Source organism: Taudactylus pleione, unplaced genomic scaffold (genome assembly GCF_031769625.1).
Source record: "Taudactylus pleione unplaced genomic scaffold, aTauple2 ptg000726l, whole genome shotgun sequence".
Lineage (NCBI taxonomy): Eukaryota > Metazoa > Chordata > Amphibia > Anura > Myobatrachidae > Taudactylus > Taudactylus pleione.
The window spans coordinates 2,120,223-2,188,530 of NW_028285128.1; the positions used below are offsets into that span (position 1 = coordinate 2,120,223).

General features: G+C 43.2%; 1 protein-coding gene and 1 non-coding gene across 2 annotated transcripts in view; one reads left to right on the plus strand and one right to left on the minus strand.

The window, feature by feature from the left end:
- Positions 1 to 3,049: 3,049 nt before the first annotated feature.
- On the plus strand, positions 3,050 to 60,643 carry IL2RB (interleukin 2 receptor subunit beta). The gene is made up of 10 exons (XM_088456904.1): positions 3,050 to 3,107; positions 6,751 to 6,868; positions 21,447 to 21,528; positions 31,301 to 31,415; positions 41,087 to 41,229; positions 46,444 to 46,609; positions 48,544 to 48,552; positions 54,712 to 54,802; positions 56,822 to 56,906; positions 59,814 to 60,643. The coding sequence occupies exons 1-10, from the start codon at positions 3,050 to 3,052 to the stop codon at positions 60,462 to 60,464; spliced, it is 1,518 nt and encodes a 505-aa protein (XP_088313030.1). The 3' UTR covers positions 60,465 to 60,643.
- A 7,485-nt stretch (positions 60,644 to 68,128) lies between these two features.
- LOC148477295 (U2 spliceosomal RNA) overlaps positions 68,129 to 68,308 on the minus strand; it is a 192-nt gene continuing 12 nt past the window's right edge. The window contains exon 1 of the small nuclear RNA XR_015872522.1: positions 68,129 to 68,308. This exon is cut by the window's right edge and continues 12 nt beyond it. This is a non-coding gene — a small nuclear RNA (U2 spliceosomal RNA).

Consider the following 68,308-nt stretch of genomic DNA (forward strand, 5'->3'; position numbering starts at 1 on the left):
AATAGATGCCATGCGCATGCGATCGCTTTACTTGTACTGATTGCCGGAACGGGCTCCTGTCAGAGCCTATGTCCCGGTGACTCAGAAATAATATATTTAGGCGGATAAGGATTCCTTATTGCCACAAATTGCGGCATTAAGGATTCCTTATTTTCAAAGTCTGGCCGCATCTATTAATAAAGATGTCCCTTAATACTCCAGAAGAGCTCAATTAAGTATTGAAAGAGAACTTTGATAAGCACATGGGTAAAGCAGTTTATGAGACACTGGGGAAAACTCTCTGGGGTCTATTTACTAAGCAGTGATAGGAGACAGAGTGAAAAGTGATAAGGTGCCAGCCAATCAGCTCCTAACTGCCATCTCACAGGCTGTGTTTGAAAAATGACAGCTGGGAGCTGATTGGTTGGTACCTTATCACTTTTCACTCTATCTCCTAACACTGCTTAGTAAATAGACCCCTCTGAGTTCTAGTGAACTAGTTGTTAGGTACTAAGGAAAATATGAGTAAGCAGAGGAGTCATCTAAACCTGTATAAGTGTTACAGTCAGGCTGCCTAATGTCACTAGCTAAATGCGTGCATCAATGCTGTATTGTACGTGTTTGGAAGGAATTAGCTAACCAAATAAAAAACACACATTGCACAGACTGTTTCAGAAAATTCATTTATTTATGGAACTCAACTTAATCCAAGCTCTAATACTCATAACCTAGTAAGAGTGTACTATGTGATTATGACTGGAGTGGATTACAAGTAACAGCCGGAATCATTGTGGAAATAACTATCACACCTATCAGCTGGAGGATGGCATCACTAAGATGAGATGAGTGTGTTTGCACAAATATGTTAGAAAGCTGAAATACTAAAGACGGGGTGCTCAAGCCCAAAATGCTGTCAAAACTCCTAAAACTGCTGTTATACGGTGGTTTGACCTCATTCTTCATATGCAGCAAGCTTTGATAAGCAAAACTGTCTGGAGTTTGTACCCCATAGGCAAGGCCATCTATAGATGAAATAGCCTAATAGAAGCCTAGGGGCTTCTTACTGCATAATTCCTTGAGAGGTATCCAAGGCTAAAGGCTCGCTGGGGACACTGACGCGCGCATGCGCAGATGGACCCCCAAGTCATAAACCCAGAAACCTGCGCACCGCAAAAGACAGCTATTATTGGAAGAGCTGTCGTTTGTGATTATAATGCATTACTAAATGCCGCTTTGTGATTATAATGCATTACTAAATGCCGCTTTGTGATTATAATGCATTACTAAATGCCGCTTTGTGATTATAATGCATTACTATATGCCACTATGTATGCGATCAGTGGCGGGATGTATTGCATCCGAAATGCGATGCTTGGTGCATCCCGCACTGACGCTTCATCCACCAAGGGGAGTTCCTTTTTGAATAACAATATTTTTTTCCTTGATTATATAAGTCTATGGGCCATATTCGATTTGAGGCGAAAAGTCAGAGGTCGGACTTTTCGCCATCATCGCCGTTTTTCGGAAGGGGTAAAGTATCGGGCGAACGCTCGCTTATCCCCGTATTCAATTAGGAATCAGAAAACGGGACCCGGCGGAAAGGTAAGTTTCGAAAAGTCCTGTCACTTTTGAGGAAATCAGCCTGTCACCCCCTAAAAGTTGGTCTGACATGGGGGATCACTATGGGTACCCCCGATTTGGCCTGCTGAAGGTAATTGGAGTTTTTAAACAGCCGCGGCAGGTGCATAAATGTGGCTTTGAAGAAGTGTTGAAGAATAGCACTTAGCTTATTTTTTAGGGAAAAATATCTAGTCCCATCAAATATGGGGTACATGAAAATGGGTATAAGCATATTTTTAAGTCCCTAAAATTGTTTTTTTTAAATCTTCAAAAATCCACCTGCCGCAACCACCAGTATTCTAGAAAACACCTGCCAATTTTGCCCCCCCCCCCCCCCCCCGGAGTCAATTTCGGTAGTTTTTAAGTTTGTCTCCCAACTATTTTTATTTTTGCCCCCAAAATTAAACCACTCTTTTGGGGTGTCCTATGCTTTTTTTTTTTGACACAGATTACTTTAAGGGGACATTCCAATGGCTGCAGGCTACTTTTTTTTATTCTGCACCCCAAAACCCCAATTCTGCACTTTTTTTCACCACCTAAACAGTGGTAAAAACTTATCCCTGTTTTTATACAAAGACTTTTCGCACCTGCAAAAAGTCTTTGAAATTTAATATGGGGATAATTGAAAATGGCGAAAATGACATCATTGGTGATAAATTATCGCCGTTAACGGACTTTTCGCTCCAAATTGAATATAGCCCTCTGTCATTAATATTTATTTTCTTTTCATTATTGAGAAATATAAGACGATTATTAAACATGAAACGGAAAGTGTACAATGCAAAAACTGTCATGATGTGCAAGTATGAATCACTGTACACTTTTATACATGTATCGTACATACCTGGAATTAGGAACATACGATGGTAACCAGCATTTGCAGGGGATCAATAGAGGACAAGCAATTGTTCTGGCGCCATTGAGTCTCTGCTCCTGACAGCAGGAACAAACACAAGTGGGTATGGGGTCCTTTCCCTTTATATGTTTTGAATAGCATTAAAGAAACTATACAGTACACAAATGTACTATCTGGATTCTTTCCTTGGTATTTGAAATAAATGTACATATCTATCACAGTAATTCTGGATATTGTGTATTGTAGATTTAATATAAAATCTACTTTTATTTGACTAGCTTTTATTACCAGTTTTTTTACTAACCCAGGTTTCCTCTTGTGGTAATGCATTAGGAGTATGTTTGAAGTCACACTTATGGGAAGGGGAACCGTCAGTTCAAATGAGTAGTTATATAAGGTGTTGATGTGAGTCATACTGAAATTGCACATATTTATGACAGAGAGATATGAATTGTAAGGAAGTACCTGCATGCCGTGTGCTTACAGTAACATGATATGCCATCTCCCCCTGCCCTAACTCTACGCGTCTTCCTTATGTCTTGCTATATAACGTACTTGATCTCTGCACTTTTGACAGAATCCAGGCTTTACAGGATGTCAGTCCCCTGGCACATCTGGCTCTATCTTCTCACCCTGCAGAATATCGTACTGGGTAAATACTTTGTTTCATTTTTTTTTTATTGGATAGAAGGATAAAATATTGGTTATTGAACAAAATTCTGATGTGAAGATAAAGTTTAACAATAGCCAGTCACTAGGAAATGATGGTACTTCAGTTGACAGCCAGTACCTTTTAATGCCTATTTTATGTACACAAATGAGCAAAGAGGGCAAGTAGAAGAATTCATGAAGGTCTCATTTTATCTAAGACTTACTTAATAATACAATTACATAGGAAAACGATATATAAAATTTATGGAGGGGATACATTATAATGACAAATTAAGTTCCTTTATATTGGAAGAATGACCCCTTAGGGCAGGGGTTCCCAACCACGGTCCTCAAGGCACACTAACAGTCCAGGTTTTAAGGATAGCCATACTTGAGCACAAGTGACTTAATTAGTACCTCAGTTATTTTGATTTAACCATCTGTGCATAATCATGGATATCACTAAAACCAGGACTGTTAGTGTGCCTTGAGAACTGAGGTAGGGAATCACTGCCTTAGGGGGAATCTAATTATTATGCATGTAATATATACCGTATGTTTATTTGTACTTAATAAATATCTGATGAGTTCTTGATACCTAAAGATTTTTACAATGTTGTTAATGGTTTTCTACATGAGAACTAACTACAGTATGTTTCCCTAATCCAGTCCCAGGCAGAAAACTGTTACTGTGTGTGATACAAACTTACAACAAAAAAATAAATTACTGATATTTTATTAATTTGTCTCATCCACATTTCATACCTTCCATCCATCCCGATATCAGTGGGATAGATCCTAATTCAGTTCTCCATCCTGCTGTCACTATCAGGACTACACTGTCCCGATTACCAGGCAGTTGGGTATGTATTCGCTAGGCACATGCCATGCCTCCTCAGTGATGCAGAAAAGTCCTCTCAGTGACATGGCGTTCTGAGGTTGGGAGTTATAAAATGAAAACAATTCATTATGTGTTTGCCTACTGCCTGCCCTGCTATTTTGTACTCTATGGCAGTGATTCTCAACCTCGGTCCTCAAGGCACACTAACAGTCCTGGTTTAGGTGATATCCATGCTAAAGCACAGATGGTTTAATCAAAATAACTGAGGTACTAATTAAGTTGCCTGTGCTCAAGTAAAGCTATCCTTAAAACCTGGACTGTTAGTGTGCCTTGAGGACCGTGGTTGGGAACCTTGCTCTATGGGCTTAATTCAAAGATGGACGCTAATGCAATCGCAGTAGCAATTTCGCATGCAACGCAGTTGCGAAAATATGCTGTTAGCAAAGACCACCCATGCATAAAGACACCCACTGCTACCTTCTTGCCTGCGTGCGATGACTCATACCTGCGTAAATATCGGTAACATCGGCGGCCATCTTGCTCTTGCTGCACGTCTGACCTGCCGCAGCCTTGGGAGCTCTTCTGACAGGCAGAGCTGCATATGCACTCGCGTGTGGCTAATTTATGTATGCCTATGTAACGGCGTTCAAACGGTCAGGCACGCCTGCATTTTTCTGACCACTCCCCATTACCTCCGCCAAGTGCTGACAACCTGTCACTCACTCTGCAATGGATTCCTATGTGCATCCGTAATCGCAGTGCGATCGCAGCGCACCCGCAGTTTAGCTTATACGCCATTGCGTCCATCGCTGAATCAGGACCTACTGTATATATTTCTACAACCTAAAATGCTAAACATTTCTAATCACCACATTCAAAGTGTTCAGGTGTTCTGTCAAGGGATTACAGGGGCGATATACTATAGCGACAAGATTCGATGAGTAAACTGGAGCTTCATTTCTTGTTCTGTAATTCTATTGCCCTTGTGCGAAGTTCAGAGCAGCTGAGAACAAAGAGGTGTAACACTCACTGTACTTTGATGAGGTTACTAACTCTCTACTGTGGTATATGCCTCCACCTAAGCTGGTAGTAATTGGAACGGCTTAGGACAGACAAATAAATGTTACTGTAATGGATTTTGCATATATGAATTAGTAACACATTGTTTATATCAAATACATATAACAGACCAACCACTTGTTATATACTTTTCCACAGGTTCACATGACTCCAGTGGTGGCGCTCTCTCAATCCCTAAAGGTAAGGACTACTGTCCACTCAATTTAGGGTTAACACTTTATATAAGTCATATGTTCACGTTATATTAGCAATAACAATATATATATAGTTATTTCCATGTGCAAATGGAACATTCAAATACCATAAAATTACCCTACTATTGAATATTTACTTTGTAATGAGTCTCTGCTTTAAATATTTATAAAAATAGCAGACAAAATTGGGTCCATAAATGTCCAAAGTGTTAGTAGCACTTAGCATAGAATAAAGAAAGTCCATATATTATTCAAGTTCAAAGCTGTACTCCTTAAGTGCTACAGTTATTCATTTACATATACAATACACTGACAAGGTTCATAATATTTACATAGGTCTATAGGAATGAAGCCAGTGCCATTTCACACAGCTAAAATATGCTGTTTCCCAGGAGTCATATAGATTGGATTTGCAATCCAATATCTCTAGTCTATGCTGTCCTCCAACAGTTCTAAATACAATATATGTATAGCTCTGGTGGCTAAGCAGCGCCGGAGAGACAGTGACCTGAGCACACAAGGGGGAACATCAGTCTGCCCCTCTGCGCTCCAACGGCTCCTTATATCTCTACCTCCGCACGACTCCCCTTTTCCCGCCCGCAGAACGAGCCCCCCTGCTAATCGCGTGCCATTTCTGCCACTTTCTATAGCTCATGCTGCTGCTGCTGACTCCATACCCTGACCCACATGCTTACATACTGTACAATCATTTACATACTGTATATTTACACTTCATGCCCTATACTACCTATCTAACTAATACACACACATTTACCCTATACCTCCCTAATCTAACTAATCTTAACCTCCATTACTCAACACTTAATTTATTATTTTAGACATTACTAAATGAATAAAGGGTGTGCGTTATTTAGAATATGTACTTTAGCCAGAAATCACTATGGCTATGGCTACAGAGGTTTTCATCCTCTACACAGCAATAATTAGGAAGAGAATTCCAGTGCTATTTCCAATGTGTCAGTAATAGTGTAAACCCTAATTGAAGAGCTTATGGTATGATAAGGAAATCACTTACTGACACTGTATTAATACTCTTCATGTATGTTAATAATATCTTTTAATACTATCACTTTTTTGCGTCTTTATTACTGCACGTTAACACTTGCTCCCCAATTAGGTTTTACCACATTACAGTGGAGATAGCTCTGGAATTCTCTTCCTAGTTATTGAAAAATGATCATTATGGTGTATGTACTGCTGCAATCAATTTTCTTAATTGTGAATTCATCATGCCCATATATCAGCATGGTCATGCCCTCTGCATTGCCATCATGACCTCCTGATTTGGGAGGTGTGGGTAATGTCAGTCACAGCACTAGTGATTGCCGTAAGAAAAGCAGGATACTCATATCAGCCCGTCCAGTGACAGGACAGCCTAGGGAGATGAGAGAGGCATGATGGAGGTTCACCGACTCAGGGGAGAAACATTGTACTTAATGAATGTGGACTAATACCAATTAGAAAAATAAATGTAATTTGCAATAACCTTGTTTCATGTATCACTTCAGCGCATCTGGACTGTACATACAACTCCTTGGAACTTGTTTCCTGTTCATGGGAAGCAGATAGAAATTTAACTTCAGTTCCATGTTACCTATCAGCTATTGTTACTAATGATAAGAGAAGGTGAGTCAATCTGCTTTGAAAAATGAAAGTCTTATGCAGTAAATACTGAGGTTCAAACTCTAATATAACGAACATATAATGTACGAGAAATAAATTAAAAACATTAGTAAGCCTTAGTGAATAAATTGGTTTTGAGACTGCTCTGAATGCCCCCCAGAGAGGATGTCTGTAGAGGGTATGCAGGTCCTAAGTACTGGAGACTTAGGTACCTCTAGTTCTCCTGTCCATAACGGTGGAAGAGAACGTGGTGATGTTAGCTGCCTAAAGTTATTTCTAGAAACTAGAACCTTGATACTTCTGAAGATCAGTAGTCAAATCTTGAAAATAAATCTCAATTGTTAAAACAGGGGCCTGTGTAGGTGAGGTGTAACATGGGAATAGTGGTATTGGTTGGTGAGCAGCCAGGTTGTGGCATTTAGAACCATCTGCACTTGGTGCTGGTCAGTCTAAAGTAGTTTGTTTGTGAGGATACAAAATAATTATTTAATGAGTTTGGAATATCCTTAACTGCCCCCTCATAATATAAAAAAAATATTTGATGGTAGCCTACACTTTATATTTGATGGACACATAACCTTCTTGTATCGCGCTTTTTATTGTACATTGATCAGTATCTGTTGTGCTTCAAAGAAATGTCCAAAAAGTAATTGGCATTAAGAATATTAGGAAGTGTCATCATATTATTCCTACATCAGTTTGCCAAGAGCCGCGCCTTGTCTATTTGTGCTGCTGGGTATTCCTGCCACCTCCAATATCCAGCTCTCAGTCTGAGGCTTTCCACTTCCTCTCCTAGCATAATACTGACACACATGCAGCCCTGCCCTGACTAACATAATCACAGGAGTGCTGATAGTGCTCAGTGGGTGTCTGGACCAAATTTTAATCTGCTTCCTTTACACAATAGGTATCAGAACATGTAAGTTCTATTGACAATAATCAGGTGTCAAAGTGGAATGGGGAAGAATATCACAAATTAAGTGGACCCAGCATACATTACCCATGCAGTTAGCTAGCTGGGGGCAGGTGGTGTCATGGGAAGGTGGTTGTACCATTGTAATGTTGGTTCTGGGTGGAGTACCAACCCCTATCTGAACAAATCATTCCCTCAGCTCACCCAGAACCCTGCCTAATCTCACACTTCTTGACAAAGCTCCAACCCACTTCCCTGCTAGCCATTCTATGGTCTGTGAAGTGGGACTGAAGACTTTTGGGAATCAGAGCAGCTTTTCTCACCAAGGTCCTCTCAAAAGACCTCTAGCACTTTCTTTATAAATTGGTCCAATCCTCTAAATCTGTAGGGAAACACCTCCCTGCATCAAACCCATGAAGAGCCAGCAACCATGTTGAGTTCTACTAACTTATTAGAGCCCTCATCTCAGCCAGAGGTTGTTGTCCACAGAAAACCAATTTAGCTAGGACTTCTCAAACAACTAACATAATATGCTGCCAATGTGTGAGCTACATCACACAGCTTCAAACACAACATCATACTAACACACACACAAATGGGGAAATGTAATAGTCTCAGAGCTTGCAAACTTTTGAATTTTATTGCAATTTTTCCACATGATTTAAAGGGCAAACTTTTTAAATGCTAAACCAGATTAGTATTGCCTATAAAAGTATTGTTGTTTTACATCACTAAAATTGGCACTTTTCAAACTCGTAAGCTATTAAATGTCCCCAAAATGCATGGCTAAATGTTATACCACTGCACTAAAGGGAGTGGATAACATTTTTGGGAGGTATTAGATCACTGTAGCCTTGCAAGTCATGCAATCCTGGTCATATACTTCTTTACAGTTGTTATTCTTTACTACTAGTCCAATAGACAGGGACAGTTCTAGGGGCGGGCTAACAGGGCTGTCGCTCGGAGTGCCAGCCCCTAGAGGGCGCCGCTGAGTCCCCCTGTAATTTTCAGGGGGGGGGGGGGAGTTTCCATTATAATTGCTGGCTGCCAGGCAGCTGCTGCTACAGGCAGCTGGATTTATATAGCCGGGGCAGCAGCAGCATACTCGGAGTCTCGGAGGCTGAGCCTGAGAAGCTCCACCTCCTTGAGCTCTGCTCAGGGGGAGATTTAATAAAGCTTGGAGAGAGATAAAATTGGAGATAAATAGCACCAGCCAATCAGCTCCTAACTGTCATTTTTCAAACACAGCCTGTAAAGTGACAATTAGGAGCTGATTGGTTGGTGCTATTTATCTCCAATGTTATCTCTCTCCAAGCTATATTAAATTTGAATGCTCTGGGAGCTTCCCTCATGGCTGCTTGCAACATGTGTGTGGGAGGCTGAGAGCAGTACAGATTACAGAGCCAGCTCGGACCGGAAGACCAGCATCAGGTAAGGAATTTTTTTTTTGGTAGTGTCTAGATTTCCTTTGCGGAGAGGCTCCTACATATACCCAGGTACCACTTACCAGTAGAGACAGGCTCCTACACATACCCAGGTACTACTTACGAGTAGAGACAGGCTCCTACACATACCCAGGTACCACTTACGAATAGAGACAGGCTCCTACACATACCCAGGTACCACTTACGAATAGAGACAGGCTCCTACACATACCCAGGTTCCACTTACCAATAGAGACAGGCTCCTACGCATACCCAGGTACCACTTACGAATAGAGACAGGCTCCTACACATACCCAGGTACTACTTACGAGTAGAGACAGGCTCCTACACATACCCAGGTTCCACTTACCAATAGAGACAGGCTCCTACGCATACCCAGGTACCATTTACGAATAGAGACCGGCTCCTACATATACCCAGGTACCACTTACCAATAGAGACAGGCTCCTACACATACCCAGGTACCACTTACCAATAGAGACAGGCTCCTACACATACCCAGGTACCACTTACGAATAGAGACAGGCTCCTACACATACCCAGGTACTACTTACGAGTAGAGACAGGCTCCTACACATACCCAGGTTCCACTTACTAATAGAGACAGGCTCCTACGCATACCCAAGTACCATTTACGAATAGAGACTGCTTCCTACACATACCCAGGTACCACTTACCAATAGAGACAGGCTCCTACATATACCCAGGTACCATTTACGAATAGAGACAGGCTCCTACACATACCCAGGTTCCACTTACCAATAGAAACAGGCTCCTACGCATACCCAAGTACCATTTACGAATAGAGACTGCTTCCTACACATACCCAGGTACCACTTACCAATAGAGACAGGCTCCTACACATACCCAGGTACCACTTACGAATAGAGACAGGCTCCTACACATACCCAGGTACCACTTACCAATAGAGACAGGTTACTACACATACCCAAGTACCATTTACGAATAGAGACTGCTTCCTACACATACCCAGGTACCACTTACCAATAGAGACAGGCTACTACACATACCCAGGTACCACTTACCAATAGAGACAGGCTCCTACACATACCCAGGTACCACTTACCAATAGAGACAGGTTACTACACATACCCAAGTACCATTTACGAATAGAGACTGGTTCCTACACATACCCAGGTACCACTTACCAATAGAGACAGGCTCCTACACATACCCAGGTACCACTTACCAATAGAGACAGGTTACTACACATACCCAAGTACCATTTACGAATAGAGACTGGTTCCTACATATATCCAGTTACCACTTACCAATAGAGACAGGCTCCTACACATACCCAGGTACCACATAACAATAGAGACCGGCTCCTACACATACCCAGATACCACTTACCAATAGAGACAGGCTCCTACATATACCCAGGTACCACTTACCAATATAGACAGGCTCCTACATATACCCAGGTACCACATAACAATAGAGACCGGCTCCTACACATACCCAGATACCACTTACCAATAGAGACTGGTTCCTACATATATCCAGTTACCACTTACCAATAGAGACAGGCTCCTACACATACCCAGGTACCACTTACCAATATAGACAGGCTCCTACACATACCCAGGTACCACATAACAATAGAGACCGGCTCCTACACATACCCAGATACCACTTACCAATAGAGACAGGCTCCTACATATACCCAGGTACCACTTACGAATAGAGACAGGTTCCTACACATACCCAGGTACCACTAACAAATAGAGACAGGCTACTACATATACCCAGGTAACACTTACCAATAGAGACAGGCTCCTACACATACCCAGATACCACTTACCAATAGAGACAGGCTCCTACATATACCCAGGTACCACTTACGAATAGAGACAGGTTCCTACACATACCCAGGTACCACTAACAAATAGAGACATGCTCCTACACATACCCAGGTACCACTTACCAATATAGACATGCTCCTACATATACCCAGGTACCACTTACGAATAGAGACAGGTTCCTACACCTACCCAGGTACCACTTACCAATAGAGACAGGCTCCTACACATACCCAGGTATCACTTACCAATAGAGACAGGCTCCTACACATACCCAGGTACCACTTACCAATATAGACAGGCTCCTACACATACCCAGGTACCACATACCAATAGTGACAGGCTCCTACACATACCCAGGTACCAATTAACCCTAGACACTGACACTGACTACTGGAGGAAGTCTCATTCACATACCCAGATACTACTAAAGACCGGATCCTTTAATGTATTATAAAGGACATTACTGAATGTGTTATAAAGGACATTACTGTATAAGGCGCATTACTGCGCACGGCAATTATTCATCATGAGGGGAGAGCTTGGGGGAAAGCCCAGCACCTCTGTAAGTGCTGGGCACGCCCCAAAGTGTGTGATGAATTGGGGGTGTTCAGCAAGGACACCCCCCCTCCCCGATCAGTCACGCCCACATTGAGGAATGCCATTTGTAATACCTTTTTTTATGGGGGGGGCTTTAGCAACTGGAAACTTTCGCCCTGAGCTCCACAATGTCTAAAACCGGCCCTGCCTATAGAACAATAACAATTCCTGCAAGGACTGTACTCTGAGCAAACAAAGCCAGTTCATTTAATGTCTGTTTTATTTGTATTCTAGAGATAAGCTAATGTAAGACATGATAATGGGACTGAACAATAGAGAGAGATTAGTGGCTGACCTTGGTGCAGTGTATGACTTATTAGTTTAGCTTGTGTGAGAGGCTCAGTAATGGACTACATCGGGTCAATGTAAAACTGAAACTCTAAGTCTTTGTATTTAGGTACATTATGGACACAGTGCTTTAGAATTATTATTAATCATAATAATAACAACAAGGTCTAAATAGAGCAACACAGCTTCATATTATAATGTGAATACACAAAAGTATACTGCGCTGGTGTGTCAAAACACAAGTATATAAATAAATACTGTAGCTATAGTTTATTAAAACCCAAAACAATTAGATAATGACATATGAGAGTAAGAATAGTAGATTATGTCATGCTGTAAATAATTAATCTATCGGATACACATTTAATATCCTAAGAGTATCTATAATGTTAGCAAATACATATGCAATAAAGCAGTTATGTAAATACCGCAGACAGTCAATTTTCCTTAATCCATGATAAAGATAATCCGATATAATAAATGGTTAAACATCCCAGATAATGACCGCTACATCCAGCTAATTGAAAAAGTCCTGGATCACAATAGATATACAGTAAGTCAATAGTGGTTAGCTAGAAAGTAACAACAATATAGGGCAGGTAGATCTAGCCCAATAGAGGTAACTTACTCTGAGTTCCTTTCAATAGAGTCACTCAGCCGAGTAATAACTCTTGTCCGGGTCCCAATCTGCGGCAGGTGTCGCTCCCCAGTGGACCGCGGCCGTGCAGTGCAACTCCGTGCAGTGTCTTGGCTTCCCGAGATGGTATATGGGGGTAGTGACGTGAGACGCGGCCACTGCAGGTAAGGTCCACTGACTGGATGACTCCAATATTGCAGGCACTGTTTCAGCCTCAGCCGCGACCAAGTCTGTAGGGGGTGAATGGCTCCTCTTCCTTCGGACAAAGAGCAGGCTGAAGTGATGTACGTACCTCAAGTGTTTGTTTAAATCAAAGTGCTGGATACAATAAACAGGAGCAGCAGCAACGCATTTCGGCAATGGCCTTTATCAAGCTGAATGACTCCTGATTTCCTGAGCCAAGTTTAAATAGAAAGATCTTTTCTTTCATTGGTTAATTAAAATTAACTCATTCATATCTGTTCTGACCATGTTCTGTGTCACATTAATTGAAAACTCTATACAGATAAAATCATATAGTCCAAATAATAATTCACTTAAATACATGCATATTAAAAAGCATCCGATAGATTATTAAATAAAGCCTGGTTTGCCAGGGTAAGAAACTCATATCCTGGATGCCAGGTGATACTCTTCAAGTTATCTAATAGGTGTGTGGTGTCCCGAATGTGGGACCTCTGTGAAGCAACGTGTTTCTGCAAAAAGTGGTCCACAAAATAGGATAAATTAGATGTAAGTGACCCTATTCCTGAAATAATAGGACGACCCGGTGGTGAAACTATAGATTTATGGATTTTTGTTAAATAATAAAACACCGGTGTGACAGGGTGATTAGTGAACACAAAACAAAATTCGTCCTTATTAATAACCCCTTTACCCATTGCTGACTCCAACAACATTCTTAATTCATTTTGGTAAACTTCAGTCGGGTCATGTTTAATAACACGGTAGAATGTTTGATACTGAAGTCGTCTCAAGGATTCAATATTATAATCTATTTTATCCAGGACGACGACTCCACCACCCTTTTCAGCTGGTTTGATGACGATGGAGTCGTCGTCATGGAGTAACCTAAGTGCAGCTCTCTCTCCACGGGACAGGTTAAGTTTACCAAAATCCTTATTAGGATGTTTACTACATAAATTCTGAAAATCTTTAAGGGTATTTTTATAATAAAGTAGTATAGATGCACTTTTCAGAGACAAGGGAAAGAAATTAGATTTCTTCTTAAATTTAGTCCTATCTAACAATGGTGTAAATGGCTAGCAGTTGAGGTATACTATTAGATCTTTTTGCTTGTGTATTTATTTAATTGAATTTTTTTTTAAATCAGAAAAAATTGGTTTAGTGCTCTGTCATATTTATGTAAAGACATCATAAAGAAATATATATAAAAATACGTATAAAATAATCTATTGGATGCTTTTTAATATTTATGTATTTAAGTGAATTATTATTTGGAATATATGATTTTTTCTGTATAGAGTTTTCACTTAATGTGACACAGAACATGGTCAGAACAGATATGAATGAGTTAATTTTAATTAACCAATGAAAGAAAAGATCTTTCTATTTAAACTTGACTCAGGAAATCAGGAGTCATTCAGCTTGATAAAGGCCATTGCTGAAACGCGTTGCTGCTGCTCCTGTTTATTGTATCCAGCACTTTGATTTAAACAAACACTTGAGGTACGTACATTACTTCAGCCTGCTCTTTGTCTGAAGGAAGAGGAGCCATCACCCCCTACAGACTTGGTCAGGCCTGAGGCTGAAACAGTGCCTGCAATATTCGAGTCATCCAGTCAGTGGACCTTACCTGCAGTGGCTGCGTCTCACGTCACTACCCCCATATACCATCTCAGGGAGCCGAGACACTGCACAGAGTTGTAATGCACGGCCGTGGTCCACTGCTACCTGCCCTATATTGTTTACAATCAGATTGATACTTTCTAGCTAACCACTATTGACTTATATCTATTGTGATCCAGGACTTTTTCATTAGCTGGACAAAAGCTACAGTCATTATCTAGGCTGTTTAACCATTTATTATATCGGATTATCTTTTTCATGTACTGGATTAAGGGAAATTGACTGTCTGCAGTATTTACATAACCACTTTTTTGCATATGTCTTTGCTAACATTATAGATACTCTTAGGATATTAATTGTGTATACGATAGATTAATTATTTACAATATTGTGTAATCAATGACTATATGTTGCATGTGAATTCACAAGCACCTTTTAACTATTTACAGCATGAGATAATCTACTATTCTTATTCTCATATGTCATTATGTAATTTTTGGGGTTTTAATAAACTATAGATATTTATTTATATACTGTACTTGCTGGGTTTTGACTGAGACACACCAGCGCAGTATACTTTTGTGTCTTCTTATCTTTTAATGAGGTTGGCATACCTCTTTTTTATACTGCTGCAGGGTGCCTTGAACTAATCAGTTCCACACTGGTCTAGGTTACATACTGTTTTGCTTTGTCATATTGTAATGTAAAATGAAATAATCTACATAGATAATTAACATTTTGGACTCAATGAAAATAAAATACCTAGTGCTATAGCAAAGAACATATACCATAACATTACTAGAATACCCTTGGGTAAGAGTCTCGTAGGAAATTATTAATGCTACACAACCTCTTTATATAATTGTGCTCAGGTGTCCAATGCAACACCATGGTTACCAACAATCAGTACAATTATTGACAGCCAGTAAGGAAAATTTGATACCAGTAAAATGTGAGAACAGGCGACAGTACTAAAGGTGCCTATCCATTAGGCGACATGAAAGTCTGAACGTCTAACGTTCAGACCTTCAGGTCGCCGAGGTGCGGTGCCCACACTGAACGTCATTCAGTGAAGGAGCCTGACCTCCTATCCCTGAACATGCCAAACCTGACGAGTGTCGTCAGGTTGATGAGCATGTTAAGCAGTCAGTCAGGGACGGCAAGGACCCAGCGTGCACGCCCATCGCTGGTCCTTGCTGGCTATCCATTACCCAATTTTGTGAACAATGCGACTAAAACCTTACAAAGTCGGGTAATGGATAGGCCCCTTAAGCGGTCTATATACTAAGCCTTGGAGATAGATAAAGTGGATGGATATTAAGTGCCAACCAATCAGCTCCTTACTGTCACTTTCAAACACAGCCTGTAAAGCAGGGATGGGGAACCTCAGGCCCGGGGGCCGTATAAAGCCCGCTGAATCATTTGTTCTAGCCTCTGAGCTTTTTTCTGCTAGCCTCATTTGTCTAGCAGGGTGCCTAGAATGGCACCCTGAAGCCAGAATCTATGCAGCAGTGCTGTCTGGAGCGTCCTTAGGACGCTTCAGACGGTCACACTGCTGCCCTTACAGCTCCCCGGAGCATCTTCAGGATGCTCCGGCATTGGTGTAATCACCGGTGATTGTAGCCCGTCCCCCATGTGATGTCACACGGAAGGGGCGTGGCCTGCACCGGGCCCGCAAATAATTTTATATATCTTAAAATGGCCCTTGGCAGAAAAAAGGTTCCCCACCCCTGCTGTAAAGTGACAGGTAGGAACTGATTGGCTGGTACTTTATCTCCATTCACTTTATCTCTCTCCTAGGCTTAAGGGGTCTAATTACTAAGCAGTGGAGACAGAGTGAAAAGTGATAAGGTACCAGCCAATCCGCTTCCAACTGTCATTTTTCAAACACAGCCTTTGAAATGGCAGTTAGGAGCTGATTGGCTGGCACCTTATCACTTTTCACTCCTAACACTGCTTAATAAATAGACCCCTTAGTACATATACAGTACATACAAAAATACATACAAAATACAGTTTTGACTATATTTGTTTACAAATAATACAATAAAAGTGATACATTTACAGTGAGACGATTAAATCATTTGTAAAAATTGTTACATAAACTTGTTTCCTAATTTGTCTTGGTTTCATAAATCAGTTTTAGAGTTTTCTAAAACATCCTACCCATGCAGGCTATACGTTCCTCTTGTCCTTACAGCACATGTACAGCACATGTACAGCTAATGCAAACAAAGTATTCAGCACCTATCACAACACAGCCCTCCCCTCGTGCAGATAACCCCGCCAAGTGGTGTAAACAAAGGAGAGGATTCGTAGTTCTACACTTAGTCACACATTCAGCATTTGTATAGCTACAAAGTAAAATTGTATCACAGTAATAGTGAATTAGCCTTTAATGGCTAAACTAAAAAAATAAAAATCTAGAAGTTAAAATCCTATAGGCAGTATTCAATTACGTGTGAAAAGCATTCGCCGATGCAAAGTTTTTGCGCATATGTGCGTATTGCGCTATCCAAATGCCAGAGTTTTCGCATGTGCGAAAACTCCATAGTCAGAAACCGGCGAAAAGTTTTCACCATCTCGGAGCAGGTGATAAAATGTGCAAAATCTCTATTTTTGGCTAAAAATGTGGGGACTTGGTCCAGAACCTTTTGGATACCCCCCACTAATAACTAATTAGACAAAAATTTTTTTTATAAAATTAGCTTAATTCCCCCTAATAATGACATGTCATTTTCCATTTTAATGTACCCCCAATTTAACTACAGCAAAAATTTGTTCCAAAAGAAACAGCTTTATATCATTTTTCTACACTTATGCATACTGTATAACAGCAATTTGACTCAATTAAAAAACCCAAAATACTTTTATTAAGGCTATTAATACACTTCTATATTGATTTCCAGTGTCAGTTAGGCTTTTTATGGGGTACAGACTAGGGATGTGCGCCGGACCATTTTTGCCGGATTTGGATTTGGTTCTAATTCGTCGTCCGGCTTTGGATTTGGATTTGCAAAACTGCGGTGACTGGCTTTGGATTTGGATTTTTTACAAAAATTTTCAAAAAAGCTAAAATCACAAAAATTGGGCTTTTTTTTCTTCCTATAGTGTTATTAACCTCAATAACATAATTTCCAATCATTTACAGTCTATTTAGACCACCTCACAGCTTATAATATTGTTTTCACCATTATTAGCCAAAGGTTGCAGTGAGCTGACTGGTTACCAAGCGTCAGAGCAGCGGCACAGCGGCGCAGGCACCACAGAGTCACGGTGCTTGTATTTTTTATACACAGAGGGCTGTCGCCCACAAAGTCACGGTGCTTGTATTTTAGATAAACAGAGGGCTATCGCCCACAAAGTCACGGTGCTTGTATTTTTTATACACAGAGGGCTATGGTCCACACAGTCACGGTGCTTGTATTTTTATACACAGAGGACTATCGCACACAAAGTCACGGTGCTTGTATATTTATACACAGAGGGCTTTCGCCCACAAAGTCATGGTGCTTGTATTTTTTATACACAGAGGGCTATGGTCCACACAGTCACGGTGCTTGTATTTTTATACACAGAGGACTATCGCCCACAAAGTCTCGGTGCTTGTAATTTTACACAGAGGGCTATCATCCACAAAGTCACGGTGCTTGTATTTTTATACACAGAGGGCTATCGCCCACAAAGTCATGGTGCTTGTAATTTTACACAGAGGTCTATCGTCCACAAAGTCACGGTGCTTGTATTTTTATACACAGAGGGCTATCGCCCACAAAGTCACGGTGCTTGTATTTTTTATACACAGAGGGCTATCGCCCACAAAGTCACGGTGCTTGTATTTTTTATACACAGAGGGCTATCACCCACAAAGTCATGGTGCTTATATTTTTTATACACAGAGGGCTATCACCCACAAAGTCACGGTGCTTGTATTTTTTATACACAGAGGGCTATCACCCACAAAGTCACGGTGCTTGTATTTTTACACAGAGGGCTATCGCCCACAAAGTCACGGTGCTTGTATTTTTACACACAGAGGGCTAAGGTCCACACAGTCTCGGTGCTTGTATTTTTATACACAGAGGACTATCGCCCACAAAGTCACGGTGCTTGAGTTTTTATACACAGAGGACTATCGCCCACAAAGTCTCGGTGCTTGTATTTTTATACACAGAGGGCTATTGCCCTCAAAGTCATGGTGCTTGTATTTTACACAGAGGGTTATCATCCACAAAGTCAAGGTGCTTGTATTTTTATACACAGAGGGCTAAGGTCCACACAGTCACGGTGCTTGTATTTTTATACACAGAGGGCTAAGGTCCACACAGTCACGGTGCTTGTATTTTTATACACAGAGGACTATCGCCCACAAAGTCATGGTGCTTGTATTTTTACACAGAGGGCTATCGCCCACAAAGTCATGGTGCTTGTATTTTATACACAGAGGGCTATCTCCCAGAAAGTCACGGTGCTTGTATTTTTAAACATAGAGGGGTATCACCCACAAAGTCCCGGCGCTTGTATTTTGTACACAGAGGGCTATCGCCCACAAAGTCACGGTGCTTGTATTTTTATACATAGAGGGCTATCACCCACAAAGTCATGGTGCTTGTATTTTATACTCAGATGGCTATCACCCACAAAGTCATGGTGCTTGTATTTTTATACACACTGGGCTATCATCCACAAAGTCATGGTGCTTGTATTTTATACACAGAGGGCTATCTCCCAGAAAGTCACGGTGCTTGTATTTTTAAACATAGAGGGGTATCACCCACAAAGTCCCGGCGCTTGTATTTTGTACACAGAGGGCTATCGCCCACAAAGTCACGGTGCTTGTATTTTTATACATAGAGGGCTATCACCCACAAAGTCACGGTGCTTATATTTTATACTCAGATGGCTATCGCCCACAAAGTCACATTGCTTGTATTTTTATACACAGAGGGCTATCGCCCACAAAGTCATGGTGCTCGTATTTTATACACAGAGGGCTAAGGCCCCCAGAGTCTCAGTGATTGTATACACAGTGGGGTACAGAACCAAAAAAGTTTTATTTTGTTTTTCTTTTTAAACTTTAAACTTTTTTCTTTTTTCTTTTTTAAACACAGCCACTTGCAGTCAGTGTACCCCCTTACACAATCACAGCCACTTGTGAGACTTTGGACACAGCACTTGATCAGCAGTGTGCCCCCTTACAGTCACTTTTGCCAGTGCAGCCAATTGTGAGTCTCTTGACACCGCACTTAATTAGAAGAGTATAGCGCAGCATCAGCGTGCAGTGTCTCTCCCTATATAGCCACTCAGTGTGCCCCATCAGCCAGACCGCCCACATGCAGAGTTGCGCGCAGTATGGTGCGTGCAGGAGAAGTGCCGCCGAGTCGCGGGACTCGGTGCCTTATGTAGAGGCGAACTCTCGCCTCTCGCAAGAGTTTGGCACTCTCGTGAGATCTGACGTAAGGACGCTGACGTCGGGCTCGCAGTGGGGATCCGTGTCGACGGGAACACCCGAGCCTCGGCTCGGGCGGACTCGCATCCCCACTGTTCTGAGCGGTTCGGATTCCACAGAATCTGAACCGCTCATCTCTAGTACAGACTGATTTCCCCAAAATGTGCTGTACTATTTGCTAGGTTCGCCATGTGCAATTATCGCACATATGCGTTTTCGTGTGTTTTTCAATCGGATAGGGCGAAAAGCAGGAGCGCGCGTTGAGAAAGTATGCGAAAATATTGCAACAAAACTGGTGAATGCGGCAAAAACTTCACCATGCGAACACTTTTTGCCAAACGTGACTTTTCATTCCTAATTGAATACAGCCCTATGTCTTTTACATATCATATCATATATAATATAATCTCCAGTTTTGGCACTATGAATACCACTATTTCCTCTCTTTGATATACACATCCCCAGTACCACCAAGCATAGAACATGATGTAGTACTGGAAGATCCCCTGAGAGTTTTAACTGAATAGCTCATTGTAAGGAATCGAGTTACATCATATGTTTCTGTATTTGATTACAAGGATGATCAGGTGCTTCGCTTTTGTGCAAAGATTATTTCCTATATTTCTTATATCACTTGCAGGGCTCACAAACTCCAATTGAGGTATTTTAGAAAGCATTCAATCAGAATTATATGTACAAGGATGAAGCAAATGTGTCAAATCTATTAAGTTATCACACATTTATGATCCAGAACAGCTCACAGTGACTGTGATAAAGCCATGTGGGGACCACAATTATTTTGCATTAGATGCTGTAGATGGATTTTAATGACCTTTTACCTCCTTAGAACCTAATGGCATGTACTAATATCGTCCACCAAAACACGTTTCACCGGTACACAATGGAAGGGAAGAATTGATTTATTAATGTCAGTAACTTGTCCCTCTCTAAGCAGGTATGGAAGTAGTCAATGAACCTGGGGTTGCCACCTCATTATTTTAATAAGGGACACATATGAATTACACAGGTTCTCTGACTGATTAAAAATTGTTGAAATTGAGACTTGAAGTGAGACAGCAACATAATCTGTGTAATTCATATGTATGCCTTAATTAAAGGGATGATGTGGCAACCCTAGCAGCAGTAGATCAGTAGTGCACTATAACTCTTACATGGTGGTACTCATATCCAGGTAAGAACTCAGGGCAGAGGATGAGCAAGCAGGACAGTTGGGTATCTGCCACTTACAGCAGGAAGTCAAAAAGCACCAAACAAACCATTATAACGGGATGTAGTTATGAAACCAATGGATTAATGCAGATGGGATATTATACCGATTCTATTATAACTTATCAAGGTCCTTAGAAAGTGGTGTACTCAAAATGTAATATGCATAAACTGGATACAAGTGGCAGCATGTCATTGGCTTATTAATTTATAGCCTAATCCTGAGTCTGTACCATCCCATCCACCTTCTTCCCATAAGTCTTTTCTTTCTACCATCTTCTTTCCAGTATTGGCCCTGCGGGAAAGTACACAATGCATTAAACAGGTCATGTTTGTGTGTTGCACGATGTGCATAGTTACGCTGTATCTCTCATTGTCTCTCTCTTACAGAGCTATAAAAGGCTTCTGCTCTCTCCCTCCCAGTGTTCATGTTAGAAGCTGTGTGGTAAATCTGACAACTGATAATAATTATGTGAGTATAATGCTTATGTCTTTCCTTCACACATAAAATCTTTGCCCATTACTATGGAATAAGGTAACATTTATAAGCATGGGGGAATTTTCACATACACTTCTGGTCACAAGTTTTACAGCATCGACATTTTTCCAGGTTTTATTAAAATTTACGCAGTTTAATGTCTCAATGTAATTAAGGCATAGAACAAATAATCAATTGAGAATAAAAAATCATAGACATATTTTGTTTAACAAAATGTACTCACAATTTTTGGCTCATGGAAGCAGCTGCCTTTTTCAGATATAACCACCAAACACACTTGTGGCATTCTTTCTACAATGGAAATCAAATATTGTTCTTTACCGTTGAAAGAAGAGTGCGCTACTGCGCAGACTACAGTCTTCCTGTTTCTCCATGCTGGCATCATGCCGTGTTCCAAGATGGCCACCAAACTCACAACTGAGAATATGCAGGGGCCATCTTGTTCTTTACTTTGTACTGTGTAATATTGACATGGTGGGAGACAGTAGTCTCCTACTTAGCTCATATGATAGTCCAGGTTAATACTGCATTTGACGCTGTTCTAGCATCCTGCACCGCTACCTGCAAGCAGCATACACTCACTGGTTGGTGAGCTGTATGAAACCCCAGAGACTGTGCTGGCCACCCATTGATTTGAAGCCTACTGTCTTCTTTTGTTCCTTGGAATAAAAAAAAAGACAGTAGACAAGACATTTTTGGGTCATTATCTTGCTGTAGATTAAACCTTTGACCAACTAGGCATACAGATATGCCCAGCCATGCATGGCGCGAGACGGACTCCCGCGACAGAAGACACACATTTGCTCCTCCATAGGAATGAAAGAGAGACGCACTCCCGCGATCAGAGACTGAATGGAGATCACTCCTGCGCCGCGCCATAGCGTATCGTGGCACATAGTGCAATGCGTGTGCACGTTTGTGGCGTGATCAGCCTCAATGACCTTGGGCGCATCTGTAGACTAGAGGAGGGTATTACATGGAGCTGCAAAATGCTGTGATAGCCCTTTGATTTGGGGTACCAGTCAACTTTTCACTGGTAGTATATATCTATATATAAATGTACAGTAAACTTAATATATGGTCATATCATTTTGTGCACATACTGTAGAACACCTGGTGATGACTTTTCCCACCTGACAATCAGGAGCCGACTGCATCCACTTTTATGTTCCATAAATAACTGAGCATTACTGTAGTACAGAACACAGTTACTGAATGACAGATCTGGTGCCCAAACATTCATATGACAGGGGAGAGCTGTTATGTGGAACAGGTCACTTCAGAGATGTTGTTATCTTTATAAAAAAAAAAAAAACAGTTCATCACTGTGACTCATTACCTTTCCACACTATGGACCTGATTTAGAGATGTACGCCATTGCCGCCGCTGTGTCTGTGTATGCAGCTGCTGTGTGAATATATGCAAATGTCGCAGCTGCCGGGATTTGTATTGAGATGCCCACTTGTGACTTTGTAAATCCAAGCAAAGATGCAGCATCCATCGCAGATCAGTTAATTGTCGCAGGTTCTGTGTAACCCTATGGTAGCGCAGAATGGCCCTGTGCGCTGAGACACCGAAGCCACTTTCACTGTATACAGGATCATAGACGGAGGCTGTGACACACCCAGAAAATGGTCGTGACATGTCTGTCTTCTTTGCCATCACTCTCCGTTACCTCCCCCAAATGCTCCCTGCCTGTCAATCACACTGCTAGTAAAAAGTAGCTGCGAACGACTAGAGTAATTTACCTTGACACATGCGTAGATTATCGCTCAACTGTGAAAACATTGGCATAGCGTCAGAGCCGTCCCGAGCCTCAGTTCCATGGCTTAAATGTGGGAAGTGTGGTCACGCCCCCATTAGAAAAAAATATAACAAAATTCTTAGCAGCGCATGAATCCCTCAGCAAGGGGCAGATCCAGAGGGGATGCAATCAGTATGATAAGCTGGGGGGGCTATCTTCCTTGTCAAAGTTACATGTGTTATATACATTTTTACCATTGGGGGGTACATAGGGACTCTTACAAACTTTTGCTATACTGCCTTCAAATTAGGGGTGAGCGGGTTCGGATTTCTGAAATCCGAACCCCCCCGAACCCCCCCGATCCGAGTCTGATCCGAGTCAGGCTCGACTTTTCCCGCCTGACTCGGATCTGAAATCGAGGCAAAACGTCATCATCCCGCCTTCCGAGTCTCGCGGGTTTTGGATCCTATATAAGGTACCCGCGTCGGCGCCATTTTCTCACTCGGCTGTGGACAGTGAAGAGGGAGGGTGGGAGTTAGGGCTGTGTAGTGTAGTGTAGTGTAGTGCTGCTGTTGTCCACTACTTCAAAGTCCATAGGGGCTGGCTGTGTTGTGCTGTGCTGCTGTTGTTAATAGGGGCTGTGTCCACTACTTCAAAGTCCATAGGGGCTGGCTGGACTGTGTTGTGCAGTCAGTTCTCCATAGGGGCTGTGTCCACTCCAAAGTCCTGTGCAGTGTCCCAGTCCTAAAGAGGTGCTGTAGTGTTGTCCAGGGGGTGCTCTGTCCATCAGGGGTGCTCCCCCCAAGTGCTAAAAAAATAATATATTTTCTGTGTTTGTGAATTGTGTGCGCAGTAGCCGCACGTGCATCAACAAAGTAGTGCCAAGCGTGCGCCTGTGTCATAAGTAAAGGGCCGGCTGGCTTGACCGTTAAAGGGTGCTGTAACCCCCGAAAGTACACTCCAGTCCAAACCAAAAAAAAATTATTTTCTGTGTTTGTGAATTGTGTGCGCAGTAGCCGCACGTGCATCAACAAAGTAGTGCCAAGCGTGCGCCTGTGTCATAAGTAAAGGGCCGGCTGGCTTGACCGTTAAGGGTGCTGTAACCCCCGAAAGTACACTCCAGTCCAAACCAAAAAAAAAATTATTTTCTGTGTTTGTGAATTGTGTGCGCAGTAGCCGCACGTGCATCAACAAAGTAGTGCCAAGCGTGCGCCTGTGTCATAAGTAAAGGGCCGGCTGGCTTGACCGTTAAGGGTGCTGTAACCCCCGAAAGTACACTCCAGTCCAAACAAAAAAAAAATTATTTTCTGTGTTTGTGAATTGTGTGCGCAGTAGCCGCACGTGCATCAACAAAGTAGTGCCAAGCGTGCGCCTGTGTCATAAGTAAAGGGCCGGCTGGCTTGACCGTTAAAGGGTGCTGTAACCCCCAAAGTACACTCCAGTCCAAACCAAAAAAAAAATTATTTTCTGTGTTTGTGAATTGTGTGCGCAGTAGCCGCACGTGCATCAACAAAGTAGTGCCAAGCGTGCGCCTGTGTCATAAGTAAAGGGCCGGCTGGCTTGACCGTTAAAGGGTGCTGTAACCCCCAAAGTACACTCCAGTCCAAACCAAAAAAAAAATTATTTTCTGTGTTTGTGAATTGTGTGCGCAGTAGCCGCACGTGCATCAACAAAGTAGTGCCAAGCGTGCGCCTGTGTCATAAGTAAAGGGCCGGCTGGCTTGACCGTTAAGGGTGCTGTAACCCCCGAAAGTACACTCCAGTCCAAACCAAAAAAAAAATTATTTTCTGTGTTTGTGAATTGTGTGCGCAGTAGCCGCACGTGCATCAACAAAGTAGTGCCAAGCGTGCGCCTGTGTCATAAGTAAAGGGCCGGCTGGCTTGACCATTAAAGGGTGCTGTAACCCCCGAAAGTACACTCCAGTCCAAACCAAAAAAAAAATTATTTTCTGTGTTTGTGAATTGTGTGCGCAGTAGCCGCACGTGCATCAACAAAGTAGTGCCAAGCGTGCGCCTGTGTCATAAGTAAAGGGCCGGCTGGCTTGACCGTTAAAGGGTGCTGTAATCCCCAAAGTACACTCCAGTCCAAACCAAAAAAAAAATTATTTTCTGTGTTTGTGAATTGTGTGCGCAGTAGCCGCACGTGCATCAACAAAGTAGTGCCAAGCGTGCGCCTGTGTCATAAGTAAAGGGCCGGCTGGCTTGACCGTTAAGGGTGCTGTAACCCCCGAAAGTACACTCCAGTCCAAACCAAAAAAAAAATTATTTTCTGTGTTTGTGAATTGTGTGCGCAGTAGCCGCACGTGCATCAACAAAGTAGTGCCAAGCGTGCGCCTGTGTCATAAGTAAAGGGCCGGCTGGCTTGACCATTAAAGGGTGCTGTAACCCCCGAAAGTACACTCCAGTCCAAACCAAAAAAAAAATTATTTTCTGTGTTTGTGAATTGTGTGCGCAGTAGCCGCACGTGCATCAACAAAGTAGTGCCAAGCGTGCGCCTGTGTCATAAGTAAAGGGCCGGCTGGCTTGACCGTTAAGGGTGCTGTAACCCCCGAAAGTACACTCCAGTCCAAACCAAAAAAAAAATTATTTTCTGTGTTTGTGAATTGTGTGCGCAGTAGCCGCACGTGCATCAACAAAGTAGTGCCAAGCGTGCGCCTGTGTCATAAGTAAAGGGCCGGCTGGCTTGACCATTAAAGGGTGCTGTAACCCCCAAAGTACACTCCAGTCCAAACCAAAAAAAAAATTATTTTCTGTGTTTGTGAATTGTGTGCGCAGTAGCCGCACGTGCATCAACAAAGTAGTGCCAAGCGTGCGCCTGTGTCATAAGTAAAGGGCCGGCTGGCTTGACCGTTAAGGGTGCTGTAACCCCCGAAAGTACACTCCAGTCCAAACCAAAAAAAAAATTATTTTCGGTGTTTGTGAATTGTGTGCGCAGTAGCCGCACGTGCATCAACAAAGTAGTGCCAAGCGTGCGCCTGTGTCATAAGTAAAGGGCCGGCTGGCTTGACCGTTAAGGGTGCTGTAACCCCCGAAAGTACACTCCAGTCCAAACCAAAAAAAAAATTATTTTCTGTGTTTGTGAATTGTGTGCGCAGTAGCCGCACGTGCATCAACAAAGTAGTGCCAAGCGTGCGCCTGTGTCATAAGTAAAGGGCCGGCTGGCTTGACCGTTAAGGGTGCTGTAACCCCCGAAAGTACACTCCAGTCCAAACCAAAAAAAAAATTATTTTCTGTGTTTGTGAATTGTGTGCGCAGTAGCCGCACGTGCATCAACAAAGTAGTGCCAAGCGTGCGCCTGTGTAATAAGTAAAGGGCCGGCTGGCTTGACCGTTAAAGGGTGCTGTAACCCCCGAAAGTACACTCCAGTCCAAACCAAAAAAAAAATTATTTTCTGTGTTTGTGAATTGTGTGCGCAGTAGCCGCACGTGCATCAACAAAGTAGTGCCAAGAGTGCGCCTGTGTCATAAGTAAAGGGCCGGCTGGCTTGACCGTTAAAGGGTGCTGTAACCCCCAAAGTACACTCCAGTCCAAACCAAAAAAAAAATTATTTTCTGTGTTTGTGAATTGTGTGCGCAGTAGCCGCACGTGCATCAACAAAGTAGTGCCAAGCGTGCGCCTGTGTCATAAGTAAAGGGCCGGCTGGCTTGACCGTTAAAGGGTGCTGTAACCCCTGAAAGTACACTCCAGTCCAAACCAAAAAAAAAATTATTTTCTGTGTTTAGCCGCACGTATATATCAAATCGATATAACATAAATGGAGGACCAAACTTTCTCCGATAAAAATAAAATAGAGAAAGATCAAGAACCACTTCCTCCTAGTGCTGAAGCTGCTGCCACTAGTCATGACATAGACGATAACATGCCATCAACGTCGTCTGCCAAGGCCGATGCCCAATGTCATAGTAGAGGGCACATACAATCCCAAATGGCAAAGTTCAGGAAAATGACCTTGAAAAAGACATTTAAATCAGCTGAAGAGAAACGTAAACTTGCCAATATGCCATTTACGACACGGAGTGGCAAGGAACGGTTAAGGTCGATCCCTAGTATGTTCATGACTAGTGGTTCAGCTTCACATGACGATGGAAGCCCTCCTCCCACTAAAAAAATCAAAAGAGTTAAGCTGGCAAAAGCACAGCGAAGAACTGTGCTTTCTAAGAAGATATCACAAATCCCCAAGGAGAGTCCAAGTGTGGTGGTGGTTGCGATGCCTGACCTTCCCAGCACTGGACGGGAAGAGGTGGCTCTTTCCACCATTTGCACGCCCCCTGCAAGTGCTGAAAGGAGCACCCACAGTCCACTTGCTGATATGCAAATTGAAGATGTCACTGTTGAAGTACAACAGGATGAGGATACTGGTGTAGCTGGCGCTGAGGAGGAAGTTGGCGAGGAGGATTCTGATGGTGATGTGGTTTGTTTAAATCAGGCTCCGGGGGAGACAGTTGTTGTCCGTGGGATGAAAAAGCCCATCACGGTCATGCCTGGGCAGAAGACCAAACATTCCACCTCTTTGGTCTGGCAATATTTCTATCCAAATCCGGACAACAACTGTCTTGCCATATGTACCATATGTAAAGGTGAAATAAGTAGGGGTAGGGACGTCAACCACCTAGGAACATCCTCCCTTATACGGCACCTGCAGCGCGTTCATAAAAAGTTACTGTCAAGTTCAGAAACTTTGGCTAAGACCGTAAGCAGTCCAGGGACACCTAAATCCCGTTGTCCTGTTGTATCCAAGCGCCTGCAAACCACACCGTCAACTCCCTCCTCGTCAATTTCCTCCTTAGTCAGGATCGGAAGTAGTCCTGCAGGCCATGTCACTGGCATGACTGACTCTCCTATCCGGGATTCCTCTGGAGGATCCTGCATTGCTACGCCTACTGCTGCCGCTGCTGCTGTTGCTGCTGCTGGGAGTCGTTCATCATCCCAGAGAGGAAGTAGGAACACCACTACTTTTACTAAACAATTGACCCTCCAACAGTCCTTAGCGAGGAGGATGAAGTACGACAGCAGTCATCCTGAAGCAAAACGTATAACTGAGGCCTTGACTGCTATGTTGGTGTTAGACGTGCGTCCGGTATCCGCCATTAGTGCAGTGGGATTTAGACAATTGATGGAGGTAGTGTGTCCCCGGTTCCAAATCCCGTCTAGATTCCACTTCACTAGGCAGGCGATACCGAGACTGTACAGAAACGTCAGAAAAAGTGTCCTCAGTGTCCTGAAAAATGCCGTTGTACACAATGTCCACTTAACCACGGACATGTGGACAAGTGGAACAGGGCAGACTAAGGACTATATGACTGTGACAGCCCACTGGGTAGATGTATCACCTTACGCAGCAACAGCAGCAGCGTCACCAGTAGCAGCATCTCAGAAACGCCAGCTCGTTACAAGGCAGGCTACGCTGTGTATCACCGGTTTCAGTAAGAGGCACACCGCCGACAACCTCTTAGAGAAACTGAGGGAAATCATCGCCCAGTGGCTTACCCCACTTAGACTCTCCTGGGGATTTGTGATATCTGACAACGCCACCAATATTGTGCGGGCATTACATCTGGGCAAATTCCAGCACGTCCCATGTTTTGCTCACACAATAAACTTGGTGGTGCAGAATTTTCTGAAAAGCGACAGGGGCGTGCAGGAGACGCTTTGGGTGGCCCGAAAAATTTCTGGCCACTTTCGCCATTCAGCGACTGCGTGCCGAAGACTGGAGCGCCAGCAAACACTCTTGAACCTACCCCGCCATCACCTGAAGCAAGAGGTTGTGACGCGGTGGAACTCAACCCTCTATATGCTTCAGAGGATGGAGGAGCAGCAAAAGGCCATACAAGCCTATACATCCACCTATGACATAGGCAAAGGAGGGGGTATGCACCTGACTCAAGCACAGTGGAGAATGATTTCCGTGTTGTGCAAGGTTCTCCAGCCCTTCGAACTTGCCACACGTGAAGTCAGTTCAGACACAGCCAGCTTGAGTCAGGTCATTCCCCTCATCAGGCTTTTGCAGAAGCAGCTGGAGAAAGTGAAGGAGGAGCTAAGACGGAGCGATTCCGCTCGGCATGTGGGACTTGTGGATGAAGCCCTTCATTCGCTTTGCCAGGATTCCAGGGTGGTCAATCTGTTGAAATCAGACCACTACATTTTGGCCACCGTGCTTGATCCTAGGTTTAAAGCCTATGTGGTGTCTCTCTTTCCGGCCGACACAAGCCTGCAGAGGTGCAAAGACCTGCTGGTGAACACACTGTCAGCTGAAGCGGAACGTGACACGTCAACGGCTCCTTCTTCATTTTCTCCCGCAACTGGGGCTGCCAGGAAAAAACTTAGGTATCCTAAGCAACCCGCTGGCGGTGATGCAGGGCAGGCAGGACCAAGTTTGGACATCTGGTCCGGACTGAAGGACCTGGCAACAATTTCTGACATGTCTACTGTCACTGCATATGATACTGTCACCATTGACAGAATGGTGGAGGATTACATCGGTGACAGCATCCAAGTAGGCATGTCAGACAGTCCATACCTGTACTGGCAGGAAAAAGAGGCAATTTGGAGGCCCCTGTACAAGCTGGCTCTATTTTACCTGAGTTGCCCCCCCTCCAGTGTGTATTCCGAAAGAGTGTTTAGTGCAGCCGGGAACCTTGTCAGCGAAAGGCGTAGGAGGTTGCTTCCACAGAATGTGGAGAAGATGATGTTCATCAAAATGAATTATCAGCTCTTCCAGGGAGACCAGCCTCCAGAAGGTACAGAGGGACCTGTGGTGGTGGATTCAAGTGGGGACGAGTTAATACTTTGTGAGGATGAGGATGTACACACTGAAGAGGGTGAGGAATCGGTGGATGAGGAGGATGAGGATGACATCTTGCCTCCGTAGAGCCAGTTTGTGCAGGGACACATTAATTGCCAGCTTGTTTTGTGGGGGCCCAAACGAACCAATCATTTCAGCCACAGTTGTGTGGCAGACCCTGGCGCTGAAATGATTGATCTGTTAAAGTGTGCATGTCCTGTTTATACAACATAAGGGTGGGTGGGAGGGCCCAAGGACAATTCCATCTTGCACTTCTTTTTTTTCTTTGCATTATGTACAGTTTGGGGCCTAGTTTTTCTAACTGCCATCCTGTCTGCCACTGCAGTGTCACTCCTAGATGGGTCACGTGTTTGTGCCGCCCACTCGTGTCGCTTAGCATAGTCATCCAGCTACCTCGGTGCAACCTTTTGGACATGAAAACACTATTGTGAGGTGTGAGGTGTTCAGAATAGACTGGAAATGAGTGGAAATTAAGGTTATTGAGGTTAATAATAGCATAGGAGCAGAGAAACCAACAAATTCTGTGATTTTAGCTGTTTTTATGCTTTTTTTAAAAAAAATACAGATCCAAAACACAAAACCCAGAACCCAAAACACGGAAGGGTGGTTTTGGCAAAACCAATCCAGATCCAAAACACGAAGAAAGATCCAGATCCAAAACCAAAACACAAAACACGAAAAGTGGCCGGTGCACACCCCTACTTCAAATACCTGGTTATGCCCCTGTTCCACAAGATGTATGTGTTCATGCAGATTATTACAAGCTGAACACAAGATAACAGAGATATCTCCTGCATTCAACTAAGTAGCGACGATTACGCAGTCTCCATTTCACGAAGTGGGCACTGCATTCTAGATCTTCAGATCTCTAACCGTCTGGTGTGTCTCATGCCCAGTACAAATATTTAATGCACCACTGCAAAAAACTAGTGGTGAAGGAGGTTTTAATAGGGGAAAGTCATCACCTGGACAGCCTCTTATAAGATGCACTGTACCAGCAATACTTTAATCGTAAAATTGCCCCATTAATTAATATGTGATTGCTGTGAATAACGGCAATAACAGTTGTTAATTAATAAAGCAAAATTATGGATGTTGATAATTAGGCCCTTAAATGTTTTAAAATAAACTTGACAACTCATTTTGTAATTGTTTTTTCCTTAATATGCTCTTTGTCTATTTTGTATTCACTTACTTTAGTATAATGAAGCTTTGACTTTATCTCATGTTTTAAACATGAGTGTGATCTGTAGCAGCACACGGAACACAAATAAGAGTGTCGTTTACCTGTTTCCATTCCACCCATACGACAACTGTAAGTACCAGCTCCTTCTGTGTAGTCATAATATATTGTGCTTGGTAAATCTAAAAACATTCGTTCATTGCTTTTTCAAATATTGCCATTGTAAAAAAATAAGAATAAACGTGATGCTAATACTTGCATGCACACTGGAGACATAATTTTAGTGGGCTGAACCAATATTTATTATCTGTAGTAACAGTGGTAGCAGTGATAGCAACTGTGCCAAGAGTCAGGAGCTCTGGGAACACCACTGTGACTTTACCATGCAACGCAGCCCCAGGACTGCTTGGTTTATGCTTTATGTGTGACCATGAAAGCATCAACACTGTGGGATACATTTTGGCTTGTGGATTTAAAGGGAAAATAATATTACATAGAAAACCATTCATGTTTTGTATTTAATAAATGTCCCTTTAAATCCAGCAGCTGAAGCCGCTGAAGACACACCTCTTAGTAAATTTAACTCTGTTTATGTCGCACCTCTTTGTAAGAAGAAGAAAAGTAGCGCCTCTTAGTGGTCTTGCATGTCTACTCTCTTGGAATGTTCTGGAAAATCACAATTTTGGGAGATTCTCCTGGACCACTGGGAGAGCAGTGCACCCTTCCTGATCCAATCCACTTCCCCAGCAAAGTGGGCGATTTGAGCCATAATGGTGCGATTCACTGCAAAGTGCCTGATGCTTTGAATTCAGGCACATTGAAGTGGGGGGTGGAGCCATCATGATACAAAAAGTGTCCTTATGCCACTTGGATCTTCCCTCTGTGATCTCCTAGAGGTGAATACTAAAACTCAGGCAAGTAGTGTGTTACAGAGTAGGATTGTGTGGTGCTGGTGGGAGGAGCTAGAAGGAGAAATCAATCACACCCAGAGTAAGTTCATCAATTTTGCAGATACAGTAAATGCAAAAATGAGATTTCAGTTTGTGGAGCAAGACTATTATATATTGAGTAAAATGAGTGGAGGTGGGTGCATTTTAAGGAGTGTTCATTAAACTTCATTTATGTACAGTATATGTGAAATTAGTTGATTTCTTCTTTTTTTTGCACCAGATCTAAATTGGCAGAGGTTAAGTCCTATACTATTCTTGTAATGAGAGTCCTCTTTGGCCTTCCTGTTATTAGCAGAGCGTAGGATGACAGTAGATAATAATAGCAGAGTTCTATAGCAATAAGTTATTTCTCTGGCACTAACTAGGGTTTTGAAAACCACAATATAATTTTATAATTTATTTGTTTGGCAATACTCCTTACTCAGTAATTAGCTATTTGTAAATAAAGGAATGCCCATTCCATGTAGATATCATCATCCCAAGTGGCTTTATTAAATATCTTACTAATTTTGTAGTCGCAACGCATTTCACAGACAAGTCTGTTTCCTCAGACCTGTCTGCAAAATCCATTTCCACTATAAAATTAGTAAGACTTTTTATTTAATGCTTTATTTTATGCATGTCCCTAATGTTTTTATATATACATCTATACAATTTTTTATTATTGTATACTAAGCCATTTTATTCTGTGATTTGTGAAGTAAAATTGGATTCATTGTGTGTCCATTCTCGGAGGTGATATATCTCCAGGACACTGCAGTATTATATGCATTTTTAATAAAACCTCTTGGTATGATGATACCTACATGAAATGGGCATCCCCTTATTTACAAATAGCTCATTATTGAGTAAGAAGGATTGCCCAACAAAGACATCATAAAATTATATTGTGGTTTTAAAATACCTAGTTAGCACCGGAGGAATGACATTGCTTTAGATATTTGATGGGGTTACTGGGAAGCCCTTATTTTTCTCCTTGACTGCAAACTAAGGTAATTTTTTCCATTACATTGGTGCCAGTCACTAAACTTTCTATGTTCCTAGTAATAGCAGAGTGTACTGTCACAAATATGCATAGTGGATTGTGCTTGGTGCAGTAATACTCTAGATATGGAGTAAAGCCAGCTTCACTAGTATTGGCCAATATGATGATGATACAGTTTGTGTATCTGATGTTCTTTTATGTGATTCTTATATGATTTGCTGTTCTTTTATGTGATTATTATGTGATCTGATGTTCTTACATGTAATTTGTATGTGATAATAAATGCTTACATACTTTTTAATACCATATACATCCAGGTTTTGCATATGTCAGATCGCGCAGCCATTATTGGTAGTTTAACATTGTGTAACACAGGTGTTGGTGCTGGTTGCGGTTAGACCACATGTGGTATGCTTAACCAGTTCTTAGATTTATTGTAATCTGATGGAAGAGCAAGTAAAATAAAACACAGGGATATCACAGGTGTAACAGCGGTATGCAACCTTTGTGGAATATAGCAGCCTGGATGTCAGGGTGATACTGGGCATTGTAGTGCACTGGGAGTGAGCTGGGCTAATGCACCAGCAGATAATAGCCCCAAAGTTCCTTGTGTAATGGTGGTGGTATAGGGTACTTGCAGGTTATTTTTACTAGGGATGTGCGACGACCCCCGAGTTTTGGTTTTGGATCTGTATCTCCTTCAAAGTTTGGATCTGGATTTGGTTTTACAAAACCACCCTTGCGTGTTTTGGTTTTGATTTTGGATCTGTTTTTTTTTTTTTTTTAAATCATAAAACAGCTGAAATCAATCTCATAAGTTGGACCTGTTTTTGTTCCTACAGTACTATTAACCTCAATAACATTACTTTCCAGTCATATCCAGTCAATTTTGACCACCTCACAGCTCACAATATTGCTTTCATCCAGTTTAGGCCAAAATGTTGTATCTAACTAGCTCGCTGACTAAACTAAGCGACAGCAGTGGGCGGCAATAACACGTGGCAGTTCAGCTTCCAACATGTCACAGAGTGGCACTGCAGTGGAGACAGGATGGCAGTTTAATAAACTATAAAAAATGTCAGGCAGTAATGCCCCAAACAGCACATAATGCAAAGAAAAGAGGTGCAAGATGGATTCCCACCAACCCTTATGTTGTATATAGTAAACAGGACATGCACAGTTTAACACTTCAGCGACAGGGACTGCCAATTGTTGCTGAAGCGATTGGCTTGTTTGGGCCCCCACAAAACAAGCTACCAACGGGCAGCTGATATTGCTGGCAATGATCTCTCCATGCACAAACTGGCTCTACAGAGGCAAGATGTTGTCGCCATCATCATGATTCCTCACCCTCATCAATGTGTACATCATTTTCACACAATATTAATTAGTCCCCGCTGAGATCCACCATTACAGCCTCAGGTGCCTCTGTAATTTTTTGATGTAATTGTCGGTAAAGGTCTTCCTCATGAAATTTGTAGTTCATTGTGATGAACATCATCTTTTCCACATTTTGAGGAAGTAGCCTTCTACGCCGATCACTGACAAGGTTCCCGGCTGCGCTGAAAACTCTTTCTGAGTACTAACTGGAGGGTGGGCAGCTCAAGTAAAGCAAAGACAGTTTGGGCAAGGGCATCCAAATTGCCTTTTTTTCCCTGCCAGTAGTGAAACGGACTGTCTGACATGTCTATTTGGATGCTATCATTAAAATTGTCTTCAACCATTCTCTGAATTGTGACCATATCAGATGGAGTCACTGTAGAGGTCTCATTAATTGTAGGCAATTCTTTTAGACCCGACCAGATGTCAAAACTTGGTTGTGTTGACTCATCTGCATCACCAGTGGGTCTTTTTTTGGGAAAGTTTCCTTTTTCCTGGAAGCCGCACTTGCTGGAGAAACTGAAGGAGGAACCATCACTGCATCACGTGCCACTTGACCTGACAATTTCCTTACCAACAGCTATTTGCATCTCTTCAGATCTGTGTCAGCTGGGAAGAAAGACACGATGTATGACTTAAACCTAGGATCGAGCACGGTCACCAAAATGTATTGATCCAGTTGTAAGGTCCTGACAACCCTTGGATCCTGGTGAAGCAAATAAAGGACTTGATCTACAAGTCCAACATACTTAGCAGAATCGTTTCATTTTATCAAGCTGCTTTTCCAACAGCCTAATTAGGGGAATTACGTGACTCAAGCTGGCAGTGTCTGAACTCACTTGACAGGTGATTACTTTGAAGATTTTTAGCACTTTGCACAACAGAAAGTATTTTCTACTGAGCTTGTCATAGTTTATTGTGCAGCTTTGGATGGCTTTTTGCTGTTCCGCCATCCACTGAAGCATATAAAAAGTGGAGTTCCATCTTGTAATTACTTCTTGCTTCCGCTGGTGACAGAGCAAATTCATCATTTCTTGCAGGGGCTGCAGTCTTCTACATGCACCTGCTGAATGGCGAAAATGTCCAGAAATTTGCAGGCCACAGAGAGCATCTCCTGCATGGCTTTTGCACCACCAAGTTGATTGTGTGAGCAAAACATGGGACATGTTGGAATTCACCCTGGTGTAATGCTTTCACAATATTGGTGGCTTTGTCAGAAATCACAAATCCTGAGGAGAGTCCAAGCAGGGTAAGCCATTTTGAAATGGCTTCTCTGAGTTTTTCTAAGAGGTTGTATGCAGTATGCCTGTTAGTGAAACCGGTGATACACAGAGCAGCCTGCCTTTGAATGAGCTGCTGTTCCTTAGATGCTGCTGATGCTGCTGTTGGTGGTGCTGAAGGCAATATACCCACCCAGTGGGCTGTTACAGTAATCTTGCGTGTGCCCTGTTCCACTTGAGCACATATCTGTGGTTAAGTGGACAGTGGATACAACAGCATTTTGGAGGACACTAATTAAGTTTCTTTAACGTCCCTGTACAGGCTTGGAGTTGCTTTTCTAGTGAAGTGGAATCTAGATGGGATTTGGTAGCAGGGATACAGGACCTCAATTAACTGTCTAAAACCCACTGCACTAATGACGGATATCAGACGCACATCTACTACCAGCATAGATGTTATGGCATCAGTGATCTGCTGTGCAACTGGGTGACTGCTGTCATACTTGCTCCCCCTTGCAAAGAATTGTTTAACAGTCAATTGGTTTTTTTTAACTACTACTAGTAGTTTTCCTGGTCCCTTTCTGGGATGAAAATCCACTCTGAGCAGCAGCAGGCGTAGTTCTCAGGATTCTTCTGAGGAATCCAGGATAGGGGAGGACTGAGTTAGCCTTATCAAATTGGATGCAGGACTAGTTCCGATCATGACTGAGGATATTGTTAATTGAGGTGTTGGTGGTGTAGATCCAAGGTACTTGGATCAAGCAGAGAGAAGGGAGCTAGGTGACGCTGGACTGCCTGTTTTTTTTAGCCAAAGTTTTGGAATTTTGCAAACACTTTGGATGGATGCGTTGTAGATGATGTAACAGGGAGGCGGTTCCTAGGTGGTTAAGGTCCCCACCTCTACTTACTCAGGCAGGACAATGGGTACAGATGGCTTGACAATTGCTGTCTGGATTTGGGTAGAAATGATTCCACACATAAGAAGTGGGGGGGGGGGTTGTTTTATGCCCAGGCATAACAGTGGGCTTTTCCTTATCATGGGCAAAAACTGTTTCCACTGGGGACTGATTTACACAAACAACATCCTCATTATCAGCTTCCTTATCATCAACATCCTTATTAGCGTCAGCTACACAAATATCCTCCTCATCCTGGTGCACTTCCACAAAAGCATTCTCAATTTCTATGTCAGCATGTTGACATGTGCTGCTCATCTCCACATTTGCAGAGGATGCACAAGTTGTGGAAGGAGGCTCCTCTTCGAGTACAGTTTTGGAAAGGTCAGGCTCACACATGGAACCCGCTGACACTCTCCTCCGGGATTTGTGACATATCTGAGCGCACAGTTGGTTCCTGTGCCTTAACAATTAAATTTTTTTGCAACGTCTACTGGGAGAAGGGTTTACATCATCATAAGAGGCAGAACCACCAGTCATAAATAAAGGCAAAGGCCTTACTCTTTCCTTGCCACTTTGTGTGGTGAAAGGCATATTGCCAACTTAATGTCTTTCTGCAGCTAACTTTCCCTTTGATGTGTTTTTCTTTACCACTGTAAAAGATTGCTTATTTGATTTTAGATGCCCTGACTTAAGCCCTGTATAGTGTCACAATATGTGTATGAATATTACACTGTGGTCTGACTGACAGCGTCACAGTAAAAAAAATAATAATATAGTACACTGGGGTACAGCACAAAAAAATATTATTTTTTTACATTATATTATTAGCTTTTATTTTTTTTACACTGGGCACCCTTGGACGGACAAAGCACCCCTGGATGGACACAGCAGCCCCTGCCCTGGATGGACATAGCAGCCCCTGCCTGGATGGATAGAGCACCCCTGGATGAATACAGGATTTTCTGGATGGACACAACAGCCCCTGCCCTGAACAGACAGAGCACCCCTGGATGGGCACAGCAGACCCTGCCCCTGGATGGACACAGAAACCCATTGATGGACTCAGCAGCCCCTGCCCTGGATGGATAGAGAACCTCTGAATGGACACAGCAGCCCATGCCCTGGATGGACACAGCAGCGTTGCCCTGGATGGATAGAGCTCCTTAGGATGGACACAGCAGCCCATGCCCTGGATGGATAGTGCTCCTCAGGATGGACACAGCAGCCCATGCCCTGGATGGACACAGCAGCCCCTGCCCCTGGATGGACACAGAAAACCCTGGATGGACACAGCAGCCCCTGGATGGACAAAGCAGCCCCTGCCCCTGGATGGACACAGCAACCCCTGGATGGACTCAGCAGCCCCTGCCCTGGATGGACACAGCAGACCCTGGCCTGGATAGACACAGCAGCCACTGTCCCTGGATGGACACAGCAACCCCTGAATGGAAACAGCAGCCCCTGCCCTGGGTGGACAAAGCAGCCCCTTGATGGACACAGAAGCCACTGCCCCTGGATGGACACAGCAACCCCTGGATGGACACAGCAGTCCCTGCCTTAGGCAGACAAAGCAGCTCCTGGATGGACACAGCACCCCACTGCTCATTACACTGCCCACAGCTGGAGTGAAATGGCACAGATGACCATGTAACTTTATAGTATCCAAAACCTGTGATAATCCAACAGAGGGAGGATGAAGTTTTGCCTCGTTTTGGGATCCGAGTCTGGTGGGGAACCCAAGCCGGACTCGGATCCCGGCCCAGATCGCGAAGTTCGGGCAGGGTCGGTTCTCTGAGAGCCGATCCCGCTCATCTCTAATTTTTACTGGCTGTACTGGCATGTATTCTGGTGGCAGCCTCTGGAGTCCATCCTGTCTTTATGGGGAGTAAAGAAGCATGGGGACACCGTGGATGTGCAGTAGTGCATGTCAGAGGTCGGACTTCTCCTGACTGAGCTGTGCCATGTCCTAGTGACCGCCGTATCAGCTCTACCTACAGGATGCTGGAGAGAAACAGCACAGGAGTGCTCTCCTTCCAACACCCCGTACAGTACACTTCAAGAAAGACACATACTTCAGTGTATACAGTATTTGGCCCAGTGTTAAACTTAGCTTCAAACACACAAAAGTAAAATATGTAATAGAGGCAGTCCAGATGCCTCTCATTCTCATGATGAATTTAAGTAAACCAAACAAAATTTTAGGAGAGAAAAATAGAAACTAGCATTTTAATTGAATGAAAGGTTTAGGGAGATTGAATTTTGGTATCACTCCATTGGAGGGTGACACCCGGTGCGGTCCGCAACCCCTAGTTACGCCACTGTCTAAGAGCTTGGTGTGACCAGATGACCTTACTCGCCCACCCGATCACTGATTAGTCTTGATTCCCACTAGATCTTGGGGTATCAGGGATTCCCTCTTGCCGTCTGTAACCGCCTGTTACTGACTCCGCCCACTGCGCAGTGGGCGTATAACGTTGCTACCACCACCAAACGTCTACCTTCGTTGTTTGGAACCACTTACATACACCCATGCTCGTACCACCAGCACCTGGAACCGTTTCTGCTATGTAAGCGTCGACGAGCTGCAGCCACACCTCCTGATTGGTGTCAGCTGATTCCCCAGATCCTTCACAATGGACCAGGCTCTGCACGGTAGCTGACAGAGGGATTGAGCCTGCAGACACTGTGCTCAATCTAGAACAGCCAGAGAACGGAATAGCGTTTGGTGCAATTCTGTTTTCGCAGGATTCAGATGTAGTCGTTGTAAAGGCAAGATGTTTATTGCTCAGATAGTCTTAAAGAAGTCTCGTTCCCTCAGCTTAAGGGGGGTCAGCATACAGGTGTTTCACAGCAGTACAATCCTTCTTGATATTCCAAAAAGATATTCACATACACAGGGCTCACGTGCCCTTTTTATCCCATTCTTACACACAATACCACAAGGGGTAAATCCGCCCTGTGTTCATTTTAGCCAATCATGCTATCTCACAAAGTATAAATAAACACATCTTACATTTTAAACACATCTTACATTTTAAATGAACTAACAAAATATCATTGGTACCACCCCCAAAACGGAATACATACGATTTACCCGACCGCGTGAGCCCGGCAGATTTGAAAATCCTGATTGTCCAAGGAAAGTATGTTCTAACCTAATTTTATCCCCTTACCCTAGTACTCCCTTAGGGGTGCCTAACCCTAACCTCCCCCCCAAGTGCCTAAACCTAACCCCCCCTTCCACGCCGCCTAAACCTAAGTCCCCTGAGGGGGTGCCTAACCCTAACCTCCCCCCAAAGTGCCTAAACCTAACCCCCCTTCCACGCCGCCTAAACCTGTCCCCTGGGGGGGTGCCTAACCCTAACTTCCCCCCGGGGGTGCCTAACCCTAACCCTCCCTTCCCCTAGCTTAAACCTAACCTCCCGGGGGGTGCCTAACCTTAAGTCCCCCCCGGGAACCCTAAACCTAACCCCCCCCCCTGCGGCTGTCCGCGCCCGGCGCCCGGCTTACCTTCGATCGGTAATCCGGGTGTCGGGCTCCCGTCATAGGTGTAATGACCGGCGTAGGGATTTCGACGACGGTCATTAGACACCTGCCAGGATTAAACAGTCGGGATGCCGACGGTCGACATTTAGACCATCGGCATCCCTACTGCATCCCCAAAAACAGTTAATTTTCCTGAAGCACAAACTGAGTTAGCATATACTGTCTCTCAAAAGGTAAATATAATGCAAATTTCAATTGCAATCGTCCTTTCACATGTCTATGACTAAAAGCAGTTTGGCTTATTTACAATCTTAACATTCTAAGTTCTTAGAAAGTTCCACCCAATAGGAGCATCTTAAAAACAAACAAATTGTAAAATACTCAGCAAGTTTGGGAAAAAACTCAGAGACACACCGGAGACCTCTGCAGTGCATTTCAATGAAAAGGCTTGTTCAGTCAACACTAACCCTCCACTGCCAGGCTAGGGCAATTACCATATCAATCCCTATGTGAAGATGCCCAAAGAGTAGTTTGTTTCCAAATGTCAATACCTTTTACGTTTCTATAAGTGCATTATTCTGTACATGCAAACAGGTTTCCCCAATTTCAAAACTGTGCACAGCACTTTCAATGCAAGATGGTAAAATACAATATGACCCATAAACCTACAGTACATGGCACCCTGCGCCTATATTGTCCCTCTAGAAATGGTGCTCCGGCAAGAGGGGTTAATCCCTTCAGTGCCGCAGCGGCCATTTTACACACGTGTGGTTGGTCTCAGAAATTTTAGATCTGATGCATACACAGTTGTGTCCCACTTTAACTGAGCATACGTGTACAATTAACTTATGGTGAATAATGTATACATCAATTCCTTCTGCAGTGCGCCTGGTTCCACCTCGATCTCTTGACATCCAGAGGACAACCGATGGCCTATGGTACCTTACATGGCTCGTTACTCACAGAGATTACATAAAAAACACGGAAACTGAAGTCATGTACAAACCTATGAAAGGATCATGGCAGGTAAATAATTAAGAGCTTTAAATTAAACAGCATTACTCCGTGATGATTAAAAAAGGAAATAATCTTTCAAAAACAAACAACAATTTATTCAAAGAAATACAAACGCTGTGTTTTTACTGCAGTATTTGATATCTGTCACATTTGCATTCATTGCACATTGTTATATTCATTAGGATGATGATCAATTAGTCCCCTCAGGTGTTGTATTTTTAACGCCATCAAATGAACATTTCTCATTTCCAAATGTAACAAAGAGACATAAAACTCAATGTATTAACTCTCCCAAATGATCAGATTCAAAAGGTGCTGCAGTGTCTGTGAAATAATATATATATGCGCTGGTTAGATAGGGGGAATGGCAGTACGGCCTAACCAGATTGTATCTTCCACAGACATAAAATGGTTATGAAAACATGGTATAAGACCTGATTCAGGACGGATCGCAACAGCGTACGCCGATGGCCGATTGTTGAGTACTGCGCATGCGTATGAATCGCAGTGCGAGTGCACAAATTCCCACTACGATCGGGACTGCAGTGATACACAGACCAATCGCAAAGTGATTGACAGGAAGTGCCATTCGGGGATGGTGATGGGGGGTGGTCTGAGAAACCCAGGCAGGCAAGTGCGTTTGAACACCGTGGCAGGGACGTGCATAAATTAGCCACTACGATGACATAAGCAGCATGAGTGCTCACTGTACAGGAAAGTTAGCAATTTATAAGTGAGGTCTGACCTGCTGTAAATGCGCGAGCGGCTCCGATGTACTTCGATGTTACTGATATTTTGGCTGGATTGTAAGGTTTTACGGATGTGCGAGAGAGGAAGTGGCGTCTGCATGTTGACCGTGCGAGTGCTTTGTGATTGCACATATTAGCATACTTTCACAACAGACCTGCGTATGCGATTGCAGCCGCGATCACATCAGCGATCTGTCCTGAATCAGGCCCATACTGTACTACAGTCCTCATTGAGGCCTCTGTGTGAGGCTGTATTTAAGTAATAAATCCATCTGGCTTATTTTGGAAGCAAAATGTAATCACGATTACCTCCTCTCTGCATTATGGAGGAATGTGTTCAATGGAAATCCAAAGCTGAAGGGCCCACGTACCATTGGCTGTGTTTTTTTTTACGTTAACATTGCAGTGTACAAAAAAAATATGTTGATGTTGTCACATCTCATGATGTCCCCAGCTTTGCAACAATATTATGTGTGCCAGGTTTACGCCAGGAGAAAATACTAGCATATGGACCTTTTTTACACCATGTCAAGTACAGAAATTTATATTTTACACATAACAAACACATACGTCCAACTTTACATGAGCCAGTGATGGACAAGATAGGATATTATTTAATAGTTATACAGTATAACTAACCAGTGGCATAATAAATGCTCACTATTTCCTTAGGCAATTTTATTTGTGAATAAGGCCTGCTAATAGAAAAGAGCGAAACGTGACAGAAGGGGGCGTCGTAACTCCGGGTGCTGACAGGCGTGAACAGTTTGTAAGAGGTGCTGTCCTCCTGGCTGCTATTAGCAGAGATCGCATTTCCAGTAGGAAGCCAGTCCTGCCTTTCGGCCAGCCTTACCCGGCTCCTAGGGGCTGCAGCCAATGCAGTCCCTAATAGCCGGTGATATGGGCATGCGCAGCTCCCTGCCGCAAGTATACATTCGTGGCCCCCAGCCAATAGTGCTCATGCACCGGTGCCTGTCAGATCTATTGTGCAGACCCCAGCTGGGTGGTGAGTGACTCCCCAGTCCTCACTTTATCAGCAGCCCCCCTCAACCAAGAGGGTAGGAGCCGCCACTGGTCACAAGGTAGCCAGATCAGGATGTATCATGTATCGCATATTTCATGTGATACATCACGCCACTTATCGCATGCATAGTGGCGTTTATTATGTATTTATGCATGAATAAATGCTATTAAAAAGCAAAGGACAGCTCTCCCAATAAGAGCTGTCCTTTGCGTTGTGAGGTCTTCCAGGTTTATGACCGGGAGTCACTGGCCTGTGCAAGCCGCTGATCCTTCTCTCAAAAGAACACTGCGTTAAGTAGCCCATATGCTTCACTTTCCAAAACTTGATGCAGGCAACAGTCTCTGAAGTCTCCGAGACTATCGTCTGAGTCTCCGATATGGGCTGTGGACCACTTTTAAGCATATGGGGTTTGCAGCAAACCTGCAAAAATGGCAGTTTTCGGAAGGTTGGTCCAATTGTTTGGGTTTATACATCCCATCCCCAGTGAGAACTGTGAGAATGGAGTCTCCTTCCAGCTCTCACTGAGCTTGTGCTAGCTAGATAGACACAATGGTGATTATATAATAAAGTATAACTAGTCAGCGACATAATAAATGCACACTTTCAGTTCACACACATTCCCATGCCAATTTTGTTGTGAATAAAGGATACTAATGTAAAAGAGTGATATGTGGCTGCTTAATCTTATAGACCAGGGTCAGGGAACTTTATTACCTTTTACCCCAAAATATATTTAGATACACCGACGTTTCCCCCTTGATTTGAAAGGAAGGAAATCCTATAGTAATGCCCCCATATAATGCCCCTGTAGTAGTGCCCTCATAGTTATGCCCATGTAGTAGTGCCCCCACAGTTATGTCCCTGTAGCAGTGCCCCCATAGTTATGCCCCTGTAGTAGTGCCCCCATAGTTATGCCCCTGTAGCAGTGCCCCCATAGTTATGCCCGTGTAGTAGTGCCCCCATAGTTATGCCCCTGTAGAAGTGCCCCCACAGTTATGTTCCTGTAGCAGTGCCCCCATAGTTATGCCCCTGTAGTAGTGCCCCCATAGTTATGCCCCTGTAGCAGTGCCCCCATAGTTAGGCCCCTATAGCAGTGCCCCCATAGTGATGCCCCTGTAGCAGTGCCCCCATAGTGATGCCCCTGTAGCAGTGCCCCCATAGTTATGCCCCTGTAGCAGTGCCCCCATAGTTATGCCCCTGTAGCAGTGCCATAGTTATGCCCCTGTAGCAGTGCCCCCATAGTTATGCCCCTGTAGCAATGCCCCCATAGTTATGCCCCTGTAGCATTACCATCATAGTTATGCCCTTGTAGTGCCGCTTGTACAAAAAAAAACCACTTACCTTAATCCCCGCTCCTGCATCCGCCGCTGTCCTCCATAGTGCGCATGGGGAGAGCTGGAAGCTGGAGTTCAGGAGAGAACTCCAGCCTCCGGCTAACGCGGCGCTGCAGGGAAGGGGCCGGGTGCCCGCTGGTAATAACATCTCAGTGGGTGTCCAGCTTAGAGCCTCCCTGCGGTGCCGGGCTGGAGGTCACTGGCGCCAGGTGCAGCGGCGCACCCGGTTCATGTGCACCTCCAGCCCTGCATCCATTACCCCCAGGAATTTCAGTTTTACCCCAAGTGGGGTAATTTACCCCTGTTCCCCGACCCCTGTTATAGACCTACCCATTTCCAGATACAGTATAACAAAACTCGGCTCCAACATTTTATCAATGAAGCGAAAGCTGTAATCCCAGTTTACTGGAAGGCCCCCACCCTCTCCGATATCTGTATGATGTCAAAGAATTGATATGTATATGGATATGGAGAACATAACACTTTCCAGCCAGGATAAACACCAGGAGCCAAAAGTAATAGGATGAGAGTTTAGAAAATGTGAGAGTTCTCACACTTTTTAAACTCAGCCAATGTAATAGAGTCCGAGAACAAAGCGACAGAACAAACTCGCATGTTTTTCAGACTCAAAAAAACTCCCATGATATAAAATCTCATCCAGATGTTTTCCCATTTTAAAGATAAAACTCGACCAATGTGAGAGTTTACTGCTAAATTTTTTAAACTCTCATCCTATTACATTTGGCCCCAGGGGTTTAATACTACACTGCAAAAACTCTAATTCATGCATGCATTATATCCCGCTTTGATTTGCAATAGTCTCCTTACTTGTTTTCCCCAAAACAGACTCTCACCAATACAATCCCTTTTGAATGCAGCTGCTGATCTTCATTGCTAAACATTCATCATCTGCTACTCCGCTCTGTCAATCCCTCTATTGGTTACCTATAGTCTACCAAATTCAATATAAAATACTTTTATTTACTTATAAGTAGAGATGTATGCGGACCCCCGTGTTTTGGTTTTGGATTTGGATTCTTCTTCGTGTTTTGGTTTTGCAAAACCACCCTCAAGTGTTTTAGTTTTGGATAAAAGTCGATAAAAAATTGATTAAAATTCAATAAAGATCGATAAAAACAGCTAAAATGTCCTAATCCAAAACCAGAGTTCGGTTTTTACATCCGAGCCGAATCAGCTACAGATCCAAACCAGGGATCGGTTCAAACAGGGACACAAAAGTAAATCCGAACTTTGACCCAGTTCTACTCGGAACCCCTAAATTCGGATGTGTCCGGATTTCAGAAATCTGGACCAGCACATCTCTACTTTTAAGGCTTATCTCAAAATATCTTCCAACCCGACCTCTCCGATCTACACAAGATCTGAGTCTCTCATCATCACAGATCACCTGCTCCCATTCATGTATATATGAAATTTTTTGGACTGCACCCACTTTTTTGGGATGCATCCACTCTCCTATGCACAATAAGACTTTACACTAGTCTCCAAACTTTCAAGCGTTCCCTGAAAACTCACCTCTTCAGACAAGTTTAACAAATTCCAGAACCATCCACTTAACTTCTATAGGCAATCCTACCCAATTACATCCCCTCTATATAGACCAACATTCCTATGTGACTGGATCACCAAGAACCTTTGCAATTTGTCTGGGCCAATATACAATTGGTAGCACCTATCCTCGTGTATTAATGCCTATTTTCCTGTCGAACAGTGTTTCCCAACCTCTGTACTCAAAGCACACTAACAGTCCAGGTTTTAGTGATATCCATGCTTGAGCACAGATGGTTAAATCAAAGTAACTGAGGTACTAATTAAGACACCTGTGCTCAAGTATGGCTATCCTTAAAACCTGGACTGTTAGTGTGCCTTGAGGGCCGTGGTTTTGAACCCCTGCTGTACAATGTAAGCTTGCGAGCAGAGCCCATGTACCTCTATGTCTGTCTGTTAACTTATTACCCAGTCTTGTTCGAATACTATTTGTTCCCAATTGTAAAGCGCAATGGAATATGCTAGCGCTATATAAGCAACTGATAAATAAATAAAAAATGTGAGATCATTGTGTTTATAAAGCAAGATAAATATTTCTCTTTCTCAGGATGCAAAACACCTCACAATTCACCAGAACGAGCTGAGTGTTTCACTACGTGACCTAAGTCCGGGCACTCAGTATGAAGCCAGAGTCAGAGTGAACCAGACACAGTACTCAGGAGGCAGGTGGAGTGACTGGAGCAAGCCTATACAATGGACAACTCCTTCTGAAGGTAATGTGCATGCAGTGGAGTAGTGTGTAGCCAGGGTGCCCGGAGCATGTGCGTGCTACGGCGCCCCCCCCTCAAGTGTTCCAGGGAGGGAGATATGGGGCAGCTCCCTGTAGTGATGCCCATGTGCAGTGCCCCAGGAGAGGACCCCCTTATGCAGGTCTCCAGTATTGCCCCAAGTAGTGATCCCCCCTGTGCAGTGCCTCTTATACAGTGCCACAGTAGTGGTCCCCCTTGTGCACCCAGTAGTAAGTCCCTTATATAGTGCCCCCAGTAGTGGTACCCCCTATGCAGTGCCCCCAGTAGTGGTACCCCTATGCAGTGCCCCATATAGTGCCCCCTGTAGCAGTCCCCCCCATGCAGTGCCCCCAATAGTGGTAACCCTTATTCAGTGCCCATTAAATAGTGGCCCCAGTTGTAGTCCCTCCCCCCTATGCAGTACTCCCAGTATTGCCCTTTATATAGAGCCCCCAGTAGTGGTCCTCCGATGCAGTGCCCCCAGTGGTAGTCCCCTCCCCCCTATGCAGTGCCCCCAGTGGTAGTCCCCTCCCCCCTATGCAGTGTCCCTAGTAGTAGTATCCTCCCCTTGTAGTGCCCCTAGTAGTAGTCCCCCCTTGTGGTGCCCCCAGTAGTAGTCCCCCCCCTTGTAGTGCCCCCAGTAGTAGTCCCCCCCCTTGTAGTGCCCCCAGTGGTAGTACCCCCAGTAGTAGTCCCCCCTTGTAGTGCCCCCAGTTGCAGTCCCCCCCTTGAAGTGCCCCCAGTAGTGGTTCCCCCTATTGTAGTGCACGCAGTAGTGGTCTCCACCCTTGTAGTGCCCCCAGTAGTAGTCCCCTCCCCTTGTAGTGCTCCCAGTAGCAGTTCCCCCAGTTGTAGTCCCCCCCCTTGTAGTGCCCCTAGTAGTAGTCCCCCACCTTGTAGGGCCCCAGTACTGGTCTCCCCCTTGTAGGGCCGCCAGTAGTGGTCTCCCCCTTGTAGTGCCACCAGTAGTGCGCGCTCCCCCCCCCAAGTAGACACACGTAATAACAAAAAAAAGCCACTTACCTGAATCTCCTCTCCCGACGCCGCCATCCGCTCCTCCGTCTGTCCTCCCGGGCCGGCCCGCTCTGCATTATGGGAGAGACGTCATGACATCTCTCCCATTACCCACTGCAGGAGCAGGAAGATGGAGCGGCTCCGGCAGTGGGTGCAGCAGCAGTCAGTGAGAGTTTGACAGACTCTCATTGGCTGCTAATTAAAAACAAACACACAGCTGCCGGCGCCGACGGCTGTGTGTTTGTCAGTCACTGTGTAGTGCTGACCGAACTCCGTCCGGTCAAAGCTACATGCGCGGTGCAGCTGTGTCACAGAGACACAGACTGCCCACGGCCTGCATGGCTCTGCGGCCCAGGGGGCACATGGCACCCTGCCCCCCGGCCCAGTCCGCCTCTGCCCGGCAATCTGTCAGCTTAGACAGCTGCCGGGTACACAGCGGGCGGCGCCTCTGGACACCTTCGGCACCTGGAGCTTGCGCTCCACTGGAACCGCCCTCCCTACGCCCCTGTGTGCATGTATAAAAGACAACTGCCATGTCCCATCAATGTCTTGTATGTATTTTAGGCAAAAATATAAAGGTTGAAAGTGATGAATGATATCATCCAAAAATCATAGGGAAAATTCAGACTGCACAATGCTATATTGACTGAGACACAAAATATGTTTAAATGTTCAGCTGCACTTTTCAATGGTCAGTTCTAATATATCAAGTTATATATGAAATTGGGCGCCGAACATGTATTTAATATGAAAAAATATTTTTTAATATTAATGGTGCACATAGTTTCCTTAGCACTATACTGTGGATTTGCATTGAATACATCTGGCGGCTAGTAAGTTGTTGCTTCGTAAATGATACCCACTGCCTTCTACATATTCTCACCATATTTAAATTGCTATTAAAGAATGTCCAGGTGTTTAGATAAATGGTAGTCATCACCCTGTAATAAAGTCTTCATTGGATAAGACAGATATGTAAATATAAAGTTACTACATCACTGCAATGTCCTGCTTATGATTTTTGGATCAAAAGTTATATATGAAATTGGGTGCCAAACGTATTTAATATGAAAAAATGTTTATTAATATTAGAAGAATGCTGGGCGAATATTTATAAAAATGCATAAAATATATATGTCAATATGTAAATACAAATGAGAATTCTCAAATAAAAATGCTCAAAAAATAATCAAATGAATCCAATAAAATACACAATAAAATCAACCCATGGAAAAGTGCAAATGCAAAAGTTCAAACAATATAAACCTACATAGTGATGTATGTGCATCACATAAAGGCAGTCCAATATTGCTAATATAGATTTTCTTGTGGTCCGTCCGCAATAACTCTTAGGACGGTATTCAAATAGTTTCGCACCCACGGACTTTTCGCTGACATTGCGTCTTTTGGTCATGGAAACTTATCGTGCATGCCCCCGCTATTCGCTGTATTCAATTCCAAAAGACGCGAAAATGGAAACAGGCGGAAAGTGCTGTCAGAATTGGGGAAATCAGCCTGAACCCCCAAAATGATCCACTAACATTGGAGATCAATGACGCAGTGCCCGAATAGCCCTAATAAAGCGATTTGGGGTACTTAAGTTGTGTCAATAGCGTCTTATTTGCGTCTTCCCAGCATACCACTGGGGAACGAAGCCAGCAGAGGAAACAGACAAGCAGCATATGCCTAAGGCAGAAGAAGGACAAGGACGGGAGGACTGCTTACCAGTAAGCCATACAAGAACGGGGCGCAGCTCTTGAATACTCCCACCACACACGGATGGGTAACTGACTATTAGATTATAACATACGGACAGAGCGTGTAGCAGGAAGATACTAAAATGGATCTAACACAGGGCCTGATTCAGAGCTGGATGCTCTGAAAGAGCACTCACTCTGAATCAGGGCGTTTTTTTTTTGTTTGGTGCGGCCCCCGGGCCACTCGCATTGCTGTGGGTGACCACCCACAGCTATTGCGAGCGGCCAGGTGATGGTCGCGATGGTCGTGACCATCGGGGCTTGCGACGAGACCCTTGCGGTAGGGTCTCGTTCCCGCAAGCCTCAGTGAGCTTGTGAGCGGGTCTGAATCAGGCCCACAGTCTGCATGCACTATATAAATACTCTCTCTGTGATCACAAAAATCACGAGACTGCAGTACTAATACAGCAGCCGGCTCTTTGGCAAAAGTGGAGCTATCAAACATTATACGGGACCCTTCTTTATGTTAACCACTCAAATACGCAGGAACGAGGGAGCACTGCAATATCCTTATCATACCCACTAAGAGTGTAACCGTCTTAAAATGCGGACGGACCACAAGAAAATCTATATTAGCAATATTGGACTGCCTTTTTGTGATGCACATACATCACTATGTAGGTTTATATTGTTTGAACTGAAGGCTTGATAACATTTGCATTTGCACTTTTTCCTGGTTGATTTTATTGTGTATTTTATTGGATTACTTTGATTCTTTTTTGAGCATTTTTGTTTGAGAATTCTCATTTGTATGTACATATTGACATATATATTTTATGCATTTTTATAAATATTCACCCAGCATTTTTCTAATATTAATAAACATTTTGTTCATATTAAATACGTTTGGCACCCAATTTCATATATAACTTTTGATCCAAAAATCATAAGCAGGACATTGCAGTGATGTAGTAACTTTATATTTACATATCTGTCTTATCCAATGAAGACTTTATTACAGGGTGATGACTACCATTTAGCTAAACACCTGGACATTCTTTAATAGCAATTTAAATATGGCGAGATAAGTAGAAGGCAGTGGGTATCATTTACGAAGCCACAACTTACAAGCCGCCAGATGTATTCAATGCAAATCCACAGTATAGTGCTAAGGAAACTATGTGCACCATCAAATTAAAAGTTAGAAGCTATCCTCAAAGCCACCAAGTTTATATCTTACACACCGTAAATCGCCATTATAATTTTTACATGTTCAGGATACAAACATGCCAGTTATATTAAATTGCATCTCCATAAGCGGTTGGGGACCCCTTGAAAAATTCCACCAAACAAAAAAGGGGCCTTTGACAGTTGAGATGGCTCAAATTGCATACCATTAGCCTGTTAGGACACAAAAATAGAAAAAATAACCTTAATTCCTTGCAAATATGGGTTTGGCAATACAGCTACAATTAGAAAACTTCTGTAAGGACTCATTACGGCTTTAAGATGCAGAGATGGAAGACAAGAGACCTTTCAAGTGATTCCTAAAAATAGTAGTAGTGCCGGCAACGGTTCTATTGCTGCTTTTGCCTTCAGTGTTTTTTCTTTACACCTCCAATGCCCCAGGAAAGGATTAGACAAGGTTTGACATAAGTGTGTACCAGGGCCGGCCCTAGCCCAAATTTTTTGGTAAGCGAGTGAGTTTTTTGGCGCCCCCCCATGCAGTGCCCGCGGTAGTGGTCCCCCCTGTGCAGTGCCCCTTGTGCCCCCATTAGTAAGCTTATATAGTGCCCCCCAGTAGTAGTCCCCCTATGCAGTGCCCCCAGTAGTAATCCTCCCTTCTAGTGCCCCCATTAGTAATCCCCCCTTCAATTGCCCCAGTAGTAATCCTCCCTTCTAGTGCCCCCAGTAGTAATCCTCCCTTCTAGTGCCACCAGTAGTAGTCCCCCCTTCTAGTTCCCCCAGTAGTAGTCCCCCCTTCTAGTGCCCACAGTAGTAATCCTCCCTTCTAGTGCCACCAGTAGTAATCCCCCCTTCAAGTGCCCCCAGTAGTTATCCCCCCTTCTAGTGCCCCCAGTAGTAATCCCACCTTCAAGTGCCCAAGTAGTAATCCTCCCTTCTAGTGCCCCCTGTAGTAATCCCCCCTTCAACTGCCCCCAGTAGTAATCCTCCCTTCTAGTGCCACCAGTAGTAATCCCCCCTTCAAGTGCCACCAGTAGTAATCCCCCCTTCCAGTGCCCCCAGTAGTAATCCCCCCTTCTAGTGCCCCGAGTAGTAATCCCCCCTTCAAGTGCCCAAGTAGTAATCCTCCCTTCTTGTGCCCCTGTAGTAATCCCCCCTTCAACTGCCCCCAGTTGTAATCCTCCCTTCTAGTGCCCCCTGTAGTAATCCCCCTTCAACTGCCCCCAGTAGTAATCCCCCCTTCAAGTGCCCCCAGTAGTAATCCCCCCTTCAAGTGCCCAAGCAGTAATCCTCCCTTCTAGTGCCCCCAGTAGTAAATCCCCCTTGTAGCCCCCCCCCCAGTAGAGACACACGTAATAAAAAAAAAAAAAAAAAAAAACACTTACCTGAACCCCCCGCTCCTGCTCCCACCGCCGCTATCAGCTACTCCCGACCATTCTCCAGGGCCGCTTTGCATAATGGGAGAGACTTCATGACGTCATGAAGTCTCTCCCATTACCCACTGCGGGAGCCGGAAGATGGCTCCCGCAGTGGGAGCAGCAGCAGCCGATGAGAGTCTGACAAACTCTCATCAGCTGCTGAAGCAAACACACAGCTTCCGGCACTGGCGGCTGTGTGTTTGGCACTGTGTAGCACTGACCGAACTCCGTCTGGTCAGCGCTACACGCGCGGTGCAGCTGTGTCACAGAGACACAGTCTGCACCGCGGTAATTCTGCATGGTCGCAGCCACGGCGCCCTTCACCATGTGGCGCCTTACGCGCCCGCGTACCATGCGTAACCATAGAACCGGCCCTGGTGTGTACCAATAAAAAGTAGATAAAAGTAGATAAATTATAGTCTTTTGTACTCACCTTTTGGCAGAAGGTAATGAGCCTTGGACATTTATTTTAACTACTGAAGTTAAAGCATGTTGAATCAAAATTGCCACTGTTTTCTTTCATTAAAATGTATTGACTCGGTAAAAAGAGGGTTTAGCCTGTAGTATAGGGCATAAAAATATATACTGTACATAATAACAATGGTGAATAAAAATAAAGGGAAAGAGTAGAGAAAAAGGAGGGGTTACACACAAAAAAGTTTGTTATACTCCTCACCTATTGGAAATCTGTTACGTGTTTCTAGGACAGACTGTTCTCCTCCTCAGGTAAGTATAAAACAATGTATACTGTGTTTTTCTATTTGTGTTTTTAACATATCATTGACAATTGCATCCTGAAGTCAGTCTGTAGATATTCTGAAAGAATAAAAAACATTGAAGGCCAAAAAAGTGACAGAACCATTTTCTAAAAACATAGGGCCTTATTCTGAGTCAGTCTGGCACAAGTAGCTATTTTCCACATTATGCATATGCAAATTTTCACAATCAATAACTTTTTTCAATCTCGACCTTGATTTGAGATGGCTTATGACTACGAGGCCAAGACCTAGGCAGGAATAGGCATGCAGTCACAGCCAAAGTACAGTAAGCACATGGTGTGGGCGTGTAGTCTGAAAATGAGACTAAAATGGCAACCGAAAACTCTCAAATGCAGCCTCCTGAAGGGGTCAGTGTTGCTTGTGCGCTGACCCTGTTATAAGTGTAAAGATGATAATGATGACTACATACAATTGGTGAAAGTTTGGTTAAAACACCTATTTTTACAAAACCACTACAGTTGATGCAACAGTGTTTAAAAGGTGATATTACACTGCAGCAACACACGCGTTACACAAATAAAGAATGCTTCATACTAAGCTGATGATCGTAAGCCTGCCCATATATTTTAAAGTGTTGTCATAAAAAACACTCCTGAAACCACTCCTCTAGCTGCAATTCAGTTTCATCTCAGCAAAGTACGGCAAGGGGAGGGAGTCTCAACCAAAAAGAGGGAGCTGCAGCTAGAGATTTGCATATGCTCTGAAATGATCGCAATTCTGTATGCGTCTGAATCAGGCCCATGGTAATTTGAAGTCGCCTGATCAATGAGGTCTAAAGAATGGTCAATCCTCATTTGTGTGTAATGTGAGGCTGCCAATTACACACTTGCTGGCTGGTGGATCACATGTGAGCTCTAGATTTCACTAAGAATGCTCCAGTATCAGGGGCAGGTGCACCTTATGTGGGTATGGCAGATAGAGTAGCAAGCTCCTGTGGACATGGCCTTTCTTTTTGTGAAGGTGGCACATACTGCTCAACAAAATATAGAATGACTTCATTATCATCCTGTCTCTCCACTGCTAATTCCTGTATGATGTTGTGGAGCATAAAAGCCATGGAGGGATAAGGGTCATGTAACAAAACCAATTGTGTATCACAGTAATGGAGACTAAGGGGCCTATTCACCATACCTAAAATTTCTCTGGAGGTAATTAGGTTTAGAACTCGCATGGAGTTCTACCTAATTACCGGAGGAATTCATCATTCCTCCTCCCTATAACTATCTATTCCGAAAAGCTGTCATTTTTGCGATGACAGCTTTTCGGGAAATAGATACTTTTCCCTGCCCGCTGTACCTTACCGCAGCTGGAAACAGTGCTGAGCATGCGCTGTTACAATCGTAAACCCAGCGCATGCGCAGTACTGCCTACATCTGTGGTAAGCTTCTGTTTTATACCCTCCACTTCTTTTCAATGTACCAATTGCATTTACAGTTTTACATAGACATAACCTTGTCTAAAGCTTGTGTTATTTATGGCAAATGATGTTCTGGCAGCTTAGCTGGCCAAACTACTCTTACAGTATAGCAGGAATAATGCTTTCTCTTTGCATACCACACTTCCTTCCCATAGGAAAATGGCAGGGTCATAACTAGAGGTGTTCCAGCATTGACGTTGCACACAGCGCATGGCCTTGTGGGCGGCACCATCGCTGCCCAACGGCCCTTGCTTATGGCTAGCAGGATGCCTGGAACAGCACCCTGCATCCAGTATCACTGCTGCAGTGCCCCATGAGTGGTTTTAAATCAACCAATCAGATAAAATCACTTTAATAAAAAAGTGGATTTGAAACTAGTGCCCATCGTTTGCAATTTGAGGTTTAACCCTCCAAACTGCTGGATAGAAGTCTGTCAATTTGGATGCAAATATACCCGCAAACCCAAAAAAGGAAAAAATGCACATTGATAAATTTCCGTCTCTATGGAATTGTATTCTCTTCATGATGTTTATTATTGTTTGTAAAATTATTATAATATGATGTGCTCTGTCTACAGGTCCAAACTTCTTCACACAAGTGGTTACACCTTTAGCGGCCATTGTGACCCTTGTGTTGTTGGTCATACTCCTTATCCACTCTTCAAAAAGGTAGTTACAAAAACATTCTATTGGCATATTATTATTTTTTTTTGCTCTATCGTATATATAAAAAAAAATCTGAAAATAATGTTAACTTAAATTTTACATGTGGGCCAAAGCACCTTGCCTTATTTAGCCTCATTCACTGATATACTGCCTCTGGGAAAGCTTTGGCCAAAGTAAAAGTCAGTAACCCTGATTCTTTGATTAAAAAAAAGGGTATCGCTGGCCACATGGGTTGAGTGTCAGGACCTGGGTTCTGGTATTCAGGAAACGTTTCTGTAACAGCAGTTATTCTTATTTGCAGGTTAGGTATAGATGGATACTACTCACTTCAGTTTTTGATCATGTATTATGCTTTCATAATAGCGACAGTTATTAACATCAAAGTAACAGTATCTAGTATAAGAGTGGGATTTATTGATGTATATATTAATGAATTCAATATCTGTCATGATAAGCTTCGATTAATACAGGGCACTGTTAATGGCTTTGTCATTAATTCTTGCATCTATTTACAAAGTGTAACTCACTGTTAAAATCTCACTATGAAAAATAACAAGCTTTGGTGCTATGAAACATTTAAATGTATTTGCTGCATTAATTTGAATTAAAAGGATTATACAAAAAAAATCATGTAGATAGCTAATATAACCGTATTTGATGTTCCCTTAAGTTAACTTCTGAAACTAAGGCCCTGATTCAGACCCGCTCGCTGCCGCAGGCAGCTCGCCGGGTCTGTGGGCGTTTTTCTTTTTTGTTTGTTTTTTTACTCCAGGCCGCTCGCAAAGCTGTTGGTTTCCACCCACAGCTTGTGCGAGCGGGCTGGAGACCGTCGCGATTATCGCGACCATCGGGCTTGCGACGAGACCCTGGGGTAGTGTCTCGGCTGCCGCAAGCCCGAGTGGCAGCCGATAGACTTCCTGCTAATAGAGCAGGAAGTTCACTACTGACATCAGTAGTGATGTCAGTAGGTCCTCCCACAAATGCCAGGCGTTCCTAAGGGAACGCCTGCGTTTGTGCAGCCACCCACCCATACCCACCTACAAAACGGGGCAAGCTGTCACTCACCATCGACAGCCACCCCATCTTGTAGCGAGCCCCGCAGCGACTGAAGTTCAGTCACTCGGCGGGGCTCGCTCACGTCTGAAGCGGTGCGTGCGCAGTAGGGAACCATCGAGCCGCTTGTGAGCACTGTGCGCTTGTGAGCGGCTTTGAATTAGGCCCTAGCTCCCTGTCCAGTTACAAAAAGTCTATTCTCTAAATTGATGAATGATCCCTCTTTGAACTATAGACAGTACTAAAAATGCTGACTTTGGGCCCAGTGCAGTCAATTTTGCTGACGTATCTTGCATGTTTGCCCACTGTGCCTGCTCCGGAGCTGAGCTTACGCAACTGTGGGCAATGCAGAGACATATAATATACAACACAATCGCATCTCCGCTTGCAGCTGAAGGGGAATAGTTACAGGGCATTTGCACGTAGGTATATTCAGTGAGAGTAAGTTGACTACTTTTTGGGCTACCCAGAGTTGTGCATCTGCATAATTACAACTGTTTCCAGATGGAACTTTTGCACCAGTAATAGGGCTGGTTCAATGTGTGCGCTGATAATTATGACGCACATGATGGGGACGGTCCAGCCACAGAGATGTGTACAACTTAGCATACAGTTGTATATTCACATGTAGTTTTGTACCTGCAATGCTGTCAACTTGTGTTCAACTCTGCACAAGCCCCTTTGTCGGTATAAAAATAAGAGCCTTACACATACATTTTATTGCATACAAATTGGATTACTGAACAGGCTAGTAAAATAATGAATCATTGAGGGCTTAAATAATTTGCTGGCTAGATAGAAAAATGTTTCTATAAATATACACCCCAAAGAAGATAAATGTTTATTACCTTTCTATTGACCACTATTTCTTTTATAGTTGAACTTTTTTTTTTATAATTTTGTCATTTTCATATAACTTGTTTTTTTCTTTCCATATTACAAAACTAACATAACCTCTTTCGTTAATAGATTTAAGAAGATAATATGGTTTAGTGTTCCAGATCCTTCTCCGTTTTTTGACCCCTTACTATCCATTCACAAGGGAAACTTTCAGGTACAGAAAATGATCCTATGTACAAAAAGTGTTACATTTTTGTTTAAGGACCATAAAACTTTCATTGAAAGGATTAGTAAACCTTAGGCTGCATTGCAACATTTACTGTGATGCAACTGGGGCAATGGACAGTATCAAGTATCTGTCCAAAAAGGTCATCCCTGGGCAGTGTAAGAACTGGTCATGTGATGCTCACATCCTTACTTTCTCAAACATTTCATCCTGCAATCTCCTGCTGCTATTCAGTTCCCCATCAGCAAAGAGACAAGTGTTGTGATGCAGCTGGGCGTTTCCTACCTCTTCAAATTCATTTCATCACCAAACCCACAATGCTGCAAACAGATTTTGTAAATTTGATGTTTTTACATAAAGAAGACTGGCTTGATCTACTTATGATGAAATGATTGTGAATAAATCTGAAACGCTGAAATATTTTTGACTTAAGATAGTTGCTACATGAGCTGTTTAACATATTTAAAGAGTGTTGTATACTTGGTCGACATTCATAATGTTGACATTCATAAAGTCAACATGCAAAAATTGACATGTTCAGAATGTGGACACTGCTGAAATGTCGACATGACAGCATGTCGGCAAAATCGTCCCTGGTGGTCTAGTGGTGACTTATCTGGTGTGCACCAGAATATTCAACGGTAGTTTCCGGGTCCCGGTAGCCACATGAGTATTTCCCCCTAACCTTCCCCCTAGTGCCTACCCTGATCCCCACCCACAGCCTAACCCTAACCTCTTCCTAGTGTCTAACCCTAAACCTCCCGTCCTGCAGCCTAACCCTAATGTCCACATTCTGAGAATGCCGGGATTTCACATGTCAACATTTCAGTTGTCGACATGTTTCATATCAACATTTCAACATAACTGTCAACATTATGCTTGTCGACAATGTGAAAGTTGACCTTGTGACTGCATTGCATATTAGGTTACAAGTATAGGTTGGTTAAACAATCAACACAATTCATGTAGAGATGAGCAAATAATAAGAATTCATTCCACAGTTTTATACAAATTAGCTTTCATGACAGACAGGTCTATTGCAGCGTTGTAAAGTTCTTAAAGTAACATATTAACTGCATAGCCTGAGTCAAGTCAGTTTTCCAAATTAAGACATACATCTCCGCCTGTTAGCCCTCTTTACTTCTGTAGTGTCAGAGATATCAGCCTTGTACCCAGGAGAAATGTTATAGACTGTGTCCCAATTTTACATCAAACGCCCTCGATCAAAGTGTCCTCTTGTCAGAAGATTAAATTCCAATATGTCATATGTGGCTGGCTACATACTGTATCAACAGAAGAGATGTCTAAGTATAGGAGTATGATTGGCTTAAATTTCTGAGCTGAGTGATTCTGTGTGTGAATAGAATGTTCCCACCTGATGTCCAGTGGTGTCACTATGAGGATGAGATTCAGTGGTGTCACTATGAGGATGAGGTCCAGTGGTGTCACTATGAGGATGAGGTCCAGTGGCATCACTCCGAGGTGACAACAAAATGATGGAAGCCGGGAACAGGCACTGCATGCAGAAGTACCAAGGGGGTTTGGGGGGAGGTGGGTACTAATTACCCGGGCTAGGGCTTGATGGAGGGGCCCAGCAGGGTACGAGGTCCACCATCCACCCCCCTCCCTTACCTGTTAGCCCCAGAATCCTGTGTCTCCCCATCCCAGCACACGCTGCTATGTGCTGGAAAGCGGTGGGACCAGGGAGGCTGGAAGTGTAAGGCGAGGCCACGTCCCCTTCCCCACGATGCCATGACACCTTTTCGGGCACACCGTCACTCTTCATGTGCGAGGTTCATTTACCTTACTGGGTGACATCAACCCTATTGATGCCAGTGCTGATATCTAACAAGAAATATTTCAATTGTAAGGATTGATAATACTGACCTTTAGGGAGAGAGTAATCCTACTTGAATTTTGGGTAGAGTAGAATATTACCATCTGATGTAAATTTCCTGGTGCAGTAATCCAGTAGGAGAAAGATTTAAGGATTTGTTTTGGAATAGTTTACACTGGCAGTGGAGAACAGGAGAATTTAATCAGTTGTAATTAATGTTTGACCATATGCCAAAAGTCTAATGTCTGCATGGATGTAGGGAATATGTCAGATGGTAGACACCTAGCCCCAGTAGGCAGCAAAAAACTTATTTCTAAAAGATGAAGGAGCCAGGGGCATATTCTCAGTAGCAAGTAATGACGCTTCCACTTTAGAAAGCAGTGTGTTCCAGAACACACCAGTTGTATTGTCTAGTAGTATTTGGGGATATTTGGAGCTGCCAGGCTTCCAAAATATTTAGGTTTAGTCATTTTGATCCTCAGACCCTTCCCAGTCCAAAAGAAAGTCTAAATCTCTTTTTGCAAAGAACTTGCCAACTTTTGTGGAAAGGTTATTGGTAATACTGTATATGGAAAATGTGTAGCATTCAGAATAATTTTCACCAGTAGTAGTATACATTTTAGAAGTGTCTCCTATTTAAAGTATGAGAACTTCCTCGAGCAGTTAGAGTGGAAAGTCCCAATTTGCAGCCAATTCCTATATACAAATTGATAATTGGCCACAAATATTTCGTGCTCCTTTGTCAAATGTGAAAAACCTTTCAGGGAATGTGGTGTCTAATGTAGTTTATCACTTTAGCACATTTTGGGGTATGCAGTAGTTGCCGAACACATTATATATTTTTACCCAGCTTTCACTGAAATTCTAAATTGTACATTATCTCTTTTTGCAAAACGACATCCTTACATGGGACATTATGCTTGAATTATGGCTTTTCAATGTTCTAGTGTATATTCATATTTCATGAATGTGAAAAAACAGACAGCATCTACATGAAATTATAAGATCATTACATTAAATCTTTATAATTATCCATCTTTCTTCTTTTATCTTCACAGAAATGGCTATCCTCACCTTTCTCCTTTTCCTCATTCTCTTTGTATCCAAGCCATCTTGATATTTCTTCACTTGATACTAATGAGAAAAAAGAGGAACTGCATCAAAAAACGCCTTCAGCTCCCACACAAGAGACTGAAAGTGATAATAGCGGAAATTCCGGCTCAAGCTTTTCCAACAAAGCATATTTCTCCTCTATCTGTCCTGGCTATGACCACATGGATCACAGAGGCTTCCCAACAACAGCACTGAATGGGCCTTTACCATCCCCGACTGGTGAAGATATGCCCCTTTTCCATGCTGATTACTTATATGCCCCCCTATCAATTCCTGGTCTTGGTGTCCACAATAGGTCATTTGAGCTGGATGCTCCATCTAGAGCATCATTGGTAACTATACTTGTAGAGGAAATCATCTATAAAGGAGAATATCAAAACGAACACCCTGAGACTTTGCTCCCACCAGTAATGGAGACGGTTAGTGAAGCAGAGGACAAAGAGCATCGTGAAGATCTGAAAGAGTCACCCAGTTCATGCTCTACAATGCCTTTCATACAGCAGCATGTGGACACAAAATCACAGGAAGTGAACGTTGCAGCAGGGTACTTATCATTGAATGAACTTTCCCAGAAGCATTATGGTCACTGGGTGTGATTGATTACAGATATTTCAGACAAATATACACGTGGCCCTAGGATTTGGCTAAGCTTGCAAAGTTCATTCTTCCTAGGGTTTGCTACAGTGATAGATAGAAAGCCAGACTGAGACAGCCGAGAGAGACTTGTGACCATAGACGTGAGCTCCACAACAGTGGAAAGAAAGAAAAAAACAAATAATAGACTATTGTTAAATGTTTTTTGTCTTAATGAATTGTGGACTATGGTGTTGTTAGAAATATTCAAAATAGAGATTGGAACCAAAATCAATTTGTAAATTGAAATTAAGTAACATTCTTCTAGAATGCATTTAACCAAGGCTAAAGACTTATCACACCTATTGTGCCCCAGGCTAGACACAGTCTTCTCGCAGTTTCTGAACTCTTGTGGAGGAACCATAATGCTGTGGTGGATATATTTAATGCAGTGAAGAAATTTAATGTTTTGCTGTACAATAACAAAGCATCAAAACACAGTAAATGCCAACTTATCAAAGGCAAGCTATATCCACAAACAAATAGTTTGCTTCCTGCATAAACCCACATTTTCTTAAAGTGCACAGTAAATAATAATTTGACAAAATTAACAATAACCAGCAGATTTCCAACCTTTAAAACAACTTCACAAATGGGTCTATGAAAAAAGCAACATAAAGGAGAACCAATATTTTATTATATTAAATTGAACTGCACAGTTGAGGTTGCTAACTATAAACTCCATCCTATAGTTATGCCAAATCCAAGTAACAAACCAAGGTGGCTGGGAAGATTTCCAAACCACTGCTAATTGACAAGAAGCCCTGTTTTATATGTGGGTAATAGTGGGCATTCAGGCATGAGAAGGTGGAGAATAATATGTTTCGGGTACTTGAGTACTTCCATCCATGTTACATCTTTTAAAAAAGATCTATCCTTTCTCAAAAGTCAAGATTTTAGGGCATATCCATCAAATGGGAAACAATATGCCTTCCCTTCCTGGGAAACAATATGCCTCAGAGCAAATCCTCTGATGTTGAGCATGAAACCATCTTAAATACCTCCTGTATGCCTCCTCCTTATTCTTGGAATATGTTAGATTTTTGACAATCTTGCATCTAATGAAGACCCAAATGTATGAAGAGGGTACCGTATCCGATTTCTCCACTATATAGAGCTCGCCTCTATTTTCTATCTCTTGTTAAGCCATGCTACGGCGCTGTAAGAATGTGATATTCACATGAATCCAGCATGGTATACTTTCTAGGATGCAGCACCAGGGAAAAGTGGGCCTATTTCTTCTATGTAGCATGAGGGTGAAGACCACCCGCATTATTTTATTGTATGAGACTTGAAGTTTTAGTTGGGGGTTCTAATTTGCTTCCTAGGTGGTTTATGGGAAGTTACTAGGGCGCAAGTAGGTATGGCTAATTGGGGAGTCAGTTGAATGTAAATAGCTGCTACTGCTTTTAATGTGAACGTCTCTGGCAATGCTGAGCCATCACCTTTGTTCTGCAAATATACAGTATAGGGGATCATGCTGTGTTGGACACAATTTGCATTAAAAGTGGAAAATGCATCCCCACATATAGACTCATTGTACTCACTGTGGGGAGTTGGCGCTATTTACAAGATGATTCCAGCTGTACGAGATGCATATGCCCATGAATTACTCCTGTAATGAACTGTAGTAAATGTGCCGGCTTTGCTCCACAAATACACATTAGTAAATATGCATACTGTATTTGCTCCGTATTTGTTGGTCTTCCCAGAATGCACCTTTGTGAAGTGGTAGAATGTATTGTATTAATTATTGATCTTTATGACCTAACTTCTAGCATTTATATTAACTTCGTTTATATGTATTTTCTGGGATACTGCAATGACAACCAAATGCTCTATGCTATTCTTAAAGCTACAGTCAACACAGGAAGGCAAATGTGTTTTAATGTCAATTTGTCAAGAATCATTAAAAAATAATCTAACGTGTACAAGAACTTGTCTCAATAAGAGAGAAAGTGGAGTAACAAATTAGCGTCTAACTGTCACTTTACAGTCTGTGCTTGAAAGATTAGTTTCGGAGCTGATTGGTTGGTACTTTAGCTCTCTCCAATCTTTGATTAATCTCCCCTATTTGTCAGACAATAATTTTTTCACAAAAATAAATTTAATTTGCATGTTTGGTTACTTATTGATTATATCTGATAATTCAAAACATTATAATGTCAGATAAATGCGTTAGAAAATACCTTTAGAATGTCAATCTTTAGCTGAATATTAACTTAAAACAAAACATGGAAGAAGTAAATACATGCGTAGTGGCAAACACAGGATTTCTAGAGGGGGGGTTTCCAAATGCTTGATTTTAGAGCGAGTGTGGCCTGTCCATGAAGATAGCATAATTAACACTTATCCAGCTTGTCATACACAGTGTATTGTGTGTCATAATTCCAGCATATACAGGACCAGCGATCACAGTAAGCCATTAAATGCGGCAGTAGGGACATCCTACCTGAGCTGAATGTTTTTATTTTAGATGTGGGCACCATTCCAGGGCATGGGAGCAAGTCCGGGAGTCATCCCTAACAGTGCATGTTTTACAAATCCCCTAATTGGTCCACAGGTTTGTTTATTACTTGCTGATACATGTTAAAAGATCCACAGGTGGTGCTAATTATTTAATTTATGATACTGAGAAGAACATGCAGCGCTAGTAGAATTCCATTATATTACTATTTCTATTGTGGTCATGGTGTGGGCTGGAGAGGGGGGTTTCCAGGCAGACGGAAACCCCCCCTGTGTTTGCCTATGATGCTCCCTCTTTTAGAGTATGTGTATGGCTCCATTTGAATAAGGGACATAATATTGTGATGGGGAGAAAGAGTTATTATTTGCCACACAGACATTTCTTTTACTTCTATGCACTGACCCTTGAGGATCAACAAAACATTACACAACAAATGTAGGGGAAACTAGCTAAATACTAGTCTGGGTATCTAGGTGCCCCTTGGTACCTTATCTACAGTATAGTCTGTAGTCAGCATGTAATGGAACAAAATAAGCCTAATATATGAGAATGCAGCTGTTTCATGTAAGCATCCTTGTTTGGTACCAACTGAGTAGTGTGGAAGCGTTTTTTACTAGTCTTTGGAGGGGCTGGCAATAGCAAAGATTGACTGTATATAAATGTGAGTCATCCTATACTTGCTGTATTTCATTTAGATTAGTGGTTCTCAACCTTAACCCACAAGTTTTGCCAACAGGTCATGTTTTGAGGATTTCTGTCTGTGGAAGCAGGTGGGATAATTACTGACACAGCGAAATAGAATTATTTTTCTGTGCATGACAAACGAAATCCAGAAAACATGACTTGTTGATGGTAGTTGAGGACTGGAGTTGAGAACCAAAGATCTAAAGTGAGCCATGAAGTGAGCATATAAACATCTAGAGAAAAGAGGACTATCCAAATCTGGGTGTCAGTAGAAGACAGAAAGGGGCCGCGCAGACATACCAGAGTCATCTTACACAAGACTTACATCACTACAGTACCAGGAAATGAGAACAGTTAGAAGTGCAGCCATAGAAGTCAATGAGAAGCTTATGACCACAAGAGAAGGGCTGTTGCACACAAGTCTTTGGGGCATAGCTCGGGGTCTCTTCACCCATAGACAGGGACACCCTAAAGACCCACCTATCACGACTGAGGTCATACGCTTTCCAGCCACATGCCCCCTGTGCCCCCTTCAGCCTTCTACCCTATGTCACTCCAACCTCATGCCCAGTCTCCTCCTGCCTAATGTCTTTCCAGCCACATGCCACCTGTGTCACTCCAGCGGTGCCGAGTGGTAAGGTGGTTGGGAAGTACAACGTACCAATTTCTTATTGGTACGCTGAACTGGCCCGTAGTGCATTACTTTCACTACTGTGCGTGGTGCTTAATGTTTGGTAACCTTTAACAATTTGGATGCTTTCTTTTAAAGATCTGAAAGTATAGAGTACCAAACAATAGATGTGAAGGACGGGATGCCATCAGGATGCCAGCAACCGGATACCGGACGTCAATATACCAACGCCAGAATCCTGACACCCGTCAGAACGCCGACGCCACCATCCCAAAGAGATCAAGATACCAACGTCGGCATCCTGACCACCAGCACCCCAATGGTAAGTATGCAGGTTAGGGTTAGGCCAGGGATGGGGGGGTTAGGTTTAGGGACCTCCCGAGGTGGGTTACGGTTAGGCACCGACTGGGGAGGGTTAGGCTGTGAGGAGGGGGGGTTAGGTTTAGGCACAACTGGGGGGAGATTAGGGTTAGGCCCCACCCAGGGAGGGTTAAATTTAGGGTGTGGTAAGGAGGGGGTAAGGTTTAGGCACCACCAGCTGAGGGTTAGCGTTACGGGAGGGAGGAAGGGAGGGAGAGGGGGAGGGTTAGGCTACTTACTGGCCCCTGTTTGGATGCTGAACATCGGGATGCCGCTGTCGGTCTTCTGACCGCCGGCATCCCGACAGCCAGTCAATCATATGTAATCAGTAGAGGACTTGTAGGCTACATTTGTTAAATTGGCTATATGTAATAGTGCTAGTTTAGCTGAAAACCGAACACCCCCAAGCTTCGGGCTTCCAAGTAGAACCAAGTCCTGACTCTTTACACTTTTGGGGTTCTAGTCGACTCGGCTCTTCCCACAAGTCGGACCTCGGATCTAAAAAACAGATTTGCGTGTTTTTGAATGCATGGAAGTCCATTCCTTGTTATTTCAGGTGCCAAAATTGGTCAAAATTGACTGGAAATTAATGTTATTGATGTTAATAATATTATATAACAAAAACAGGTCCAAGTTACATGATTTTAGCTGTTTTTATAATTTTTTTTTTAAAGAACTCCAATACCGAAACCAAACCACTTAAGGGTGGTTTTGCCAAAGTCAAAACATTTGAGGGTGGTTTTGCAAAAACCAAAGCACTTAGGTCCATGCACATGTCTAATATGTATGAGTCAGTTACTTTGTTAACACCTTGCATTGAGACATATTCCATTGTGGTCTTATCAGGAAATTATCTGTGCGAGAAACTGGTAAGCACACCTTAAATATTACATACACTAAGGGCGGGATGTACTAAAGCCTGTAATGCGGTCAAAATGCAAAAGAAACCTTGTTTTCTGAGTTTTGCCAGTATTTCCATATGTATCGTTTGGGAATGTATCGCTTGGGCCCAGTGGGTAATGCCATCTTTAGATGTAAAAGCCTACGGGCTTCTTTTTGTGTTTCCCCCTGAGAGCGATTCAATTGGATCCCTCCCAGCAACCCCTGCGCCACGCGCATCATTCTGTCAATGTGCAGAAGCAAGACAGAGTTACTTATAAACCCAGAAGTCCCTCTATCACAAAGGTCAGCTCTTACCGGGAGAGCTGTCTTTTGCGCATTTCTAGGTGCATAATTATTACATATTATTGCCGGTACAGATATGCCCACATACATCTATCCTTTGTGCGCTACAAGTCGCAGCACACATAACGTGGGAACTCAGTGTGACTCGGGAGAGCTGAGCATCTTTTTGTGCGTCTTTTTACCTTCAAATGCGTCTTATTCACAAAACGAAGCGACTAGATAGCACAAGCAGCTTCTGATTAATATGATATGCAGCATGCCTATGTTCTGTGTGCGACTGTGGGTGTATCTGCATGTGAAATGCAACGTTACAGTGTCAGTGGCTGTAACACTGTAACATAGCGTTTAGCGCAACTAGAAGGGCTGTTTAACGTGCAAGGAGGCTAAATGTATGTTGTGGACCTATCTGTAAGTACCTGGTGATTGTCAGAATGTATTGCATCGCAGATGCAATGCTTAGTACATCCCGCCCTAAATGATTTAAAAAAATATAGGTTATGTGTAACTAAAATATGATGCATTTGCCATTAATATTAATACAAATTTTGTAGGGTGACCTAATCTCTCATAATCCCATTAATATATTGAGTAAGAATATAAATAGGTGAAGTGGGGTTTGAAGCTGCATTTGTTACATAACTATTACCTATTATTTGGGAACTCCAAAGTGATTCAGAACTGGGACTTGATTAGACTCGGAAACTCTGTGTTCGTATTTCAGGGAAACCGAGCTGCACATCTCTCTCTATATATATATGGAACCACAAGGGGTTGATATAGCCTTACAACATAAGAAAAAACAGAAACAGTATGAAAAAAACAGGAAAAAGTGACTTACAGTGTATAGTACAGTGTAAAAGTGTATACTACAGAACATTGCAGGACATGGATAAGGTTTACAAACAAATAAGCAGTAGGGCAGCAGAACCCAAGGGTTTGGTGCCGTTGTAGCAGTGAGGAGGAGATGATGGTAAAAGTGAGAGAAGGAAAAACACATGAGGGAAAAGGGCCCTGCTCGTAAGAGCTTACACTTTAAAGGGGTGGGGACAAAATCAGGACAAACAACATATAACATTTGGGACAAAATATAAAATATTTTATATAACTTTCAACATACTGAAACAGGAACCGATCTTGACAGAATAGTGGGAAAAGGAGACTAATGTCGTACCTGGTTAAGTTCTTTTTTTCGAACTCCATAGGGGACACAGGCTTAGACTATGGGTATAGGGTGGAGCAGGAGGAGTCCGGGCACCAACTAGTTGAACTTCTCCCAGCAACCCCGTCTCCCCCCCACCTAAACCTCGCCCCAGCCTCAGGCAGGCCAGTTAAGTTAGCAAGCCCAAGGCAGGAGCGAGGAAGAGGAAAAGGGAAACCGACCTACACACACTGGTCAAACACCCCAAAACGCGAAAGGAGGACTAGAAACAGAGTTAAAAACACTGCCAGCCCGATGCGTCAGGGTGAGCGGCCTGTGGGGCTGATTCAGCTTTGGGAATAGAGTGAGAAACAGCACGTAACTGATCATCTTGGTGAAACCATGCTGCACTGCAGGTGGGGCAGATGTATAATGAGCAGAGAGATTTAGATTTGGGAGGAGTGTGTCCAAACTGACTTCTAAATTTCAGTATAAAGAACAAAGTATATAAGAATAAAACTGTGCAGTATTTGTGGGCTACATGCAAAAGCAGCCAGTATTTACCCTGCATGCAAAATAATGTATGTATTTGCACCCCTTGCATTGCAACATAGTTTGTCCTGGTTCACAGTTATGTGCTCTTTCTCACTCTATTCCCAAAGCTTAATCAGGCCCTGTGTCCCCTATGGACTTAAAAGAAAAGTACGTAATCGGGTAAGACATAAGTCTCCTCTTCTTCTTCACACTTCCATAGGGGACACAGGCTTAGACCATGGGACGTCCTAAAGCTATCCCATTACGGTAGGGGACACACCGGAGCTGCGCAGAGAACCCCTTCAGCCAAAAGTTGCTTCCGCGGCAGCGAAGGTGTCAAATGAACAGAACAGGAATAAAGTATGAGCGGAGGACCATAGGGCCTCTCTACAAAGCTGCTCAGCCGAGACACCTCTGGCGAGCCACACAAGAAGTACAATCCAGTGAAGAATCCAACTGTAAAGACGGAATAGAAAGGAACGCCGTCACTGAAGCATGCCGGAAAATCAAACAGGGCCAACTGGCTAAGTCCCATGTGGAATCCAGCCAGTCGCATTTACCACATTCATAGAGGACAAAAAGGGGGTCCGTCCCACAGAAAACCAGAGTCATAACCACAAAGATGCGGAGGGCCAGCACCCGGTCCTGGAAGTACTGCAATATCAAGTCAATGCGTGGAGTGGACAGAGCATGCTCCTCTTCCATCACCCTGTTCTAAAAATCCATTTAATATATGTCCCCCAGATAGGGGGTGTATCAGATATTAAACTGATAAGAATAGATAATACACTTGATCTTAGCCAAAAGG

Bases quoted from the DNA above. Each gene is read 5' to 3' on its own strand.
- IL2RB (XM_088456904.1), top strand. From the start codon at position 3,050: ATGTCAGTCCCCTGGCACATCTGGCTCTATCTTCTCACCCTGCAGAAT. The intron at 3,108-6,750 runs GTAAATACTTTG...GTATCACTTCAG, and splicing joins CCTGCAGAATATCGTACTGG to CGCATCTGGACTGTACATAC. The intron at 56,907-59,813 runs GTACAGAAAATG...TTATCTTCACAG, and splicing joins TTCACAAGGGAAACTTTCAG to AAATGGCTATCCTCACCTTT.